General features: G+C 40.8%; 2 protein-coding genes across 3 annotated transcripts in view; one reads left to right on the top strand and one right to left on the bottom strand.

Annotated features, from left to right (window-relative positions):
- Nucleotides 1-11,348, top strand: part of tert (telomerase reverse transcriptase) — a 19,384-nt gene extending 8,036 nt beyond the window's left edge. The window contains exons 9-16 of one of the 2 annotated variants that reach the window (XM_036528961.1): nucleotides 1-56; nucleotides 1,555-1,626; nucleotides 1,774-1,953; nucleotides 4,043-4,169; nucleotides 4,966-5,027; nucleotides 5,662-5,786; nucleotides 5,893-6,015; nucleotides 11,086-11,348. The exon at nucleotides 1-56 is cut by the window's left edge and continues 61 nt beyond it. In XM_036528961.1, coding sequence (XP_036384854.1) covers nucleotides 1-56; nucleotides 1,555-1,626; nucleotides 1,774-1,953; nucleotides 4,043-4,169; nucleotides 4,966-5,027; nucleotides 5,662-5,786; nucleotides 5,893-6,015; nucleotides 11,086-11,189 — 849 coding nt within the window. In that variant the 3' untranslated portion in view covers nucleotides 11,190-11,348. Of the gene's footprint in view, nucleotides 57-1,554; nucleotides 1,627-1,773; nucleotides 1,954-4,042; nucleotides 4,170-4,965; nucleotides 5,028-5,661; nucleotides 5,787-5,892; nucleotides 6,016-11,085 lie in introns of those variants that run through there. The other variant, XM_036528962.1, reaches the window with a different exon arrangement.
- An 8,533-nt stretch (nucleotides 11,349-19,881) lies between these two features.
- Nucleotides 19,882-42,302, bottom strand: LOC118777385 (Golgi phosphoprotein 3). Its single transcript, XM_036528218.1, has 4 exons — nucleotides 41,906-42,302; nucleotides 24,218-24,349; nucleotides 21,442-21,556; nucleotides 19,882-20,899 (listed from the first exon to the last, which is right to left on the bottom strand). The coding sequence occupies exons 1-4, from the start codon at nucleotides 42,116-42,118 to the stop codon at nucleotides 20,475-20,477; spliced, it is 885 nt and encodes a 294-aa protein (XP_036384111.1). The 5' UTR covers nucleotides 42,119-42,302; the 3' UTR covers nucleotides 19,882-20,474.
- Nucleotides 42,303-72,089: the final 29,787 nt, after the last annotated feature.

Genomic DNA, 72,089 nt, shown 5'->3' with positions numbered 1-72,089 from the left:
CTGTGTTATGGACACATGGAGAACACTCTGCTAAGCCATGTTGTGGATGGAGGAGGGTACGACTGTTGTCTAGTCTGTCACATGATCTATGTCTGTTTGATTTAAGGTATTTCAAGTGTTGGTAATTCTTAGTCATAAGAGTCCAGTTGAGGGCCAGTGTGTTGTCGCTCTTCCAATCCCATTTACTTAACGTGTCCTTTAATGATTACCTGTGTGTTTGTTGAATTTGGTCAGATTGTTACCAATGTACTGAAATGCTGACACATACATGTCATGATGCCATGAACCAGTTCATGTCATTCAGAAACAATTGGCTTTGGCTGTCCAGCAAGTGACCCTGTGGTGCTGTTTGAAAGTAGGACTGCAGTTAGGTTAATTCTATCAAAACATCAACGATTTAAACTTACAACTTTATCTTGGTTAGGATTGCCAGATCAATGCCACATCATTGGGACACAAGTCCCAGGCATTTTACAGGCCATTACAGACCATTTACAGGTCACTCTGTCTATGACTGGAATGCAACATTGTTGGGGACTCAACTCACCCCAGCAATCACCTGTTCAACCTCTGCCCATCTAGTAGGAGACACAGAAGCATCTGAGCTCGCACAGTCTGACTGAAGGGTAGCTTCTTCCCCAGAGCTGTAATGCAACTGAACACATACCCCCAATTCATGTCCTATAGAAGGTGACAATGAACCACAGACTACCTCACATGCAATAATCACATTATTATGTGAAATGTAAACCACCTTTTGTGCAATAATATGGACATCATGTGCACTGCACTTTAATGCAAGGCAATGCAACAATATAGGCATGTGCAAATAATCTGATATGTGTGCAACAGAGATTTTATGATAACAGTTATGGAATATATTACTAATAAATTGCAATTTCAAGAGTATTATATGGACAGTTCTTTATACTCTTGCTGATTGTTCCTGTCAATGCACAGACAATTTACTTTTTGTTGTTTTTATACACTTCTCATATTTTATGCATTTATACATTTTGTATATATTCTTGTATAAGTTTGTTATATGTTGTCCTGGTACCAACATGGGGTAGCAACTATAATTTCGTTGTCCTGGACAAGGACAATAAAGCTCTCTTATCTATCTGATTGATTTTCAAAAAAAATTGATAATCAAATGTTTAACAAACAGGAAAGGTGCTGTCACAAAGTACTGAACATATAGTGCATTTTCCAGAGGGAACTGAAAACCAGTAAGTGCAGGGTTGCCTGCTGAAATGCAGTTGAGAGACTCCTGGAAATTGGAAATGTTGACAGTGGAATAATATGAGGTGTCAGTTTATTGTATCAGTTACAGTCTATGTGCAGTGTGGTGAACAGGCATGTCATGGTGGCCTTGGGCAGGCTCTGAAGGTGAATGGTCCAACCAATAGAAGACAGCGCAGTAATGGTCCAGGCATGTTTTCCATTGAGGCTGACAAATGTTAGTCAGCAGGGGGCAGTGCTCCTACTTGTGTATTGCAGCATTAGACATTCTGTTTGTGAATTTGTCTTTCTTCCCTTTCCCTCAATCAGTTGTTTAATGAGATTGGTTGATGATTTCCTCCTCATCACTCCTGAACTCAGCAAAGCGCAGGGCTTCCTCAGGTGGGACATTTTGAAATCTTCGACGTATTAACAGTAGATTACCATGTGGTTGTTTTTGGTTAGTGTTGTATTTCTCAAGTTCACATGAGCATAGCAATGTTTCTGTCTTTTATGACCCAAGGTCATTTTTTTCCTTTGTGATAACAGAACCCTGCAAGCGGGTGTAGCAGAGTATGGCTGCTTTATGAACCCTCGAAAGGTTGCAGCAAACTTTCCCCTGGGTGATGACTATCCAGAGCTCCATGTCATTCCTTCTGGGTCCCTGTTTCCATGGTGTGGTCTCCTAGTGGACCCATCCTCTCTAGATGTTTACGCTGATTATTCCAGGTAAGACGGTGGTGGGGGACACAGGAGCAGGAGGTGCCCTTAGTGCATGAGTACCATCACAGCACACACCTCTATCAAGGACCAAATCAATTTAACCTTTATTTAACCAGGAAAAAAACCCAGATATAAAGTCTCTTTTGCAAGGGTGACCTGGCCAAGAGGACAGCAGGGAACATTAAAACAGTTACATGACATTACATTATAGTTAAGACTTAAGACTTAATTCTTATGTCTTAATTCTTAAGACGTTACAGCATTGAAAATCAATGTTGTGAATGCAATATTTTTGTCCTGTTTTGGCATTAAGCGTAGCCAAGGCAGGGGTTGAAGGGTGGCTTCATTAACACATTTAGAACAATCTCATGGGTTAAAGATCTCCGGCCCCATGCCGGAAATCTGGCTGGCAGAGATTTGAGATCAGGCAATAAATTATTACTACTATCGGGGGCGACAGTGGCTCAGGAGATAGAGCAGTCGACTGGGGATTGGAAGGTCCCTAGTTCGAATCTGGCTCATCCTGGCAGAGTGTCGAAGTGTCCTTGAGCAAAACACTGAACCCCCAACAGCTCCCAGTGGCCAGTTGGTAAGCCTGTATAGCAGCCTCTGCCACTGGTAGGTAGATGTGAGGCATATAACTGTAAAGTGCTTTGAGTACTAAATGAGTAGAAAAGCGCTATATAAATGCAGTCCATTTACCATTTACCATTACTAGCGTATACAGGCTCTGATATTACCAGACCGGAATGCAATTTAATTAAAAATAATCACTGACATGGTGTTTTTTTTGGATGGGTTTTAACCAGTGGTAGCCTGTTTAAGCGACGTACTGGCTCGAGAGCACTGTTCTTATCCAATCGGCAACTAGTTTCAACTTTCTGTGAGGCGGTGCCAGAAAGTATTTGCGGGGACTGTATCAGTGGATTATTGCATAATAGGCTAGTATGCATTCAAATAGGTGGAGCATGGAAGCAAAACTTGTGAAGGTTGGCACAGACACAAGCACAATAGAACAGGGGGAGAAAAATAAATGCCGATTGGCTTGGTTAGATGAAAACGGTAATGACGGACAAACATTCGGCATGTTGTCACAAATTAAACAAGCCCAGGAGCTGCTTTGCACCCTGTGTTTGAAAAAAATACAGCTGTTCGGGCTCTTCGTTATATATCAACGTTGGTGGGAGCTGTGGCCACTGTAGCTGCTGCCGCTTCATCCATCCAAGACCACGTGTGCAATCATAAAGTCCGCATTTATAGCGGAACATGAACTGTCTTTCAGGATAGTGCCAGCGCTAGCTGACCTGTGCAAAACATCACAGGACAGAACTATACTCTCCAAACTTAGTGTGTCAAATACACAGGCCAGCTACCACTCATGACATTGCTTGTCACATTAGGCAATGTTTAGCGCACAAGCTGTCAAAACAAATGTTTTTACAGAACGTTTGACGAGTCCACAAAGAATTTTCAATGTATTGGTCTGCGTCTATGATGATGACTTGGACAAAGTTGTAACACAGCATTTTGCTACTCAACCAACTTTTATTGAAGTTGCACTTTTCATTTTTAATAGCATTTAAGAAAAAAGGAGGCACTTTTAATTTGAGCATGGTAATACAAAATGGTATTAATGGTTTTTTTTTTTTTTTTTTACAATTTTGAGTTAAAACAGTTGTGGTAACGCTAAATGTACGTACATCCCATTTTGTTAAATGCCCCCCCCCAAAAAAAAAAAAAAACAAAAAAAACATTGCAGGCTCAGAATTTCTTTGCTTTAAGCCCTGCAATCTGAAGATTTACTTGTGGATACTAAATTGTGTACAGCTGCAAAGACCTCGCTGCTTTTAGGAAACAGCTGGTGTACAATCTGACGTACTCTCATTTATGTTCATTTAGTAAGACCATTATTTTCCACTTGCTTTTTATTGCAAAATTGCAAATGTTTTCTTCCTTTTCTTCTTTTTCTTTTTTTAATTCATCTCGCACCTGTATGAATGGATGTCAGACTGTATAAGAACAGCCCAAGCTGGCATTGTTTCAACATATATAGATGCCAAATACATTGCTTAACCTGCACTGCCCCTCCTTTCAGTTATGCTGGCTTATCCGTGCGTTCCAGCTTGACCCTGGTCTCCACCCCCCATGCTGGACTACAGATGAAGAGGAAGCTCCTTTCTATCCTCAAACTTAAGTGTCATGCCCTTTTCCTTGACCTTAAGGTAAGAGTGCTTTTTTCATATGCACTGACTGTTAACCTGTACCTGTTGCATTTCCCTAGTAAGCTTTTTATTGACCTCTATAACATGGAGCTAAGCAAAGGGTATCGCAAAGAATGAGCTGCTGCAGATTGTTCCTTAAAACATCAGAAAAATCTGCGACTTCCTCACCACTTAATGGACTCAGCTCTTGCTACAGACCCAGGTTGTCTCCCTCCTCACTACTCACCATGCCTGTGCTATTCAGCTGTTTCTACAACCTCCCAAAATATGCCCACATCTCACCCATCTGATCTCTCCCCACTGTCTACTTGTAACAACACACATCCATTTCAAAATGTTGGTGCTAGGCCACCAGGCAACAAGGGAACATCTCTTCCATATCTACAAGCAATCATCAGACTTTATGCATTGGCTAGATCGCTCTACTCTGCAGCCTCATATTCCCTGGCTATCTCTCCCCCTCATAGTTTGCATATCCTGGTCACAGCCCCATCTGTCGTGGGCCCCAAGTGATGAATAGCTTCCCTCAGCAGTCATGGCGGCAGAGTCACAAGTTAGTCTCTGTAGACTGAGGACCTACCTCTTCAGACTTCATCTTGGTTTCCCTCTTTCTAGTTACTGTAGCACTTATGTCTTTTTTTCTACTTTAGTACTTATTGCACTGATGTGGTCTAACTTGTTCTGTACTGTTGTACATGTGGCCTTATTATATGCACTTATATTGCTTATATGGCTTTGAAAGTCCTTCTGATATCTGATAAATATGTTCATATAAATAAATACTGTGTTACTACAGATGAACTCCCCAAAGGCTGTGAGTCAAAACATTTACAAGATCGTGCTGCTACAAGCCTACAGGTACAGAACAGCTTACCATAGCCAGAAAGAATGTCCCTATTGTCCCCTCTAGGGTACACAGCATCTTTATCCTTCTGCCTTTGAGGACACACTTTCAGAGCATATGCTGATTCCTGGGTCTGTCTGGGAGTGGATGGCTCTCTTAGTACCCTCTGAGTCTCCACCTTTGATGGTTCCAGTTTAAGTTAACTTGGTCATGTCTGGCATTTATGCGATATATACGGAATTTAACTTCTCCGTACTATAGTCTCTGGCAGTCCAATGAGTGCTCTGCTCTAGGGTATTATTATCCAGAGAATCCTGTTTGCTCAAACCGCAGTATCTGATATAGCATGACTGTGTTGGAAATTTTCATTTATACTCACAGAACAGATTTTTCATCATTATAATAGCTAAATGAAGTTGTAAAGTGTCACTGCCAAAAACACATTCTTTCTTTTCCATATGCATCTGTTGACCCTGTCTGGCCTTATACCTGAACAGTAGATAGTAGAAAATGATTGAATTTATATTGTATCCATCTCCCTTGGGTATTAAGTTCTATTCTTCATGCCAATCCTTCATCAGTTTATTTCCACCAATCATGATTAGCACTAGCTGACAGCAGAATACATATGTTTTTGAATCATTGCAGATTTCATGCTTGTGCCCAGAATTTGCCTTTTGGTCAAAAGGTGAATAAAAACATTCCATTCTTCCTTGTCCTGATCTGGGAGATGGCAAAATATACCAGACTGCTCATCAAACAAAACAACAGACGTAAGTGTCTTGCTTGAGTGTTTTGGCTTTCCTGTATGATGTGATTTGTTATTTGGTGGCTCTTCTTTCATTTTGATTGTATCCCCCTTTTCCCATCGATTTTTAGGAGTACCCCTGCCTTTCATCTTGTGCTACAAGGCTGTGGAGCTAATGTACTGCGTCTCCTTCCTGGCCATCTTGTCCCACCACCGGTGCTTCTACAAGTGCCTCCTCCATCATCTCTGTATGCGTATGTATTACTTCTAATGCAGTTGGAATGTAAGCATGTTGCTGTTCTATGCTGTACTGACACTGCATTTGATAGTGTAGTGCTGTTCACTTCTTTACTGACACTTGTCCACTGTTCGATGCTCTAATGACACTCCACACTTTGTAAATGGTGCAGTTTCCCAGACCTTAATAATTTTAGTATGAAACTATGAAGAGAACATCAAATTAGACATTGAACATGTACCAGGATCGGAGCGTGGGAAAGGGGTCAGCGGTGGGAAAGTGGTTGTCCTGACACCCTTTCAGAGGAAAGCACAGCCCAGTATAATGTGATGAAAACAGTTTAAGTTTAATTTTTAGTTTGACTGTTCCAGCCATACTTGAGAGTGGCTAAGAGCCAAGAGCAGTTAGATGGGGACAGTGTGTATTGTCTTGTGTCATTTTTCCATGATATGTAACAGAAGCTCCACAGTGAGTGCATGCTGTATTTTTTCTGTCCTACATTGGCAGAGTGTTCGCAAAACTGACTTTTAAAATAGCCAGCACATAGTGTAGTTTTTGTCATATTCCATCATTATTTTCATACCTAACACCTTTATCATGTGAGATGTTTGAAACATAAGCACAGTATTTCATTAGGCTACACAATAATAAGTTAATTTAAGAGACTCACATTTCATCCTTACCCGTTTGTGCAAAATAAGGAGAACTGTGGAGGGGGAACATGCTTTTTTTTTTATGTGAGACTGAAATGAGGGACCGAAATCTGCCGGTAGATACCGGTCATATAGGTATATACCAATTTCGGTACCCAACCCTAGTTAGAACATGAAAAATTAAAAGATACTGGGTTTTACAAAAGTCTGCTTTTCCTCAATATGGGTCTGGTGACAGAAATTATGAATGGGAGCAGTATGTACTGGTATTTGGAAAATGGAGGGTGTTGTAATAACATTGCTCAACATACATGCTCCCCTGTAATACTGGAATTAGTTTCTACCAGAAAATGTTTGATCTGATGGCTGATGCACAAGGGATTTTAATATGTGAGATACCCACTCAACATGTTAAGGTACTGCAGAAAAAGATAAATTTACTGATGGAATGGGTATAATAGCCCTGCAGAGAGACTTTTATCCAAGTTGATGGGAGTATACTTGCTATTTCTCCCCTTCACTCTGTATAGTACAGGATTGACTATTTCTTAGTATATAAAAGATACATAGGATACAGGATTGTGACATTGCAAATATTTTGGACCATATATCCATTTCATTGACTATACAACTTAAGAACAATCGGAGAAATTCAGCATGAAGGATAAATTCTAGTATTCTAGTAATCCACAATTTAAAGGAGAAATGAAAAAAGACATATTTTAAAATGTCGTCGTTGTCGTTTAATATTCCATATGAAAATGATAATGGGCAAGTGGGACCAGTGGTAGCATGGGACACACTGAAGCTAGTTATAAGCTCCTCAAAAGAAAGTAAAGCAGCAATGATTTTCTCATCTGACTGAAAAACTGAAAAAGAGTTTGAGATAAACAACCTGCAAACCTTATACATAAATTAAAGAAAATTAGAAATGAAATAATACTTACAATACATTGGAAAAGGGTTGTATTCCCCAGGCAAAAATATTATGAACTTGGGTCAAAATAAAAAAAAAGTTGGTGAGAAAATTAAAAAAACAAAGGCAGATAATACAATATACAAAATAAAAGACTCCAACACTAATGTTGTACACAGAAGAAATTCAAACTGCTTTTAAGATGTATTTTAAACATATGTAGACTCAGAAGGAGAACAAAATGATATATTTGTGTGTTCGTTCATCACAAGTAATGAAGACCACTTAGTCATCCAGGGGTTGGGGGGTCTGAGACAATCAATGGGTGCGGAGATGGCTGATGAGGCCAATGCGTGCCTGGAAGGTTCTGGGACAGTGAAGACAAAGGACGGTAGTAACACCAGGGAGAGGGTTGTTGGTGCGCTCTTTCCTGGCTTGCCTCTGCTCTTTAGCTGCTGCTGTCCTGGCCGCTTTGCAGGCGGCTGCTCCTGTGTGAAGAGAGGATCACCACAGGGTACGGTCCTGAGCAGTGGCCTCCCAGGTGCTGGGGTTAAGTCCAAGGTTTTTGAGGGAAGACTTCAGGAAGTCCTTGAAGCATTTCTTCTGCCCTCCCTGGCGGCGTTTCCCATGAAGTAGCTCTCCATAGAAGATTTGCTTTGGGAGCTGGTGGTCTGGCATGCGAACTACATGGCTTGCCCAACGAAGCTGTGACTGGGACAGGATGGTGTGGATGCTTGGCAGGCCTGCTCTTGAAAGAACTTCACTGTCTGGGATCCTGTCTTGCCACTTGATGTTCAGGAGTTTCTTCAGGGAGACTGTGTGGAAGTGGTTCAGCTTTCTGGCATGGTGCTGGTACACTGTCCAGGTTTCGCAGGCATACAGGAGTGTACGAATAACAACAGCCCTGTACACCTGCAGTTTAGTTTGCAGGCTAATACAACCTCTGTTCCAAACATTAGGGTATAGCTTGCTGAAGGCAGTGCTAGCTTTAGCAATCCTGGCGCTGTGCTGCCAAGGTAGGTGAACTTATCCACAACGGTCAGCCTTTGGCCATGTACAGTGATGATGGGCTCCACATATGCTTTCCCTGGGGCTGGCTGGTACATTACCTCAGTTTTCTTTGTGCTGATGGTGAGCCCAAAGTTGGTGCAGGCATCAGAGAAGTCGTCAATGCTGTGTTGCATGTCCGTCTCTGAGCTAGCATTGAGGGCACAGTCATCAGCAAACAGGAAGTCCTGAATGATACCTGTCTTGACCTTGGTTTTCGCTTGAAGCCTCCTGAGGTTAAACAGCTTACTGTCAGTGCGATATCTGAAGTCAGTTCCTACATCACCATTTCTGAAAGCATCAGTCAGCATGGCAGAAAACATCACGCTGTACAGTGTCAGTGTGAGTACGCAACCCTGTTTGACTCCATTGGTGACAGGAAAAGGCTCTGGTGTCTCACCGTTGTCCTGAACTCTTGCTTGCATGCCATCATAGAATTGCTGTACCATCCTAATGAACTTGCTTGGGCAGCCAAGCTTTGCCATGACACCATGTCAATGGTCCTGCGTTTTTTTGCGGAATCCACACTGGTTCTCAGGTAGGAGACCTTGTTCAAGGTGGGATGACACATGATTGAGAAGGATTCTGGTGAGTATCTTCCCTGCTATTGGCAGGAGCGAGATGCTGTGGTGATTGTCACATACCTGGCAGTTTCCATTGCGCTTGTACAAGTGAATGATTGTAGCAACCCTGAAATCCTGTGGGATCATTTCCTCCTCCCACATCTCTAAGAAGAGCTGGTAAAGATTATCAGTTAGTGCTGGGCCAGTTACCTTGTAGATTTCAGCTGGGATTGAGTCTGAGCCAGGAGCTTTGCCACTGGAGAGCAGACGTATCGCTGACTGAGTCTCTGCAAGGGTCGGTGGGTCATCCAGAGTTTCATTGACGGCAGCTTGAGGAACACGATTGATGGCTTCATCATTGATGTGTGAAGGACGATTCAGGACACTACTGAAGTGTTCAGCCCACCTCTCGAGAATTTTCTCTTCGTCGGTGATCACAGCACCAAAGGAGGGCATTGCATTCTGATTGTTTAATGTTTTCACATCATTAGATGTCACTTCTCTTTTTACAGTACAACAATACTATGGGTTGGATAAAGGGGATGAGTCTGAACACTCATCTCACAAACAGTCTCTCCCTTTGATCAGAGTTGAGACCTCTATCCCTCCGATTTTACTTACATTAATATAGCAAAACATTTCATTCAGGCATTCAGTGTGGCTTTCTACCCCTTAATTTCATTTGAGAGTGAGCTAGAAAATCATGTTGGCTGGCTTGCAGTGATTGTTTTTCTCGGTTTACTGTAGTTTTAAGCTTTCTATAGTTGGAACATTTTAAGATGGTTACTCTTGCGTTGGCTAGAACTGATAAACAATTGAGTGACTGTTGCAGCTAGACATCAGATCAGTAAGGTTGTACACAGTAGCAATTGCTACTATGAAGTGTATTGAACGATAGCTACAGGCTGAAGTTCATTAAACTCAGAATTAATGCAAGTTAGCAAGCAGGCATACCAATAACTTAATAGTTAGCTTGCCACTACATTGAAAATGTGATTCTAACGAACAGCTGTAGGTGTGGGTACATTAGCATGCCTGCACAGGGTATATGTCTTCATAACATGCTAGTACATATTCATGAAAGAATGGCACAGAAGTGATACCTATCACATATGATTCTAAACTGTAGAAGCTTGCTAGTTAATTAGTAAGTTGATACAAAATGGCAAAAAGATGATGAAAATGATGCTTAAAAAAACTCATGGAGCTACTGGAGATTTGTTTGAAAAATATATAAACACTGCTGCTACTGCAATTAACAGTGTCCAATTGGGAAAAAAAATTGAAAACCAGACTTAATTTGACATGGTGCATAAATATTTTATTGGAGTCTATCTATCAGAATCTAGTAAAGGTATTGTGTCTCATATCTATGGAGTATTTACTTGGAAGAGTATTGTCTGGTTCTTTGTCACTCCAAGAAGGTAGAAAGCACACCATAGTGGGGAAAATTCTGAATGTTGGAGACTGCGTGGAAGCTATGAAGCCAACCACTGGCATGTTTTTGGGATTGCCCCAAAATACAGTGTTTATGGACAGATGTGCATGAAGCTCTAAAGACTATATTGTGTTCATTTACCCTTTACTTTTGATGTATTATTCTTTGACAAGTTATATCTTAGTTTGGCAAGTACTGAGGAATATCTATTTGGAATAAATGAAAAAACAATGAAATGGTTACTTCCCTATCTTGTTAATCCAGTTATCCTTATCCAATGAACATTTTCACTTAGATTATAAATGAACATGCATTTTTAAATAACCATTTCAAGTTACTTGGTGCTTGTTTGGATTCAATAAATACTTTTCCAGGGGTTCATTTTCATAATGCCTTGAAGGTTGTGAGGCCATGACTTGGTCTCCAAGTCATGAACACATCACCTTCTCCATTCTGCTTTCTCCTGCAGGTAAAAAACAACTGGAGAGGAAGCTAGGTGGCCTTAAACTGGCCCTTGTCCAGCAGGCATTCACACCCTTAATCCCTGAGGACTTCAAGGTCATTAGGTTGTAGAGGAACTGCTCTTATGTAAAATATTTGCTGAAATGACAGCTATGATCGACCTATGCCATTGAATGAAGACAGTATTGTCTTGCTCTTGTTCTCTTAGCATCTAAATGAAAATGTGAATATCTTGATTCAAATTGCAAGTTTTGAAAATAAAACATTTTATACCCCTTGCTGACTCTGTGGGAAAACAAAAAGAATATTGTTTCAGACAAGGTGACTGTTACGGCCCGGTCTAGGGTCAGACCGTAACAGGGGAAAAGAGGGGAGACCACGGTCGCGAACACTGGGGAAAGTGTAACAGAATTTATTACACTTAACATTTAAAGACAAATAAAACATATAACATAAATCAAGTGGGTAACCGGGAACACAAACTCAGGAGTCAACAAGCCAAAATAACAAACAAAACACAATCTAACTAACGAGAGAGGGAAACTAACTGACCTAACAAAATAAATCTCAAAACAAAAGATACAGTAAAAACTTCCCTTTCTCCCTTCCTAACAAAACCAACGTGAAAAAGGGATGGAAAAGAAAATGGCATCGACTCCCTACTTCCCACACCCAACCACAGTGTCACGAAGACCAAAAACAATACTCACAGAAACATAAGGACGAGAACCTAAGCATACGCACAACGATGAACGATCAATAATACCAAAATGCAGAAACGACAAGTGGTCTGTTCCCTTGCGCGGACTGAGCCTCTTTGAAGGGAGCGGGCCGGCCAGTAAATGAGGGAAGGCTCCAATCACAGGCGAGGGGAGGAGACACCCAGCGAAGGACACACCTCGGGGAAGGGATGAGACGGACCTGGGGAAAACGTAAAGCGACGCACGGACGCAGCCGGAGCAAAACACATACATCGGGGAAAACGAACAAACACAACCACAAACAGTAACGACCATGGTCGTAACAGTGACATGTTCAGCCGATTGCTTTCTCTGAACAATTTACTTTTACTTACAATTGGGACACTTTTGGGGAACTGCATCTAAACCATACAAGTGCTCAGGTGTCAAATGTGTGACTGCATCCTGTAGTAGGTATCAGTATTTTATACATGTATACGGTTCTGGTCAACATTCGCACCCCTGTATTTTAAGTTCATAATGTATAGTATCTCCTAAAAACGTGTGTAGTGAAACAGCTTTGGTCATTATACACTCACATGTTTGATACAGAACAGCACAGGATAAAACAATAATTTAAAAAGAAATGGTTGGAAAAAGTGTAAAAACAGAAACATTGCCATGGGCACAATTATTGGCACCCTTTTGAAGAATTCAAATAAGATTGAAAAGAAGTAGACTGTCACTGCAGTGAAATTAGACTCACCTGTGATAAATTGGCAGTGCTCACATGACTTTAATTAACCAATGAATGATGGCTTTAATGCTTAACAAGGCCACTGTCATTCCCTGTTCCTTTTTCACAATGGTGAAGACAAGAGAGCTGTCTGAGAGCATCAGAAATGCGATTATCACCAAACACAAGAATTCTAAAGGGTACAAGGCTATCTCCAAAGACCTTGGCATCCCTGTTTCAACAGTTCACAATGTTGAGAAGTTTGCTGCCCATGGAACTGTCAAGAACCTCCCAGGACCTGGAGACCTGGAGCAATCTGGAGTGATGGTTTCAACACGTCCCATACGCCGCACATTAAACCGAGAAGAGCTTTATGGGCGAAGACCAAGGAGGACCCACTGCTGACAGAAAAACATAAAAAGGCAAGACTGATCTTTGCCAAGACCTACCTAGACAAACCACAATCCCTCTGGGAAAATGTTCTATGGGCAGATGAAACCAAAGTAGAGCTCTTTGGCATTGCAGACCAGTGATTATTTTATAGGTGACGAAATGAAGCTTACAAGGAAAAGAACACCCTGCCTACAGTTAAATATGGTGGAGGATCCGTAATGTCATGGGGCTGCTTTGCTTCCTCTGGTAGTGGATGCCTTGAACGTGTTAAAGGAACCATGAAATCAGAGGATTACAAAGGCATTTGGAGCAAAATGTGTTATGCAGTGTCAGAACACTAGCTATGGGTCGAAGGTCATGGGTCCTCCAGCAGGACAATGACCCTAAGCACACATCCAAAAGCACAAAAGAATGATTGAAAAGGAAAAAATGTACTGTTTTAAACTGGCCAGCAATGAGTCCTGATCTTAATCTGATTGAAAATCTTTGGAAAGTGCTGAAATTTGCTATTGGGAAAAGGAATCCTGCAAACATTCATGAGCTTGAACAAATTGCAATTGAGTGGGAGAAACCACCAGCAGACAGATGCTTAGATGCTTATAGATGGCTACAAAAAACGTTTGGAGGCTGTCGTTGCTGTCAAGGGTTGTGTATCCAAATATTAGGAAAGGGTGCCCTTAATGCTGTCCGGGTCACATTTTATGTTTATTCTGTGAAATCACTCCATATAAGTTGAAAAGGCATCTTTTTTGTTGAATGACTTTGGACATTTGCATTTCCAATTATTTCTCAAGATATTGTACATGATGTACTTAAACAGAATATATATTTTTTATTTTGAATTGTACACTACATGGCCAAATGTGGACACCTGACCATCACACCTATATGAGCTTATACATCCCATTCCAAAACTATGGGCATTAATATGGAGTCCCCCCCCCCCCCCCTTTACAGCTGTAACAGCCTCCACTCTTCTGGGAAGGCTTTCCACAAGATTTTGGAGTGGGTCTATGGGAATTTGTGCCCATTTAGCCAAAAGAGCGTTTGTGAGGTCAGGCACTGATGTTGGATGAGAAGGCCTGGCATGCAGTCAGTGTTCTAATTCATCCCAAAGGTGTTTAATGGGGTTTGTCAGGCCTTTGTGCAGGCCACTGGAGTTCTTCCACACTAAACTCATCAAGCCATCTTTATGGATGTTGCTTTGTGCACAGGGGCACAGTCATGCTGGAACAGGAAAGGGCCTTCCCCAAACTTGCCACAAAGTTGGAAGCATAGAATTGTCTAAAATAGTGTTTCTCAACGGGGGCAGTACCGCCCCCCAGGGGGCGTTTGGGCAATGCTGGGGGGCGTTGTGAACAAGGTAGCAGAAAAGGGGGCGCTCAGGCATAAATGGGGGGGTGTTAGTGACAGTTATTCATCACAACTTTTAAGCTTCTGTCAGTACCAACAGTGTTCATTTGCATTTGAAATAAAAGATATCCTGATGTCTTTATGCGAATGATTAGGCTATGTAAGCGATTTTTCAGTGCTTTTATTTTGAAAGGTCACACTGGAAGTGATGGTAATGAGTTACGCGGTTTTGACTGATGAATGAAGAAGTTAATAAAGCTTGTTGATCGGTTCGGAGCTCCTGTCTCCTTGTTTAATTATTATTAAAAATATAGCCTTACAACAGAACGCTCGGTTACAGTTATATTTTCATGCTGCTGGTGCTGTCTTCTCATAAGCTACCAGCAAATGATCTCCATAGCAACGCCTATAAACTTCTGATGGCTCTGACAGCAGTCCAGTTTTGCAGGTTAAGATTCTATGATCAATCAAAATGCATTCTAATTCAGTTAATTTCAGCCTACGTTTGTCGTTTGTTAGGTTCAGTGAACTGGTCTTCGTGCTTCAATAAAATGACTTGGAAATTTGGATGCAAGTTAAAGACATAAGTTATAAGATGTAAGTTAAAGACAGTGCAAAGGACTGCGCCAAGAGGATCATGATGAGGTCAGGGGGTGTTTGTTCAAAAACGGTTGAGAACTACTTGTTTAAAATGTCTTTGTATGCTGTAGCATTAATATTACCCTTCACTGGAACTAAGGGGCCTAGCCCAAACCCTGAAAAACAGCCCCAAACCATTATCCCTCCTCCACCAAACTTTACAGTGCATTCCGGTAGATAGCACTCTCCTGGCATCCACCAAACCATCAGACTGCCAGATAGTGAAGCGTGATTCATCATTCTATGCCTTGCACTCAGTGCATTTCCTCTGCTCCAGAGTCCAGTGGCAGCGTGCTGTGCACCACTCCAGCCATCACTTGGCATTGCGCATAGTGATGTTGGGCTTGTGTGCAGCTGCTCGTCCATGGAAACCCATTTCATGAAACTCCCAATGCACAGTTCCTGTGCTGATTTTGCAGCCAGAGACAGTTTGGAACTGTAGCGAGTGAATCAATAGAGGATAGGCGGTTTTTACATGCTACACGTTTCAGCACTCAGCAGGTTTACATGGTCTACAGCTTCGTGGCTGAGCTGAGCTGTTGCTCCTAGACGCTTCCACTTGACAGCACTTACAGTTGACCGGGGCAGATCTAGCAGGGCAGAAATTTTGCGAACTGACTTGTGGCAAAGATTGCATCCTATGACAGTGCCACATTTAAAGTCACTGAGCTCTCCAGTACAACCCATTCTACTTCCAAGGTTTGTCTATGGAGATTGCATGGCTATGTGCTTGATTTTATGCACCTGTTAACAATTGGTGTGGCTGAAACACCTGAACTCAGTTAATTAGGAGGGGTGTCCACATACTTTTGGCCATATAGTGTATATTGAACTGGTCATCTGCAACTGAAAACACAATTAGTTTGGCTGAAGAGCTCAAAGTGAGTGCCTTAACCGCTGAGCTACTTGGGAGCATGATGTCCCAGATTATGCATGCATTTCCCTTACAAATTCATTTCTGATTGGTGTAATCAGCGTGATCATTTTATATTTCTGGATATCCATCTAGGAGTTATTACAGGTTACCTGTAAAAGTACCACTGCAAAGGTGAACCCTTTTGAAAACAGTACCTGCTTTGAAACCATTCAGACTTAATGAATTCAGGCATTAACAACAAATCAGTCTTAGTTAAACATGTTATTTAACAACATAAACCATTTCTGTGCATTTTTGACTATGGAACATTTAACATATGGAACATTTAATTTAGAAAACATTATCAAAAAGTCTTTTAACTTTGAATAAGCTGAGAAGTCTGTATGAAATACACCTGTCAGTCTTGCCTTCATATGACAATTTGGTGTGTATTTTCTTTTCAGCATGTCAGCCTAAAAGAATTTGCTGTGAAGTTGGAGAAATGGAGAAAGTCACAGCTACAGGTTCATTATAATGATGTTCATAAAGAACATCTTACCAGCTAGCAATAGGCAAACAAGTCTCATTTTTCTAACTTGATCATTGATTATCAGGATAATACTTAAGTTCTTTTTTCTTCAACCACCTGCCTTATAAATGCAGTTCTGGCTGCCAACTCTTGCAGTAAGCTTTTTCCTCATCTGATGTCTTTCCTCATTCCTCTGACTGACAGTATCCCAAGTGCAATATTGGTTGGTCTTCCTAGTATGATCGTAATGGGTACAGGCTTATCTGACAGGTATACAATTTTTTTATTCCCTCATATATGATAGACCTTACATGTGGGGTGCCACAAGGCTTGATTCTGGACCATTTGCTCTTCTGTCTTCCCCTTTACAGTTATGCTGATGTTACACACTATTTGTATTACTTTAGGATACAAACTCAGTCTAGACATTTTTTTATCACACACACAGTATTAACATTTTGGTCAATGGAATTACCAGGGATTTATATATTGGGAAGTTTGCCTGTTTTCAGAAATGTTGCTCTAATGGATTTCAAGCTTGTTGGAATGGGGTAAATAGGCCATTGAAATGATATGTGACCCTAAATTCAGGTTATTCTTAATCTAAATGTTAAAAAGTGTGATATATGTAATATTGTTTTGGCCACCTAACCATTACAGAAGCATACATAATCATAATTTTCAATCATTCTTTTGGTAGCCAACCAAAAAGAATCAAAGGAATGGATGTAGGACAAAAAGAAAGACTCCCTCATGTTCTCATATCCTCAACACTAAAATAATGAATGAGAGATATTAAATTCCAGGCACTTCCAAGATCTTAGTTTATTGTATGATAAAAAGTGAGTATACAGACTAGGGATCCCTTTAATTTCAAGGCTATGAGTATCTTTCATCCTGAACAGTAAAATTTCAGACACATGTAAACTCCTGACATTAGTGTAATAAGTCCCAAAAATCAGTATCTATTTACCATCTCAAATCACACAAATCAATGGTAAGTAGCTAAAATGTAACAAGTTGTAACAGTAAAGCTGTTAAATAGTAGTATAAAATGTAAAATAAACTCAAAATGAACATGGAATAAGGATATGATATGCACTTTATAAACAAAGTAGATACATTACAGGTGTCACAGAAAAGTACCAGAGGAAAAAAAGTCAAAGGTATAGCAAATCATAATCTCATAACTACACATAATGTAACAGCTGTGTATAATGTAATAAAAATTAACAATATAATAATATGCTAAGTGCAACAATTTTGAACACATATTGTACTAACTTTTCACATGATGTAATTAGTTAATACATTATATGCTGATTATTAGTTTATTAAGTGTCACTTTTTTGTTGAATAATGTAATAAATTCGATATGTAAAAACACACAAATCACTGTAGCAAATGTTTTCATGCATTCCAAGTGTTATATTTGCTGGCTAAATGATTGATCAGCTGTTCAACTGATGACAAAACAAACCAGTCACCTGAATTCAATCCTTACCCTGCGCTCACAAAGGCAGCGACAACAAGCGACAAAGCAGCCGGAAGTCATTTCCAATGGTTGCTGGGCAACACTGGCGACAAAGTCGCTGCGACTTGGCGACAAAAAGAAGTTAAGCAAAGATCAACTTTATGCAAATGCGCAGCGACAGAGTCAAGAGACGCCCATCAGAAGGCAGATGTGTTCCTCTTATAGTCTTTCGCTGTGAAATGTTTTCTTAAACTTTAGTTCCTATATTAGCATTTTAGTTCCCATAGCGGCGATTGCGAATGCTACTTTGCGGTCCATGGTGAAATGGTAGTGTTTGAAGCAAGATCACACTATTTATAGGAAAATAAATTCCTTCCAAAACATATTTTTCAGCAGGAATGCACCCGATTTGTGGGTTCACGCATATATTAATAGGCCTGCCTTTAAGAAAATACAAACAAACAACTCCACAATGAATACAACAAAGACAATATAATATAACATATAAATAAATATAAAATATAATATATATTTATGATATATTTTAGTATATACATTTTTTTTTAGAAAATTGATGCATCTCCTGTCAATACATTTGTAGCCCACTTCCTCAAAATTACGTTAGCAACGCCCACAAGCTGGCTGCAAGTGACAGCGACCATAGAGCTAGGCGACAGTGACTTGGCAACATACAGCAACAAAGTCGCTGCTGGTGTGAGCACAGGGTTAGACATGACTATTGCACCACAAGAGTTGTACTTTCACACACCTTTACAAACACTGCCTAACACAAACATGTGCACTCACACACATATACACAGAAACAGCAGCAGCCACAATATCACAAAAACCTATGAAGTTACAGATGCAAACTTCACTTCCGTGTTCACACACTTCCATGTTCACGCACATTCCTCAAGGTCCCGCAGCTCACCTTTAATGCCCCTGTTATTACTGCTATAGGACTGTGCTGTTGCGGTTACGTGAAAAACTATCTGATAATGTAATAACATTATTACTTTAACATTGCATTTTAAACTCATTTAGATGGAATATTTTACATTATCCAAAAGTTATTACATTATGATTTAACGTTTCCCTGTTAATGTTAATATTTAGTGAGAAATGGTCACTAAGGGTTGGTTAAATGCATAAAAAATTAAGAGTTGATTGAGTCAACTGAAAAAATTTGTTTGAAAAACATCGTATTTTTTCCGTAAGTGTCTTGAATTTCCTGCCACAGATTTGTTTTAACAGTTACCAATTATTTCAATTGTATGTTAAATCACGTCAACACTCTTTAATCTAGATAATTAGATTAGTGTGTTTGTGTGTGTGTATGTGTAGTGCAATACTCATGTCTAAGGGTTGAATTCAGGTCTGGTTTGTTCTGCCATCAGATGAACAGCTGGTCAAAAGTTTAATCATCAAATATAACACTTAAAATGCACTAAAACATTTGTTACAGTGATTTGTGTGTGTGTTATTACATTATGCATCACAGTTATTACATTATTCATCAAAAAATCGCTACTCACTCTATAATAAACAGTGTATAATGTATTAACATGCATTTACAATGTTTATTACATTATCAGCAAACTATTACATTCTGAGTTATTATTTTGTATTGCATTATGCACAGTTATTACAATATGCACAGTTTTTACATTATGAGATGCTGCAAAAGGCTTCAAAAAGCTACAAAACAGAAACCCTGTAGAGTACCTGACTACATGGTTACTGAGATAGATGCACAGCCAGCATCAGTAGGACTATGCACACTGAAGTTAGTTATAACATTTAGTTATAATGTGGGCCAGATGCATTTTGCATCAGTACAAGTGTCTGAATACATAAAAACCTATTTACAAAATAAGCTGGAATGTTTCTCATCCCATGATTGTTCAACTGAAATTGTGACTGGTAAGTAATAGGCAGCTGAGTTCGCTAGAATTACTTTTGTATTGATTACTTAGGTTACAAAAATAAACAGATCAAAGATTTAAATATTACAAACACAAGCAGAATCTGTCCTTACATACAAGGCATAATCACATATGAATGAGTGATTTGCATTTCTGTACTTTATTGTAAATAAATGTTTACACAAAGGAATACATGTGATTTATATAAGCTTGGGAATTAACAACATTGGTGGATTTTTAAATATAATTTATTGAAATGTTTTCTTTTATTCCTCAAACAGAGGAACCCTTCCACTGTTAACTCAGAAGTTAGAGATACAGATCTGAAGGTACACTACAAAGGTGGAGTTCGTTATTTGCATTATTAACCACAGAAGGGCATGAAAGTGAATAAGTAGCTGGACTACTAGAGTAGTAGAGTACAATGCACATTTGAGAAGAAAACATCCATTTAATAAAAATACACTTTATCTACCTAATAATATATTTATCAATGGATTTGCCAGGTCCAAACCAAGATCCAAATAACCTTCAAGTCAATCCTGTTTTGAGAAGATGTCCCCCTTTCAACCACAGTGTTTTTTATTATAAATCAGAGCACTTCTTCTTTTGAGTTCAGTTGGCAGAAATAGTAACACGAGTAAGTAAACTACATGTGGTCGGTCTCATGGTGAATGTAAAGAGACTGACCAGAAAGGGGGTCTCTACAAAACAGGACACCATGACAGAATTGCATGTATACAGACCCATGCCACCACCAATCCAAAGTCCGAGTTTGATGATCACAGGATGGTACTTTTCCACTCGCTTATTTGGTGAAGGCTGCCACAACAGCCCAAAGGACATCATTTGCGCTGGTCTTCATGCTCTCACTTTCAGGGTCCAAATCCAGCAGCTGCCGCACTCTTTTCATGGCAAGGTCGTACTGGTCATCCAAGAGTGGGGCAAAAGCGTTCTCCAGGACATCGGAAGAGTGGGCGAGGAAGATGAGAGCCAGCAGCCGCTTGTCCATGCGGTGTGGGTCATTGACCCACTTCTCCAGCACTGCTTCCTGAACTTTCTTGATAAGCCGTTGCTTGATGTTGTTGTTGGTGAGCGGGTGTGTTGTCATGTCAAAAAGCAGGAAGTTCTGTTTCTCTGTAGTGAGCACACCCTTCTCCACCAGGTTTTTGGCTAAGCGTTCCCGCACATTCCTAAGCTGGTAATGCAGTTTTAAAGGGTTCCATGTCTCACCTGTAGAACAAGGCACACACAGTCAGGAAAGATCTGGTCATCCTGCTCCAAGAACAATTGGCAGAAAAATACTCCTTTATTATTATGCACTTTATTAAGTGCGTTACCTTCCCACTTCAAAAGTCAGAAACGGCTCATTTATTTCTGTGGCCAATTTTTCGAAATTTTGTTATTACAGGAGGTAGGCTTACTGTGAAAGCAAGGGGAAAGGAAGGAACATTGATTGTAACAGATAATATTTCAGAATCAGTGTGAGCTTGCAGCTCGTCCAAGCACAGGAATCACACCAGACCCATTGTGGGGAGTGCCTCTCAGCTCTAAGGGTACTCGAACTGTAGTTTCATGGAATTACATTCCAGTACAAATACACCATTTGTGGGGTATGACCAAGGAAAAATAACAAAGAGTTCTAGAAGAGAGACATCAGTTTAACATGAACAGCCTCCTTTTAGAACTCATTTTCTCTGAGATGGGGGTGGGGTAAGTAATCACATTGCACCGTGTGTGGGTTGCACGCATTGAAGTGTAGCCAGTGAACTTACCACTCAGCAGCTCTATCCAGCTCTGTACTGTTTCCGGTGGCTGGGTCTCTTTGATGTGTTTCAAAGCTTCATCCAGCAAGACATCTCCGGTAGGGGCATCAGACTTACAAATAACCTGACAACATCAAAGACCAGCCTATAGTTTAGAAGAAACTAAAGTTTTGGATTTCTCACCCCATTGCATTTACCACAGGCAATTATCTGCAGTATTATTACTAAGGCTTTTGGAACAGTATTGTTCTTTTTCCTCAGTGTTAGAAAGCTTTGGCTTCAATGAAAGAGTCACAGGCCCCAAACATGTAAAGGGACATACTTCAGTCTTCTCAACGCTGCTGGTATTGAAGCTGAAAACTGGGAAGCTGAGAAATGGGGTTTCCCTAACCATAGAGCAGTTCTCTATGAGCTTGTTTTTGCCCTTCATGTCAGAAACACTAAACCTTAATGCTAACACTAAACCATCTCACTTAATTCCAATATCCCTCCTCTAAAATCTGTCTATATAGACTCAGATGATCATACACACCTATTCAAGACATGTAATACATCCCTCTCCAATGTCCTGGATGAACTTCCCACCATTACAGCTACAGAATCCTCCTCCTATAGCTCACCATGGTATAATGATCACCTTTCTCTTAAAGCTACTGGTAGGCAAACTGAACTCAGACGGAGGAGTATGGGCCTAGAAGTACACCAGCAAGCTTACACAGAGAATATCATACTATATAGAGAGGGCTTAAGGGAAGCAAAATGTCTTTCTTTGGGAATTTCATTGAAAAAAGAATAAATGATCCTAAATTCGTATTAACTACTGTTGACCACCATCTGTACCCTAATAAAATCGGCACACGCCAGACAAGATTGGAAAAATCAGAACAGTTGCAAGCTGACAAATATAATGGAAAACTGTTTTGATGTGTACCCCTTTTGACTTTTCCTGATGTATCTGCTACTGACGTATCAATCTCAAAGACGAAGCGTAAATCCTGCACTTAGATTCAATTCCTATGCAAGTAGTGAAAATATTGTATCTACCATATGTCCATCAGTAACCAAAATGTGTTACTTAAGTAGAATTTGTACCATTAGCATTAAATTAAGCAGTTATTTCTCCTCTTTTAAAGAAACCAAATTTAAACCCCATTATGGTGATAATAACCTCTATGAACACAGCATTGACACTGCCTTAATTTGAGTTCTAGATGATGTACTGCTAAATGCTGAGGCTGGCCAAGCCTAGATCCTAATCCTGCATCACTGATCATATCATCTTACTCTGTAGGTTAGAACATGTTACTGACATTTCACGGCAAGGCCTAGCATGGTTCAGATCATATCTTACAGACAGGACCCATTTTATGAAAATTGGTGAAAACACCTCTACCTCCAAGGTTACTTCAGGAGTGCCACAGGGGTGTGTCCTGGGTCCCCTGCTCTTCAGCATCTATATGCTTCCCCTGGGGGGAAAAATCTACATAGTGATGCTATGAGTTTTAATTATGTAGATGAGTTCTAGCTATGTAGATGACACGCAATTTTATCTGCCTATCTCCCCTGAAAGGCTGTTCTAACCTCATGCTTCCAACATATTAAACAACGGATGCTGGAAAACTTTCTGAATCACAAGGAAAGCTAAGGTCCTCATAGTACGTACTCGGCACCAGGTAGATGGGGTCATTTGAGCTGCCCATCAATAGCAATGCTATGCAACAAACCCAAGCAATTAAGTATCTCAGAATTGTATTTGATTTCAATCTCACTAGAAAAACATGTTAACAATGCCAGCAAAATATGACTTTTTCCATTTAAGAAATACAGCCACAGTCCACCCAGTTCTGTCACAACCAGATGCTGAGACATTTACACATGCTTTTGTTTTCTCAAGATTAGATTACACCAATGCACTGCTCGCTGGAGCCCTCCTTACCAAATTTCAGCTCATTCAAAATGCAGCTGCAACATTACTGACTAGGACTAAAAGAGCAACACCACATCAAACTACTTCTGATTTGCACTGACTTCCTGTTCCTTTCAGAACACAGCTGAAAGTCCAGCTTTTAACCTATAAAGCCCTTAATGATCTGGCCCCCACTCATCTGCATGAGCTAGCAATCTCTTATGTCCCACGCTGCAACTTTACATCTGCTAGCTTGATTATTCTAATGGAACCTCATTCCAAGCATCATTCATTTGGACAATCTCCCTCTACTTAAGGAATAACAGTAATGTCAATGTTTTTTTTAAAAAGTTATTCCTCTCTTAATTTTTTGAGGTTTTGTTTTTTTTTAAAGCACTTTGAGATTGTCTAAAGAACTGCAGTATACAAATAAACTATTTTTTAAGATTACTACTGCAGGTACCAGATGAATGATGAGACCATCCTGTGGCTTATAAATTAAGGTCTATATTCATCAGAGTGGTGTAAATAGTGCCAGTGGAAAATTAGCAGATAATGGACACTCATCAAAAAGTCACACTTTACCCATTTTGTGATTTTCAAGATTTCACTAGATAAATATATTTTATACCTTATTCACTACGTCTAAATATTAAAATCATCACCAAAACACACTTTTATAGCCTTAAATGAAAGTATCCATGGGCTAAGGGTTTATGGAAACGTTCTTTCGGAACAATGGGCTTTAAGCCTAGGTGATTGTGCTTAATGATTAGTAAAAGCTTTCAAAACCCCAGCCATTTTTGTATTGTTTGAAAACTTGAAATGTAAATTCACCTTTCTCTAATGCCAAGTTTCAACTGGAAAGGCAGTGCTTACCTTCCTGGCCAGCAGACTTTTCCTCCTCATGCCACAGGCCTCTAGTTGCAGCCTCCCTCTTAAGGCCAGCTCAATAAGCATGCAGCCGCGCAGACCTGATGAAATGCAGTCGTTCCAAAATGATGTATAACCCTGCCAACAGAGGTGACAATCATAGTTATTTACTTCTTGCATCTAGTCGGCATTTATAATGTTACGAGAGTATGGTGAGAGGGAGAACTGAAGCAGTAGTGAACCGACCAGCTCGCACTTGAAATCTACATAAACACTTGCAGTTCTGTTCCAAAACTTGATTTTTAATGCGGTCTAATGCAGACACTTAAAAACAACAGACAATTTGGCATAAGGATGGTCACAGCAAGGGGTCACAAATAAAAGGTTTACACTGAAAAAAGAAGGCTTTGTTTCAATATTTGCAATGATTTCAAGCATAAATTATATTTTCTATGTTTGCCGCTAAACTGTGTAGCTCCCATGATTAAGTACCAGTATTGCGCATGAGAGAAATGGTACGATTTCCAGATCCTTTCTTATTAAATGCTTGATTACATCCACCCATTTAACGACAACTCAAAATGTTTTTTATACAACATAAGCATATTCCCATGCAGTCAGAAGCTTTGGTAGTATTAGGGAGTGTGGGAATTCATACTCAACTACAGTATGTATACGTCATTTTAATGCACCATGAAAGCTTTGTTTCCTGAGTAAAGCCTGATATTTACAACAGCAAACTGCAAATGCCATCTTTGTAACAAACAGACTAGATGTGTTTAAGAAAAAAGGGAACAGAAAACAGAGGGGAGGCAAAGTCTGTGTTTGATCCACGGCTTTTTCGAAGTCTATCTGATGACACTGGCCTTTTCCTGTCTTTTCTTCTACATGACACACAAGTCTCTGCATGCATGTGAGCTTGCCTGTAGGTTTCACACTGGATGATAGACCGCCACCTAAAGCTCAACCTGGATAAGACTGAGATGTTCTAAATCCCTCTCCAGGTCATCCCCATTTCAAGACCTGTCCCTTAGCCTAGACTCTACAAGCTTTTTCACCAACAGCACTTGCACTGTCAGATCAGATGCCTTGGGGTAATCCTTGACAAGCAACTGTTCTTCTCCTCACAGGTTGCAGTACTGAGTCGGGCGTGCAGATTTTGTACAACATCTGAAGGCACAACCCCTGCCTCCGTCTACGTAGGTCCTAGTTCTTCTTCTTGCTACTTTAGGTATTTGCATTTGAGATCAAAAAATGACTGAGACCAAAGTAGAGACTAGCTTTTAGCTTTTATTTCATGCTATTTACATGCACATACATTTTTACCATTTCATAGAGAGAGCCATTTTAATGTCTGCAAATTGTCTGTAGTTTGTGTGCTTGCGAAAGCTTCAACGTGAGATTGTTTAACTAACAAGGATGGCATTTATCGATTTAAACTGCGTTAATTGCTCAATGACACATCACAGCTATTGTGAGGTTTGTGTTCTAAACGTTATTGTTCATTGCACTCAACCTAAAAGTTTATTCTCAGTAACTGAAATCGATTTAACTAAATTTAGCTCCGTTTTGTAATTTGAATTTTGTAACACAAGAAAGCTGTAATGTGACACATTTAAGAGAAAGCTTTGGGATTACTTGCCAATTAGTTATACAAATTGCCATCCTTGTTAATTAAACAATCTCATGCTGTAGCTTTCGCAATAGCACACAAATTTCAGACAATCTGCAATGTTCTGCAAGCGTAGTGTAGCGGGAACAAACAACAAAAACAAGAGAACAGTGCTTTAAAAAACAAACTTGTCCACTACACTTTATACAATGTTAGCCTTTTGTGAAGCAAATGTTAAGTGACATTGGTAGATGAGTCAATAGCAATGTTAGGCAGTAGCATGCTAACGTTAGCTACTGTTATCAAGGTTACAGTAGCTGGCTAGCTAGCTGTTATTCAGCTAACATTTCCCAAGCAAGCAGAGCTACTAATTTCTCACATCAATGATAAGAATGTCGAATGTAACATTGATGTCAGAAATTAGTAGCTATACTTGGTTGGGTAATGTTAGGTGACCAACCACTAGCTAGCTAGCCATCAATGTTACGAAATTAGTAGCTCGCTAAACAGCTAAGAAATACATATCTGGCTGGCAACAAAGCAAAACATTTGAAAAATAAAACAGGTTTTTCTTCTTCTTCTTTTTAGGCAGACTACACTACACTAGCTCTGATTTTTTTTTAAATTGCGGTCTCAAAGTTTAGTTGGTCTTATTGGTCACGATAATCCTGCCCCCAGCCCCTGATGTAGCGGTTCTTTGTTCTAGACCAGCAAAGTGTTGGTGCCACTCTCAAACCAGTTTTCCTGGCTGATAGCCAGTTCTTTGAATGTCAAAACACGAAGAACTGGTTCGAGATTAGGCACCGGCTCCGAACCGGCCCTCAAACTGCCTTGGTGGAAAAGGGGCATGTGTAGTCTACTACAGTGCCCTCCAAAAGTAAGTTAATGGTAGAGTGGAATTTGACTTTTTTGCTACTTTAGACATTTGCATTTGAGATCAAAAAATGACTGAGACCAAAGTAAAGGCTAGGTTTTAGCTTTTATTTCTTGCTATTTACACGCACATAAATTTTTATCAATTTATGGAGAGAGCCATTTTAATGTTGAGTCTTTTTTCAGATGTGCAAAAATAAATTAACAGATGAATTTCAAAACAAATCGAACAATTTTTTGTTCTTTCTTCTTACAGATTAGCTGTTTTTCTGTCATAGTACTCTGCATTTCATGCTGGTGTATGCCTTCTTGCTCCAAATGTAATCTCCACAGATGAAAAGATATTTGATACTGTGTCTGATTTGTGTATGTGTGAACAATCCATGCAAAAGGAGCAACGAGTTACACCTGTCAGTCATTCGTTAATTTACTTTTGCATACCTGAAAATGGGGGCACTCAAAACAAAAACAGCCATTTCTCTAAAATGGTAAAATGTATGTGCATGTGAAGACATTAAATAAAAGTTGACAGTGAAACAAACAAGAAATAAGACAAAAAAAAAAAAAACCTTGAGCGTGCATAACTATTCACTCCCCCAAAGTCAATACTTTGTAGAGCCACCTTTTACAGCAATTACAGCTGCAAATCTCTTGGGACATGTCTCTATAAGCTTGGCACATCTATCCACTGGGATGTTTGCCCATTCTTCAAGGCAAAACTGCTCCAGCTCCTTCAAGTGGGATGGGTTCCGCTGGTGTACAGCAATCTTTAAGTCAGACCACAGATTCTCAATTGGATTGAGGTCTGGGCTTCGACTAGGCCATTCAAAGACATTTAAATGTTTCCCCTTAAACCACTCAAGTGTTGCTTTAGCAGTATGCTTAGAGTCATTGTCCTGCTGGAAGGTGAACCTCCATCCCAGTCTCAAATCTCTGGAAGACTGAAACAGGTTTTCCTCAAGAATTTCTCTGTATTTCGTGCCATCCATCATTCCTTCAATTTTGACCAGTTTCCCAGTCCCTGCCAAAGAAAAACTAGCTAAGCTGTAGCTAAGTAATAGTGATAGGTATAGTGAGATAGGTGAACTGGTGACCTAAAATTACATAGCAAACAAAAACTTACCTTCCTGTTATAATAAATGTATAATTAATAATAAATTATGTGTACCAGTAGCACCATTTGGATGGCTATGTGTGATTTTTTTTATAGGTTACCCAAAAGTACAATAGCTATGTTCGCCTTCTCCTCCTCCATGCCACATTATGTGCCCATACCACCGAAAGGTAAGATATTGAAAACATTTCAACTCGCGAATGCTTTTCGTGAACTCGTCAATACTTTTAACTCGTGAGAATGCAAGTGGTTCTAACTGGAAAATACCACGAGGAAATCTGGACGTTTCTAAACTCGCAATGATTTCAAGCGACAATGTAACATACTACAAATGTAATTATTAATGGTCATATACTGGGTACTACACTGAAAAACAGCATGCAGTATACAGTATATACTTGTGTAGTATGCAGTACACAGTATGCAGTAGGCGGTTTCGAATACAGCCACTGCGATTTCTGCAGCGTACTTTTTGCGTCATGTCCTGCCTCCTGCATGCTCTACCCAGGCCCCGCCCCTCACCTAAACCAAACCGGAATATTTCCAGTAGGTGTGAACGCGTCTGTCACGGACAATCTCCTGTTGTGTGCTACATGTGTGAAAGGGCAATTCCGGCCAAGTTCTTGACCTGATTCTCCGGACCTTGTCCGGTGTTCATATGTGAAAACTGCTCAAATTATGATGCAGAATACTGTAAATGACAACAGATGAAGTTATTTATCAGAGGAATTTATTTTGCCTTTCACTCAAGCCGTTTTCACATATGAACTCCGGACAATGTCCAGAGAATCAGGTCCAGACACTGGGGTTGCCCTTTCTAGTTCAAGCCATTAGTCGACTAGTTGTTGCACGTTTATGTCATTAATTTAATTATTTAAATATATATATTTTGTGTGTGTTCTATCAATACCAGGTGCTATTTTGTACAAATGTGGAAAGACTAAGGTATAAGTATACTTGTTATTATAGAGGGACGAAAGAAACAACCGTTACAATCGTCCCGACAATGACTGCTGACTTGCTTCTAAACGGAGAAACTTTGACATGGCAAACTTCAGGATGTGTTAAAGTACTAATTAATCTGTCAAATGATCATAACTATGACACATGAAACAATGGACACAACTTGTCATTGAAAAAAAATTACCGCTTGAGTCAATTTAGTTTCCGTGACTGAAAACAGCTTCTCGGGTAAAACTGCGAAAGTATGATGTATGCATGCAGTTTTTCGGGATTCTGGTAAGTGTTGCATGCTGTACATGCTGACGCTGTCAGGCATATCAGACTTGTATGGGCTTGGAGAAAATCGCCGTGTTACTGTTACTGGCTCTTCCCTACATGTTTCAGATAAGTCATGTTTGAGGTCGATGAATGATAGGTGATTCTTTGCATGCAAAGTCTGCATGCCACCTTCTTGGGGTCGTCCTTTACATTCACGAAATGGTCCCACACTTTGGATGATTTCCTGCCCGACATGGTCTAATAACTTTTTAACGACAAGGCACAGCTCCCGAAAAGGAGTTTGATGGGTTTTTTTTTTTTTGCGACTAACCGACCAATGAAAACTTGGTTGACTATGACCCTTCTCATCGACTAATGTTTGGTTGACATGGCTTGTCTACAAAAACCCTCATTAACTTTTACCGTTGCACAATAGAAAGTCTTTTGACAGGAAGCTTATTGGTGTGGTTTGGCAACATTACATCACATGATCATACACTCCTGATGAGGACAGTAAAAACAGCATCTTAAGTCATCGGATCACCATTACCACCAATACAGGACATTTACATCAAACGCTGCAAGAAGAAGGCACTATGCATTATGCAGGACACAAGTCACCCCGCTCACAGTTTTTTCTCTTATCTCCCTTCGGGGAAGCGCTTACAGAGCATCACAGTGCGGACCTCCCGCATCAGGGACAGTTTTTACCCTCAGGCAATAAGGCTCCTGAACAACAGTTCAGTTAGAAGGAGGGCTGAGGTCTGATCTATGGTTTTAGTCTTTTTTATTATTATTGTACTTTTATTGCTACTTATTGGCATTTATTGTTATTTATTGATATTGAGCTGAGAGAGCACCAGGGGACATTATATTTCATTGCTTATGGTACTCTGTACTTATATGCACATGACAAATAAACTTGCACTTGACTATTAGGGGGCAGCCCTAATTAATTAGGCCTCTACATTTATTATAACAGGAAGTTTTGTTGTTCACTATGTGATCTTAGGTCACCAGTTCACCTACCTCACTATACCTAGGGCTGAGCAGTATGGCCTAAAATTTATATCACGGTATAATTTGAAGCATGGACGGTAACAGTATATATCACAGTATATTCCTTTTTATTAAAATTTCAATATAAATGCTTCTGAAGGGGTAAAGCACTGGTATGGCAACTGCATGGCAGCTATTACTGTACTCTTAACTGTATTACTAGGACATATTTCACATAGTACAGAGGTATTTTAAGAACATTTATTGTGCAAAACTACAATAATAAATAGACTTTTCTCAAGTAACCTGCATCTCTGAAAAACACTTTTTCATGAAATACAATAAAATGAAGCTTGAAAAAAGATAAAATAAAAATTGTAGTTCTCAGTCGCTACGATGGATTTTCGTCAACTGGATTCCAGAGAGGCCACGGTGCATGCACCAGCATAAATGTTTACGATGCGACTGCCCCGATTAAAAAAGTGTGCACCTGATACAATTTGGGATGAACTCGGGATGCATCGTTTCTAACATCTTTGCATTGGTAAAATCCGATTTATTTATATATAATTATTAGTAGAGATTCTGTGCCTTCATTATTTAGAAATGTGACCAATAATTTGTGATCAATAATTTTATATTTAGATTCCTCCTCTCTAAACTGTTGCTAAAGTGCGCTCTCTCATCTCTACTGCTGTCAGTGGCCAATTCTCGTCAGGTCTCTCAGCCAAGTCTTGCGCGAGTTGAAGGTGTGTCCAGGCGAGTCACAGATTATCATGGAGGAGGAAGAGCTACACGTTCCACCGAATTGCTACAAATCAAATATTTAGCGACACTTTGGATTTTTCAAAAGAGACAGACATTTTGACAAGATGCATGCAATTTACAAAATATGCCGTGGTGCTATAAAGTACACAGGTAGCAGGTCTAACGAAAGAAATAAAATAAAACTATCTGTACCATATTGAATTGCATAGCATCATATTCTTTGCATCGCATCGTATCGCGTTGAATCGCATTGTGTTGAATTAAATCGTACTGCATCACAACAGGGGTGAATCATATCGTATAGCATTAGTCGTTGCTTCATATGTATCTTTAATGTATCAGACCGTTGACAATGTATCGAGGTGTGTATCATGTCTTTTCTATGAAATTATACCTAGACCTGTGAGGGCTCTACCGGTCAACACGGTATAGTCAAAATCCATACCGTAGGGCAAATTCATACCAGTGTACTTTCTATACCGTTTATACCATCCACGCCTAAACCTATCACTATTACTTAGCTACAGCTTAGCTAGCTACTAACCAGATAATAAACTACTAACCAACGTCATTAATCATCGTAAGAGACAAGTTTTGGCAGTATAGTTATAGCTAACTATCTCTTTAACGATCATTGGACTCAAAATAACATGTATTTGGACGTATCCGCAATATCAACGAAAGAGTGGAAAGCAATATACAGGCAAGCAGAAAAGAGGACAAAGCAGATGTTTGTATTCTTCCAGTTTTGCGCCAGTTGCATGATAGAAACATCATCAACACACCCACTTGCTTGCTGTGAATTCTCTGGACAATGACCTGCTCTATTCACACATGGACTCAATCGAACATTACACAGACTCTGTATTAGGGAGTTGGCAGGGTAACATCCGTTTAGTCCAGTCCAACTGATTTGGACATTTGCATTCTCACATACAGCTCCTCTGGGTAATGTCTAGATAAGTTCAGGGTTGCAGTGCATGTCTGAAAGGGGCCTCTGTCTAGTTTTGACTATTCTACTGTCCACCATACAGATAAACACATACAGCATGAAACAGATAAACCTAGCTGTCAAGTATTTTTAAGGCTGTTTCTCCCAGACACATCCAAAATACAGCTAAAATCATTAACTTGGTCATCTCAATCACCCTATTTACCTAGTGAAATCCAACAGCTGATGTAAAAAGTATAGCCATTACTGGCCTACTACACCATCAGAAATACTTGCAGGGCACACTTATACTGCCAGGGCCAAATTAAAGTGAATATTTACTAACAAAAAACTACTTTTACACTCAAGTTTAACACTAACAAAAGCCACAAACAATAAGAAATTCATGAAAATTACACCTGCATTAAACTCAAGTCTATCCACTGCTAATTCTTTCAGCACACGCATTTGATACATGTTATGATACTTCAGCTACACTGGGTTACTTCACATAACATGTACTCACCACTAGGTATATTGGTGAAGACTCAAAATTTACCTCAAACAGCAAAATATACAGCCCTCAGAATAATAAAGGAAATAACCATGTAAGTATTTGGTTACTACATGTAGTTATGCAAAATATTAATGTAGACGTTAGCTGTTACATAATATTTACCAATTATGTGTATTGTTACTTTCTTATAACTAGAGTAACCGTTTTAGTCACTACAATAGAAACACACTAGGCCAGTTTCCCAGACCCAGATTCTGCCTAGGCTTAATGTGAGTCTGGGAAACTGGCCTACTGAGTTAGCTTATTCTTAAAACTTTACCTGCATGGTAAATTTACAGCATTTTAAGATGACGAATAAGTGCCAAATTACATAACAAACTTATCCTTGATTTAACTCTCTTGTGTATTGTTCATCACCCCAAAAATGGTTCATTCATGCATGACAACTACTCCTATTTTATTATCAGTCTGAAAAGGCAGGTTGCAAATTTACCATGGTGGTTAAGCTTTGCAAAATCCTCAGCCTTCTTGTATGCTTCAAATTTGGACAATTTTAATTAAAATAATTTAAAATAATTAATTCCCTTTCTGATTTATAACTGCATTTATTAGGCTATGTTCAGACTGCAGACTGCAATGCTCAGTTTTGAGTTGTTACTTAGATCTGATTTTGTTCTGACTGTTTTGTGTGTGTGAAACAGAGAGAGAGAGTGAGAGAGATTGAGAATGAGAGTGTGTGTGTGTGTGTGTGTGTGTGTGTGTGTGTGTGTGTGTGTGTGTGTGTGTGTATGTGTGTATGTACGCGCACACATGTGCCTGCAGACTTCACGTTTTCCCTCGCAGATGACTGAATAGGCCAGCAGACAGTTGGAGAGACCAGGGACAGCAATCTAAAGAGGGAGGATGGACAAAGAAAATGTCATTCTTACTGCAGAGATTACCTTACTATTCAATATATCACCATCCAATACAGAAAACATTATAAACTTTCAAACCAAAATAAATGGAAAAAGTGAAAAACTCACCAATCACTGTTTGTAGACCATCTTGGTGTGGTACAGCTCAAAGTATGTGGTGGGGCACAAGGCAGGTTTGTCTGGCCAGGTCTTGCAGAAGAAAGATGTCCGTTTCCTTCCACTCTTCCCGTCACTGGTCCTCTTCCTAGAAGAGCAGACTTTGCAGTCTGGCTCAGATGCCGGAGTTCTGCCTCAAGAAGTGTCGCCCCACCAGACGTTGAGGTACTACTGCCATGTCAAGTGATGGCACCTGCACATCCCTAGACCCCCCCCTCTGCAAAAGCCCCTCTACCACTTTCTTCCTGAAATCCACAGCATCCAATGGGTTGCCACACTCCTGGTACACAATAAAAGCGTTCACTAAGGCCACTTCTTTCACATGATGGTAGAACCGGTGGTACCACTTCACACTGCGGTGTCCATATTCTTAGTAGATGCAGAGCTGGTCTGCTCTGTCCACACCACCCATGTAAATATTATAATCTTCCACACAAAGTGGTTTTCTCACAGTCCTAAAAACACTGGGCCCCTTACACCTTACTCTTTTTGGTATAACTGTAGTGTCATGCTCTGTTAACAATACAGTGACAACTCCTGTGTCATGAAATGACACTGCTAGCAGTGGGCCGCTTTCAAAGAAAACAGGCGGGTCTGTTGGCTTTAGCTTCAGGGTCTTCAGCTGGGGAGGCATTCCTCTACGGTTTTGGCGTACTGTTCCACATGCCCCTGTGTTTGCCCTATGAAGGCTCCGAAACAGTTCAGGTGAGGAATAAAAGTTGTCCATGTAAACAACATGACCCTTCTCCAGCAGTCCAGCATTTCTGAGGAGATTGATAATGGCAGAATGGTCTATGCCCACAGCCCTATCGAACTGATGTGTAGACGTCCCACAGGTGCGTGTAGTTGGTTTTCGCATCAGTGAGGACAAAGTTTTTCATTCCAAAACGATAGGAAACCATAGATTCTTCTATCGTTAGATTTTTCTGTGGGTAGTACTCATGTTTGAAGTTTCTCAGCACTCTGTCCAGAAGAGGTCAAAGTTTGAAAAGCGGATCGTAAGTTTGGGTGTTCTCTCTCAACTCTCAAACGCTGTCGTTAAAATGTAAACAGGGAGCTGATGATTTGGAATCGATTTCGGGACATGACACGGGAAAAATTTGGTGTCCACATCAGTGACTGACTGTCTGAACTCCAATAATCAGTGATTTTCAGCTTTTTCAGAAGTCCTAAACTAATCTATATAGCAAGAAAAACTTGCATCTCTGCCGCATCTGTGGGCTTCCATTCCCTCAGGCGAGCGTTCGGTGCTTGCTCGAGAGCTCGCACAGCCTCACCATACCTGTTGGTTTCGGTCACCATCAGATCGATCATATCAGATGAAAACATGGACAGAAAATAATCTACTGGGTCATTGCTACTCCATACTCGCTGTGGACCAGGCCTGGGAAGGCTTGAAAACCGCCATCCTCTTCTTCCCTCAGAGGTGCCGAGTTGTCTCCCGGACAAGCTAGCATCAACCTGACCCCACCCGCCGCTGCCATGGAGCGCCCTCTCTCCCTCCTCCTCTCCCTCCTCCTCCCTCCTTTTCAGCCACCTCCTCACTCCCAAAACTCTCCAGCACCCCCCCCAGCTCCTCTTCTTCAAAACCAAAAAACTCCTCCTCGCTGTCACTGTCCCAACTAAAAAACTTGCTTCGTACAACACTCGTCATTCTCTCGCTCTGTGATCGCCGATAACACGGTACAATAATAATGACCGGGAAACTGGCTTTTATAGGACCAGATATGCAAATTAGGTAAACATCAACAACCACACAGATCATCTTTGTTGACTTTGCTGGCTCGGTGTCTTGTAGTGATATCCTATTCCTATAGTCACTTATGTGAAGTTAACAGCGTAATGTAAGGTAGCTAGCTAACATTCATTTTTATACAAGTAAATGACAACCAGTTTTTTTAAGCAATGTCAATCGGTCAGCCCCATATACAGTAATGTCTGCGTATGTCAAAGAGTTTGAGGTAAGACATTTCATAAACTTATATAGCTAGCTAGCTGCTTTGCGTTCAATTCGTGTGTTTGTTTGCTTTACGTTCGGTTAAAACCCACCTTAGCGGTATCCACATAAGAAGCTATGCTACGCTCCTAATTTTTAAGTTTGTTGATCATTTTATGTTGATAACTAATACACACTATGATATAATTATTGGCACAAATTATTGACTCATTTCATTCCATTACACAGTATAACTGTATTTTGATTGGATAAAATGACATCTTTCATTGCTGATGCATTTCTGTTGACTTGGCACTCTAGAACATTCATTGTTTGGGCAACTTTAGTCGACAACAGTACTGAGTGGGTTAAATTGGTTTCTGTTCTCTATATTTGCAAAAGTACTGACCAGCCATTGCAGTATTATAACAATGAGGGTAAAAATGTGTAAAAATCATTTTTGCCACCTCAAACACGCTAAATTCCAATTACGTTGATGTTGCCCAGTTCAGAACAGAAAAGATGTGACTTCATGTGTTTTTGCTGTTCACACTGTTCTAAAAACATCTGAATTAAGTCACATATGAGGTAAAATTGGGCCACTTTTAGCAGCAGTCTGAACTTGGCCTTAGCTTTCTGAGATCTTATGCACTGTTGAAATACTTGACTTGCAATGATCTCATCGGTTTCAGCGTTGCTTGAGTAGGCTACAGTGTGTACTTGCTAAACAACCTAGAGCGAGGTGTTCAGACTAAATCAACTCAATACATATTGACAAAAACAATAATGACTTAATTGATTTTCAGTATCTCTAAGGATATTAAGCTATTCAATGTATGTTAATTTTGTTTTTAATTGGCAATTTAGACTAGACTAGTGAACTCATAGGGGGAAAGTTCCTGTTTAGGCCTTCATGTTTGTCATTTGATTGAACTAGATTCAGATGAAAATGGAGATCTGTTGGACAGTAACATGTCAATGCACAAAAATTATATAAACCTCCGACCTTCTGATTTATTACTTCCAATAACTTTTATACAAGGTACTGTTTATAGTACTACTGGCTATCACACCCCGATCTCCAGTCCTGCTACCTCGTTGCCCTGCCTATCATTCTCTAGGATACATATTATAATTACTGTTATTTACTACTGTCTATCAAAACTCAAATGTCTTAAAGTACATTGTACAATTTCAAGTATTCTATGTAATTCTATCTGCCCAGTGCCGGCCAGAAGCAGATGGGCTCCCCCTCTGAGCTGGATTCTGTTCAGGGTTTCTCCCTGTAAATTAGGGAGTTTTTCCTTGCCACTGTTGCCTTAGGCTTGCTCTCAGTAAAGCTGCTTTGTGACAACTTGTGTTGTAAAAAGCGCTATACAAATAAAATTGAATTGAACTGAATATGCTGATGACCCAAAACAACACTAATCTAAGCTGATCAACACTGATCTGCGAGAGGCACCATGTGACATGCATGCTACTATCCCAATCTGCTCTTCACTTCAAATTCAGCTCAATCATCTATCGTACATACTCGGACTCTTACACTGCCCCCTCTAGTCAAAAAAAAGTTACACAATTCAAATCAACAATGTGATTGTGTAAATCAATAAGTAATACTGGCACAACACCATGGTTCTGTTTTATGGGTTGGGTCCTGTTCTAAATGCCATTAGAACAGGTGTGCGCTCCAATGTCCTTTCTACCTTGGACAACAACCTAATATGAATCCATTATAAAACCATTTATAAGACGTACAGCTTATGTCACTACTTCCATAGTGTCTGTTAAAGCATCAGTGTTTTTATAGCCCTTTTAGTCCCCCCCCCATTTTTTCCCCCGATTCACAGGAAACAGACACATCTCTGTCATAACCAGGGCTACCTCCAAGTAATGCTGAAGTGACTTCACGGGCCAAACATTCTTAAGTCATTAACTTGTGCCTTTCTGAAGGACATAAGCCCTTATTTGCAACAGATATTTCGATAATAAACAAACAAACAAATGATAGCTCCTTACATCCATTAGCTTCTAAAATCAACTGTGCCACTACCATAATGACATAAAATAGGAGAAACACACCTACATCCACTTGATTTCACAGGGCACTATGCCTGTCTACTTTTCTATATGGAGTTGTTTAATATGCTACTAAGGTTTTTTGCTGCCTTTTGTGTCTATGGAACTGCACTGCTTACAGTGAAAGAATGTGCATTCAGTTTTGGATCACATATGAGCACATACAAACAGTCCAATGACAGTGAGGAAAGCAGGTACATGTGCATGTTGTATTTCCACCATCAAAATAAACTAGGATATGGACAGCAGAGCAGATACAAACAGGGAAAAAAATTAAAAGCAATGGCACCCAGCAGCCATGTTCCATACCCTAAAAATCACTGTGCCTTTTCCCATAGATGATTACAAGATTACCCTCTAAAGTAAACAACAACTTAACAGGATATTCCAACTGGAATACATTATGTAACAAGATATAAGTTTTGATTTGAATTCAACTGAACTCACTGTGGATGTCTAAGACTCAATTTGGCCAAGACCAACTTATGGCCGACTTATGTACATTCCAGCCAAGTCTTCATCATTAAAAGATCTGACCATCATCATGGAAAACACCACAATGTCATCCTGTCTGACTGTCAAGACCCTTGGGATGACACTTGATAGTGAACCCATCTAGACTACTGCAACTCCCTCCTTGCTGCCCTCCCTGTATTTGTGACCAGACCTTTGCAGCATATAGAGAATGCTGCTGCTTGACGGGTTCACAATGTCTGCAAATTCTTCTGTGTTTCACACTTACTGATCTCTCTCTTCTGATCTCCCATGACAGCTTGCATCCGCTTCAAAACCCTGGTATCAGCCCACTGAATGGTGAGAGGAATGGCTCCCTCTTCAGTGGATCGCCGGCCCTACAAACCAGTCAGACCACTGCGCTCAGCTTCTTCAGGGCGCTTAGCTGTTTCCCCCTCTCGTAACCTCACATCCTGGTCAATCCGCTGTCTGTCTTGGCCCCTATGTGGTGGAAAAAGCTTCCTGTCTCAGTCAGAACAGCTAAACATTGGCCATATTTTGTCGTAGACCAAAGACCCCTCTCTTCAGGTTACACCTCAGGTGTGATCTTTTTTCTCTCTTTTGTGCAATCATATATGTGACAGGGTACTTTTGAGTTGCATGCAACTGAGTATGTAGAGGTTTATTTGCATGCATGTAGCATTATATTTGGAATAATATAGTCCCTGAGAAGGGCCCAAAGATTTTAATTTCCATATGTATTTTAACATTTGCACATCTGGGATATTTTAATCTTTTTGCTGTATAATAAACAATGGAATAAATAAAGTGTCAGAAAATGGACAAAGCTACATGGACCTGGTCTCTGAGGTCTCCCTATCAAGTCAACTTCATTAGCTCTATTACTCCAGTCATGTTTAGTTACACCTCAGCTTGCCAAGAAGGTTTCATTTTAATTCATGTGCGCTGAACAAAAGACATATTTAAGGGAGTGTACTCAAAGCCCCAAGAACTGATGGCAAGTGGCAACCATTTGTGTTATTTCAAAAGAACATCCAAATAGGGTACCTGGCTATCTGATGTTCTGTGTTGATTTTCAATGGTTTTTATGGTCTCTATTGGTTGTGATGGTCTTGAATGGTAATCTGTTAGTCTTTATTGGTAGTTATGTTTCCTAATTGTCATCTCATGGTACTCTGTTGGACTCTGACGGTATCAGCCTGCCCCATACATGTCTCCCTCTTCTCTGCTTTTCTCGAGATATTAGCTAGCACTAAGTGGTTTGCTAAATGGTAATGGCAATTTTTTCCCCAAAAAAGCAAAACAAGTCTTTCAAATCAAAGGCAACAGTGTATTTTGACTAACTAGATAATATTTAAAGATTTAGCACTATTTCAACAGTGGTTTATATTCTTTTTAACCAGTTTAACTATTAAAAACCATCTCACTTGTACAAGGCTATTTTTTTAATCTTGGTAACAGTGACTGTCCAGAGGTATAGCTAGCTAACTCGATGCAACTTAGCTCTCAACACTGCAGTTTTGCAATGTATCCCTTCATTATGTTTGTTGATGGCAACTTCAGGGGAAATCTAACTATGTAACATTACATCAGGAATTTTAATCCAAAGGACTCGACTGATTCCAACAACAATATTTGATAAGGTTAGTTTGGAAAAAAATTACTGGCAGACAATTTCAAAGAGCAAACACTATAACTTGGATCTAAACCTTGCCACTGTCAAGTATATGTCACTAACATGACCAGAACTTCAATAATATTATCTTTATCCAACTAGTTAGTCTGTTAATTGTATCTGCTGGTTATACAACTACAGTCTTTATTTGAAAGAACTGACCTATTTGAATTTGATGTAATGATGTATTTTAATATGCTCCTTATTTGTACTACTGTATAATTCTTTAACATACCAACATTTATGTTGTGCTAAGAATCTGTGTAATGCTTAATGTTATGTGGTAACGACACATGGTAATAGTCTAACTAATGGCTTACATGGTTTTCTCTTTACCATTTTGATTTAAAGGTACAAGAACAGAACATGAAAAAAACACAAGGATAACAGTCCCTCCCACTGAGAGTGGGGAAGAGATTGTACTAACAACACAGCAATAATCTTCACAGTGGCTGTTCAAATAAAATGGTATGTATAACATCCCGCTCTTTTTCAGGTTTGTAATTTAAAATGTTACTGAACACCAGTGCCTTCTTTGCAAGGGTAGGGATAAGAACCTATTAGATTGCATAGGACAAGGAATGAACAATGGAATGGAGTGTTCCTAAACAGAACATGCTTACGAGAAGTCTTATCTTGGGGCATATTTATTACCCAGTAACACATATCGTATAAAATGTGTACTTTTTCCAATTAATGTAGTGCAAACTGCCATTGATGGAATTCATATCATGGAATATTTAGAGAGCTCCTTCGTAAATCGTACGTGTACACATATATAGAGAACTATATATTCTATATACTCTATCTGCCCAGTGCCGGCCAGAAGCAGATGGACCCCCCCCCCCCCCCCCCCCCCGGCCCGGTTCTGCTCAAGGTGTCTTCCTGATAGGGAGTTTTTCCTTGCCACTGTTGCCTTAAGCTTGCTCTCAGGGGGTCTTAGGCCTGGGAACAATGTAAAGCTGCTTTGTGACAACTTGTGTTGTAAAAAGCGCTATACAAATAAAAATAAATTGAATTGAATTGAATATATAGTCAATACTTTGTTAGGTCTTAACACTTATGTATTTATGGACACACTTACAACATATGATAAAACTGTACACGCATTACCTTTGGTGTCCATGCATTTGTGTTTATAGTTTCCTACTTTTTCACTGCAGACTGACAGGGCTTATGCAGCGACGGGAATCTAAGCAAATGATTACTATGTTTCCTACTTGTGTTCTTGGGTAAAATTTTATGCAGACTTCAAATTAAATTAATATTTTAGTTGAATTTCTTGCCATTGTTTGTATTTTATATTGCTGTTGTGAATAAACATTTTGGATAGTTTGCTACAGCATAGAGAGTGCAACATGTTACTTAACTCTGATATTTAGAACTGGGTTCAACAAAAATTCAAAACATCATTATGTTAACAGGAGATGTTCAAGGAAACCATGTCATCCTAATGGGAGATGAGTATTGTGTGTGGGTCAGAAGAAACAATTAAAATCATCACATTCAGATGAGAGACCAGTAGAAGTCATTAAAACTATCACGTCCTGCTGGGAGACCATTAGAGACCATTAAAACCATCATATCCTGTTGGGCCAGTATAATGTAATAGTAACCATTACATCCTGATGGGAGATGGCCCAAATTACAATGGTTTCTGGTGTTTTCCAGCAGTTTTATCTGGTATTGTGTAACTTAATGTGCAGAGTCAACTGATTTGCTACCATGTCATGGTAAATCACCTATATGCCTAGGTGTCCTAACCACCTTTAGCTAGCAACTGCTGCTTTAAATGTTCATAGCTGACAAGTGATCCATTACGCCACCAATCCACTGTTTCTGTTATTTGTTCGTAAGTAGCTTATTTGCCTACCGAGTCTATCCAGCCACTAATTCTCTATTAACTAATTGTCATGAAATAGTTACTGTGATACCTTACTCGGGAAATCGAACAACTAACGTTGGCTAACTTTCGTATGTTACACAGGGCCATAAAGATCTCTTCACATCAGGGTGCTTAAATGTGGTAACCACTACTGGGACATTTTCTGCACTAAAGCTAGTCTTTCCACCAATACTAGAAGCAGCGTTAACTGACAGGGAAACATTTTCAGACATAGCTGCTAAAACAATTATCCTTTGACCGTTTCAATACGTAGCTACATTCACTGTTTATATAAAATGCACGTCAAGCAACAGCACTAGTAGCTGATAACTAACATTAACCAGCTAACTAACTTGTAGTTGACCTACACTAATGGAGTCAAACTGGTAAACCAGCTAGTCATCTCGCTAACTATTGCACATTTGTTGTCGCCTCTGTCGAAAACACTCAGGCTGAGCTGTCTAGCCAGCAGAGCTAAGGTTAGATAGCTAGCTGAGTTACGTTAGGTAAATGTTAAGAAATATGTAAACTTTAAACCTCTCGGTCCTTCAGTCCAAGGAGCAACACCTCCTCCATTAGTGTGAGTCGAGTTTCTTTGGAATCTCCCTTGTCATCGTCCTCCTGTTCATCCCCGCGACGTGACTCGTAGTCCTCATCCCCGGATCCCCTCTCCTTGTCGGCGGCGACAGTACGAGAGGCCTCGGTCCGCCTCTGCACCAGGCCTGAGCTCCGCTGGGTCAGTGAAGTCATAATGTGCAGACAACAACGAAGAAACGGAAAATCTTCAGCTGTCCAAATGTGCGAACAATCTTTACAGTTTCGAACATATATATAAGACCTGATAGCTGGTTTTAACCCTAACCACGACTTAAATTCGCAACTTAAGATGACCAAGGGGCAGCCTTTACCCCTTAAATCTACCTCCACTCCTTTCTCAAACAATATGGCGAAAAACGATGACGACAGCAGTAGATGTGGCACCTTAAGTAGAAAAAATGAGCTTGAAACACCTAAAACTAGAATAAGTTAGTAGCTTGCCTGCATAAATAGCTAACGTTATGTAGGCTACTTCTCTGTAGCTGTAGAAAGTTTCCCCACGATAACCATCTTTAACAGTTTTGTATAGGTCTCTACAAAAACATTACAAAAAGACAACCAATATTATGTGAAAGTTGTTTCCAATCCATTTAAGCTACTTCGCCGCGTTTTTCATCAAAAAAGAAAAATAATTTAAATAATGTATTATTGTTACTATGGTTTTTATTTATTAGGTGTTTATTAGGTGAGAGCAGGCAAACAGCCTCATGTCACCTGTGGCCTCTGTAGTGAGAGTGAAGGAAAAAACACGCTCAACTTGGGTCAGTGCTATGCATGAAATCGTGAAATCATTAATGTCTGTAATGATTTTGTATAGCAAAGTAAATATATAAAATGCTATATTATTTTTAGTTCATAACACAAAAAATATTGTTGCTGAACATGTATCACCGTACAACTACAACAAAAACAACATGCAACAAGCATGACATTCCACACTCTTATTATTGTCATCGTTAATGGTACAACGGTAATATGGTTGTATTATGGTTACCAAGGAGTGCAAACATGGTATTCCACAATCTCACGATTGGGCTTTGCTTGTATTTATTTCCAGGGTGCATTACACTGCAAATTAGTCGGTAGTTTTGTTTCCTCCTCTTTAACTGACTGATTACAGACTGTAAGCAAGGGCAATTCGTTCGTTGTACATCTAGTCTGGATGATGTGTCCAATAACTTCGCCGTGTCCACTAGACTAGCTAAAAACCACTTTTAAAGAACTTATTGTTTTAGCCGTGTTGTGTTTAACATTATGTTGCTTAACATTCCAGTCAATCGCATATTTGTAATTGTTTATTTTTGCTAGGCTGTAAATGAGGTATTTGTGTTAACATATCCATGGTGCATTTTACTGCTGATTAGTAAGTAGTTTTGTTTTGCCCTCTTTCCTGCCTTTTCATCCACCTATGTTTTTCTACCGTTCGTTACATTACCATACCACTACACTAACATTAACCCAGGGAGGGCCTGGGTATGTGTTGATATTGTATTGGACTGTCTCTTGTTAGTTATATTGTGTTGGACATTTGTGGCCTCAGCTTTGTGTGTTTTTCATGTTTCTGTAACCTTTTGTGCTGTTTTTCTGGATTCCTTTGTGCTTGAGCTTTGTGCCTGGAGTCACTGTGAATAACAGGTTCTGTACAGTATGTAATATGTATTGATGAGGCTTACACACCGAGTACTACTGCATCGTCATACCGCTTCCGGTTACCAGGTTCTGGCCTATCAGACCCGTGTTTATAGAGAGTTTGGTCATCTCCAACATAGGGCGCCATTTTGTAACCTTAAGTCCGAAGGTTCTACAGTGTGTTCCTGTACTAACATGCTATGTCATAGTAAAACGCTGTTTTCGCCACTAACAGGCTCATAAATGTTGTCGTACAAGAAGGACAGGATCCCGAAAAAAATACTCCCGTGCCTGTGTACCCCAATAACTGCAAAGAAACCGTAGAACAACTATTGGTCGTAAATCGTAGAAGTAGTTTACCTTTCTTTTCTTCCGTTCCCTCACGTAATCTTGTAGGCTTGTAGGCTAACAGTGGTGTTCGTAGAAGTTAGCAAAATTCATTGCAAGGGAAAAATCACGAAGGAAACATTATTATGGCTGTCAACGTTAACGCGTTAACGCTCGATCGCGATTAATCTAGAAACTGAAACGCGTTAATTTTTTAACAAAAATTAATCATATCATGAAGTTTGACCGCAACTTCCTTCCGTAATTCCAGTGCGGATATTTACCTGGCTGAATTACTGAAATCCGTGGCAAACGCAGATGTACTGAATTTAAAATTTCGTTTTAATCCTTTCGCATGTAACTTATTTCTTATGGTATGTAGCACGCCTGTTACCTTATATGGTTCGTTATGTTTTCACTTGCGTTATTAAGTTAACATTTGGTATATTTTTAGAGTTAAATTGCTGTTTCCACAAAGATGAAATTAGCTAGAATTTCTCCAATCTAGTGTTATAATCGCACCAGTTTTAGCATATGCGCTAAACGGCTAATCACACCAGTGTGACCGTACGCGCGAAAGGGTTAAAAATAGATAGAAAAATAGAATTAACCACAACAGAATGGCACAGATAATCGGCTACATAACTGCTTCATTTGTAAAAAAAAAAAATGGTGATGTGAAATATAAAGTCAATGTTTAAAAAAAACAGAACAATATTTATTTCATCCCTGTTATCGTGAATGAGCACTGCGATGATACTTAGATTACAACATGGCTCCCATGAGTCACGTGATAATCCCTGAACCAATCATAGCGCAGAACAGTTGACACTCGAGTTGTCCAAACTGTCTCTATACACGGCTCTGTGGCCTATTAAATTACACTGCCATCTAGTGGTGTTATCTGTACACAACAGCACATATCAATACATATTACATTCCTTTTATATATTTGTAGTTTTTGCTTGTTTTCTTTCTCTTAATAATGGCAATATTGTATTTCAGAATGGAGATACAGTGTGTTGAATTATGTACATGTCCGTGTTTTGAATAAAATTTCATGCTGTTATGTTCAGTATTTGCACATTGGAAGTCACTGTGGATAGTGTCTCCTAAATGACAAAATGGAAATGTAAATTATTTCTTATGTTCTCTTACGCCTTAGTTACACACGCCCATCACCTTGAATCTCAACTGACATTCATCCATTACGTTGTTTGAATTCCAGTATCATAATATACGCCAAGTTGTTATTGTTATGAATCCCACTTAAGATAAAAAATAAAGGTTATTTACAGAAATATAAAGCAACAAGCATGTTTACCCTTGATGTGTTTTAGTGATTTTTTGTTTTCCCCCTTTAATGCAGTGTACAGGAGTTCTGAAGCGACACTTCTTTTATACACTCACACTACAAGTCACACCATGCACTACAGTGAAATTGTTGCCACTTGGAGGTACTATTGCAGAGAGAGGTGAGACTAGAAAACCCTGGCTGACCTACCCTATCCCCAGCAGAACAAAGGCAATTTATTCCACCTCTGTGGGCTGCTTTCGATCATTATTGACAGATGACATACTGGTTTTAAACTTCTCAGGACTCAGCATGCATTCATGATGAGCAACTGAGCCATTCGGGCACATTCAGTGTTCTTTAAATTATTAGGGGTCCAAGCATTGAAGGAGCTGGAACCCTCTTGTTTTTACTTGGATTATTATTATTATTATTATTAGGAGCCCAAGCACCGAAGGTGCTGGAACCTTCTTGTTTTTACTTGGATGATTATAATTAGGGGTCCAAAAACCAAAGGTGCTGGAACCCTCTTGTTTTTACTTGGATTATTATTATTATTATTAGGAGCCCAAGCACCGAAGGTGCTGGAACCTTCTTGTTTTTACTTGTATGATTATTATTAGGGGTCCAAGAACCAAAGGTGCTGGAACCCTCTTGTTTTGACTTGGATTATTAGGGGTCCAAGTACCGAAGGTGCTGGAACCCTCTTGTTTTTACTTGGATTATTATTATTATTATTAGGGGTCCAAGCACCGAAGGTGCTGGAACCCTCTTGTTTTTACATGGATTATTATTATTATTATTAATATTATTCCGCCGCTTTTGCAATCCTGGCCATAAAACCAAAACCTTGCATCGAAAAGTCACCAAAATTTGTAGGAAGGTAGAGGGTCATGTCCTGAACAATTGTCTACAATATGGTGTCCATAGGTCACATGACCTGGCAGCCATCTTGGATTGAAATTGCCATTTTCAAAAGCTCAGCCCACTTGAACCATTGGACGAAAAGTCACGAAACTTGGTATACCAGTTCCCCTCATCACAAGGAACAACTTTGCCTCTTGAACCTTTCAAGTCTGCCATATTGCATTTTGAGCTAATTTGCATAATTATGATTTCAGCAAAAATGACATCTTCTCCTGAACGGTTGGGCCGATTTGCACATAACTTGAAACACGTCATCTTGAACCGAATCCCGACTTAAATTGCGAAAAAGAAGCTGCTACATCAAAAAACATGACTGCCACAAGCCAGTCAATTTGCCTCATTTCCTAATTAATATGCAAATTAGCCAATATTATTCACCGTTGCGTCAATTATTCTGAAATTTCTTCCACACAATGACAAGGCATCACTGATAGGACATACCAAATTTGAAAGCGATCTGTCAACACAACACAAAACTTGGTATGTAAAACCCTTACACTGACCTCTGTCTAATTTATGAAAGAAAAGTTGCTACATCAAAAAACATGGCCACCACAAGCCAATCAATTTGCTTAATTGACTAATTAATATGCAAATGAGCCAATATCATTGGCTTGTGAAAATCTTCATCACAGACTTTTACTGCATGAAATTCAACACCCCCAGGCAATTAGCTTATTTGTGCTTGGACCCCGGAATTGCTGCTTGCAGCTATATTATGTATTGGAATCACTTTCCAAAAAGGAAAGCAGCATTAAAAAGGTACTGAAAGGGGATGAAAGCGCATGTACAGTGTTGAATAGGCAAATTTGCCCTGCCATAGGTATATCCCATGGCCAGCCCTAGTATTTTTGGTTTTTCAGGTGTGTAATAAAAAAAACGTGCTGACATCAGCTTCAGCTCAGCAGCACTATTTACAATAAAACATATAAAGTTGCTAGCAATACAGGTATCTGAAGCAATAACTATCCAGCTATCAGATGTAACCCCATCTGTAATGTTAGCTAATGATAGTCCTTGCAAGCTAGCATTTACAGTTACAGTTACATTTTTTTCTTAGCAGATTTCAAGAGCAACATACAATATGAGTACATTTAAAAATACATTTACATTGTTGACATCAAGTAGATGCTCTTATCCAGAGTGACTCCAGAAGTCAAGCACAAAGAGCATCCAGCAAAAGGACAGAAAACCTTACACAAACAAGGAAACAATCATTCACACATGATCAAGAGTCAGTGTCAAACACACAAGGTTGAGACCACAAACACAAACACAACACACCGACAACAGTGTACCATTCCAATATGATACTAACACATTCCCAAGGCCTCACTGGGTTCGTATCACATAGTTAATTATTTTGATCAGAGTCAGAGGCCCTGTTCACACCTCGCATTAACATGCATTTTGGGTGATCCGATCACAAGTGGACAGCGCGTGGACAGTGTGAACACACCCAAGACGCATTGAGGATGCATTGAGATCCAATCACTCAGACCACATTCAGAGGTGGTCTGGGCCGCAAATGGCAACATTCTTTCAGGCCAGGTTCACACTACACGATTTTAGCCCTGATTTTCCACTCGCTGACAGCTTTTGGAGATCGCTGAGAAAAGCCCCAGATGAGAGGCAAATCGGCCTTCACTCAGGGCTCGCAAATCGCCTCTCGATCACTACGTGTGAGTTGTTCAAAGACGCCATCCAAATTGACTTGCCGCTGTCTCGCAGACGCCCGACAGATATCTAGCAGGCTAAATATCTGAACCTATCGGGGAGTCCAAATCCTGTAGTGTGAAACTTGTTGTGACCCGGTTGTGACTGGCAGTGAGTGCAGTGATGAGCTATAGCCAATGAAAGCGCAAGACACGTAGCAAGGGGAAACCCGGGGGAGGAGTTGTACAACATCAACAAGCATGGCTACAACAGAAGTTCCGCAATCTGCTTGGACCCAAGAAATGGAGGAAAATTTGGTTGAACTTTGGCAGGAGCACCAATGACTTTTTGATGTTTTCAAAAAATAATAAATTCCTGCAGTAATGTGAATATGAATTTATGACTTAAGACTATGACTCTTACAATTTAATTACATAAACAATATCAATAATAGCAGTACCCCGTCAAAATATAAATATTCTGAGATGAGATTTTGGCCATATTGCTTACAGAGCATAATATGTTTGTCTACAGTAGCCATTTTGGAAGATAAAAATCCCTGTCTCGCACATGGTATCGTGTCATTCCCCGTGTCACTTCTCACGTGTGTTTTCATGACAAAACGTAGTTTGGAGACCAGACAGACTCGTCGGAGATAGGCCTTTCTCACGTAAAGATGGCGCCTTTCTAGTCTGAGCCAACAAGGAGTATCTTTACTTCCGGTTAGGCATCTTCCCGATTACTAGCAAATCAACAATGGCACAGTTGATAAGCAAAAAATTATGGAATCACCTTCTAATTTGCATTTCTAAAACAAATACCAGCACAAGTCTAAAAATACAAATTAGTCTGCAGTTACAAGAGAGAGCTTGCAGACCTTAAGGAGCCATTGGACTTGGCTAGCTGAAAGGAAACATGGGTCCAACAAGAGAGTTGTCAATTGAAAAAATGGAAAGGATTATAAAACTCCTTCAAGAAGGAAATCCAACACGGAGTGTGGCAAAAGATGTTGGTTGTTCCCAGTAAGCTATGTCTAAAATTTGGTGCAAGTATAAACAAAATGGTAAGGTTATAAAAGAAAAACATACGGGTGGACCATGGAAGACGTCAAAGTGTCAGGATAGAAAACTCAAAGCAATATGCCTTGAAAATAGAAAATGCACAACAAAACAAATGAGAAACAAATGGGCAGAAATAGGAGTCAATGTCTGTGACAGAACTGTAAGAAATTGACTGAATGAAATGGGATTTACATACAGAAAAGCCAAACAAAAACCAGCACGAACACATAAACAGAAGAAAACAAGGTTACAGTGGGCTAAAGAGAAGCAATCATGGAGTGTGGATGACTGGATGAAAGTGATATTCAGTGATGAATCACAAGTCTGCATTGGCCAAGGAGATGATGCTGGAACTTTTGTATTGTTTGAACTTTTGAACTTTTGTGCCGTCCTAATGAAACCTGTGCCTGATGAAAACAATCAAATTTCCCCACTCATTTATGATATGGGGTTGCATGTCAGGTAAAGGACCAGGGGAGATGGCAATCATTACCTCAACAGTCAATGCACAGGTGTACATTGAAATTTTGGACACTTTTCTCATTCCATTGATAGAAAATAGGTTTGGTGATGATGAGGTCATTTTTCAGGATGATAAGGCATCTTGCCACAAAGCAAAGAGTGTTAAAGCGTTTCTTCAGGAAAGGCATATCAACTCAATGACGTGGCCAGCAAACAGTCTGGATCTCAATCTGATTGAAAATTTATGGTGGAAATTTAAAAAAATGGTCCATGACATGGCTCCATCCTGCAAAACTGATCTGTCAACCGTTATTCAAGAAAGTTGGAGTCAACTTGATGGAGAATATTGTTTTTCATTAGTGAAGTCCATGCCTCAAAGAATTCAGGCTGTCATAAAAGCCAGAGGAGGAGCAACAAAGTACTAACTGTGATTTTTTTGTAGATGATTCCATATTGTTTTCCTCTACAAGATCTGGAAAAATATATGCCATTAATTAAAATAATTACATTTGTTTGAGGTATGTTTCAGGAAGACAGAATGTTCAGCTATTCAACAAAAATTGTTTTGTGTCATATCTGTGATTTGTTTATTTGCTACGAAGTAAAAAACCTGGGTGAACATCCTCTAAGTGTGGTAAGTAATTTTTGCCAGGGCGAACGGGTTTTCTTTCAACTTTTAAATTCAAATGGTTTTGTGTGAACATTCCGAATTGTTTGGGTTTTATGCCAATCAGCATACTTCGACGAAATTAATCCTCTTGGCCTGCGGTTCTTAAACTGGGGGGCGTGACCCCTTGAGGGGGGTCGCCAAAAAAATAGGAGGGGTCGCGACAGGGGCGGATTTAGTCATTTTGGGGCCTAAGGCAAACACAGGCTTGTTCTCCCCCTTTCCAATCCTTATTTATCTAAGAAAGACCTACTTGTAACTTCAGCAGTACTTAAGATCAGAAGTCAATACCTTGGCTCGCAGTATGAATGTTAAAATATTTGTTCATTAGAGAGACATGATGAAGCTGTATTGGTTTGATAGCTAGCAAAGTACGTGAAGCCAAATTAGCTAGCTAGCTACTTGCACATTCAGCTGAAAAGTACAAATACCACCTTACAAAGACAAATCTGGCTAGCTAGCTAGCTACAATACAAACAAAACAATAAACGTAACTACTAAACGTAACTAGCTAGTTACTAGTTATCACATTCCGCTAACAAATACAAATATCATCTTGCAAACAAACACATAGCTAGCTAGCTACAATAAAAACAAAGTAGAAAGCTAGAGCTGCTCAGCAGTCATATTACTAAGAGCTAGCTAGCTATCAAACTAAAAATCGGCTATTGGCCAAATTGTTATTTTAACCATCGGTATAGGTATCGGCCCAGAATTTCTCAATTGGTGCATCCCTATTTTTCAAGTCTGTACACCACGCCGAGTCGTTTACACGAGTTGGCTACACTACAGGGTTTCCATTAGCCGGTACCGGTTTTTGCCTGGTAAAATTTATTAAAAAAAAAAAAACGATAAATTAAAAACATGACAGTCAAAATATCCAGTAATAATGCCCATACAAAACATAGCTATAACAAAGGCTATCCCTAAACAGGACATTTGTGCTTTAAGTCCTTATTTATAAGTTCAGCAGGCTATACCCCAACTGGGCTACACTGGCTAAAATTGCCTGTGTTCTGCCCATGTCAAGCCTGCCAGTGGCGAGGGGCTACCCTCTGCAGAATCGAATTAAGATGGCGCTGCCAAGTCATCTGGAGAAGGAGAGAGTGATGCGCTTATGCACATTGCAAGCTGCAAAGACACATTGGACATGTTTGATTTCAAGGTGGCAGCAGAGGACTTTGCCACAATGAAAAAAAGGAGGGAAAAAAGTTACCTGGTAGCCTGTAGGCTACATTTGATGCCATGTAGACCTAGCCTTTTTTTAAACAGGCTACAGATGTTATTGGTTACAGATATTTCGTAATAGCCTACATTTTGGCGGATAATGTTTTGCTCAAACGACTTACTGTTCGTTTTGCTTAACCGTTACTGTTCATTAAATAGTCAAACTGATTTGAGGTCACTGTCATTCTTTCGTCAACCTAGGTGTAGGCCTACATTATATTTGCGTTTGTAACATAGACTGTTTTTGAAACGTGACTGGTACGTTTCAAATTTGTCCAGTAAGATAAATTCATTCCAGACACCACACCGGCAAGAAAAAATCCTGGCAAAAACCTTCTTTGCATACTGTCTTCCTGAATCATGTCTGCAGATGCAGTAAGATCATGGAATAGTCCAATGTAGTGGGGACTGAGGGGTGGGGGTGCTGAGACACTCATGAACTAGGTATTCTGATGCTGTTTTAGCATATGATTTTCTAGAAAGACATTATTAATTACTGAAAAGTGAAAAAAAAATTCTTAACCATAAGTTTATGAGGCGTTTTATGGGGCCCTTGGTAGCTTGGAGCCTAAAGCACTTGCCGAATTGCCAAATGGTAAAGTCCGCTTCTGGGTCGCGAGATGATTTTCTGTCTGAATGTAGCTTGCCATGCTACCAAGACACTAGAGCCTGAGCTTAACGATATTCTCCAAACAGCAACCAAAATAGTGAATTATATTAAATCACGCCCACTAAATACCAGACTCTTCTCACTTCTCTGTCAAGAAATGGGGTCTGAACACGAGTCTCTTCTTTTCCATTCTGAGGTAAGGTGGCTTTCAAGGGGCAAAGTCCTTACACGCATGTTTGAGATGCAGGATGAGGTGCGCATCTTCCTCTCAGACGTGCTTTCCCCTCTCGCACACCACCTCACTGACCCTAAATAGATGGCAAATCTTGCATACCTGGCAGACATATTTGACAAGCTAAACACACTGAACTCGTCACTACAATTATGCCCTCTGTTCGAGTCCCAAAGTAGGAACTAGGCGATCACCAGCTGTCTTGTTTTATTTCCCATCGCCATCAATGCTGCCAGAGCTGCGGTATTTAAAAATGGTCTCACGCAATAAGGTGTGCTGAAATAGCACACCTCATTGTAATTCGCATTTCTCTCCATTCCGCCCTTCCGTTTCCGTAAGTTAGCCAGAGGTTAGCCATGACAGTATGCTGCCAAATCAGTGGGTTGGGCAAGAAGGGGGTTGCGAGAATTGACCAATGTTTTTTGGGGGGGTCACCAGATAAAAAATTTAAGAACCGCTGCTCTAGGTTTCAAATTTTAAATACCTAACGCTTTAGCTGTGGCCTATGTGATGTATGCGAGTTAGCCTAAACTAACGACCACAGAGAGCAATCGCTTAGCTAACACTAAGGATTGATAACGATAGCATACAAAAAGATTTTCAGAAAAAAGTATCAATGTAACTGGCAGTTAGACAAGTTAACCACTTGAATTATTGTAAGAAGATTCCAAAAAATTGAACAGTTACGTATATTTTTTGGGATAACTCCTATCTGGGCGCACCCTTAGTCCAGCATCCATGTCTGTTTGCCGAGAACGACCTCCTCAGACCATTTGTGTGTGTTCGCAAACGTTCGCAGTGAACTCAAAACAAACGAAAAACTGTTTGAAAATGTTCGCAAACGTTTGCCTTTGTTTGCTAATTTGAACACACCTCTGGCCTTAGCAGTAGTGATGTGCAGTTTATGAACGAACAAATCCTTTTGAGCGAATCTTTGAGGTGAACTGAGTGTACTGAATCCCTAGTCTAAAAGATTCATTCCTTCCTCTTTGCAAACATGCTCGCTGATTAGTGAAGTGCAGTTCGTGAACGAACAAATCCTTTTGAATGAATTTTTGAGGTGAACTGAGTATACTGAATCCCTAGTCTAAAAGATTTGTTCCTTCCTCCTTGCAAACATGCGCGCTGATTAGCTGGCATAGCAGCTATAACTCCTCTTCCAGTGGATATTAGATATGCGGTCCATGAAGCAGCCTATCACAAAACTGTACCAGCAGCACGGTCATGACGACAATTAGCCAATGGCTGAAATGCTAAAACTCTTGAAGCACCTTCCACTGGCCATCTCGGCACAGCTGACGATGTGGGACAATTCAAAAGGTCCGGTGACTATGAAGACTCTAAACTACCCCTACTGACCCGATGAACCGTTGACAAGTTCCTCAGTTCATCAGTTCCTTCGGACTCAAAGGACCCGGTGACTACGAAGACTCTAAACTCCCCCTACTGACCTGATTAACTGTTGACAAGTTCCTCAGTTCACCAGTTCCTTCGGACTCCAAAGATTCACTGACTATGAACACCTGGTGACTACGTGTTGCCAGAATTGCTAGTTCTCAGTATAGCAGGCTTGGGCTACATCCACCATTGACTGTGACGATGCAAAAGGAATCAGAGTGCTTCCATTACATTATTATAGGAATTAAAAGTATTATTAAATATTATTTTGCACACCTACCTGGAATATTATTTTATATTTATATTTTTAGCAGTAGCATATTTTAGGTGCGCACAATGTATCGCAGTTCTTGTTTATCACAACTGTAATTTTACGTAGGCTACGATTTATTCAATGTTGACGTCACATTTCCTTTTAATGTAAATAAAGTCCTTATTAGTAAATACTGACATATCAACATAGTAGTCTACAAAACAAAACAGAAATGTGATGCATGAGCCTATGCATTGCATTTGTAGTGTACTATGTCTACATTAACAACAAATAAAAATACAACATCACTGACTAGGCCTACAAGTATTAAAATATTTGGGCTCGGAAAATGAAGTTTTTCGCTTCGGATATAAGCATGACTCTTTTTTCCTCAGTGCTTTTTTTTAGTTTTAGCAAATGATATGTAATCAGGGTATTATATGCGTAAAAATGCGGGGTTCTATTACCTTCCTAAAGACGAAGTATAGGCCTACTTTGCAGCTGCGTGCTTGTTTGAATAGCATGGTGCAGTTTCACGTAATGAATATTATTAATTTCATTGACATTTGGTTTCACACGTGCTGTTTTACAGCAGAGCAGGCTAATAATGGACATGATATTTGGAAAAATGTAGAGTAACTTTTAAAATGCAATAAACTATTTACAGATTTGTGTATGCCGCCCGACCGGATGTGGAAATGAACGAATCAGTGAGTCAAAGATTCGAATCATTTTATTGAACTGAACGAAAGGAACCAAATCACTAAAAAGAATTGTTTTGAACACCACTACTTAGCAGTGTGAATGCGAAAGTTTCCTGGGAAGGGCTGTCTACTCACCTGACATCCTCTGCGTAAGCGGAAGTACGTACTCATTCGCATGCCAACAGCATTCACACTGATGTAGTTGTTTAGCGCGTATGTTAAAACCGGTGGATTAGAACACGAGACTGGAAAAATTCTAGCTAAGGGCATACTCATACCCAGTTGCCTTGTACCATGCCCGAGCATGATTGTCCCCCCTCCCCACTCCCACACTGGCCTGTGCTCACATTGCGCTTAACGTTCCAGGCCTGAGCACTCTTACGTCATCACAATGCAACTTTCTGTGTTGAAGAAACACGCTCTCGCACAGCACAATGGAGTTCATGATTGTACTCACTTTGAGACTTGGTGACACACAGCTCTCTCACATGCCTTATAGATTTATAGATTATGCAACACAGCGATTTTCAGTTAATTGTGCTGCACTTATAAAGAAGATTAAATGTAATGTCAGAGGCAGCTGACATTTCAGTCATTAGGCTAAAGGACAGACAAATATTTTGTGCCAGATTTGTGTCAGATTACAGTAGCCTAATCACAATGTTAGCTAATGATAACCAGTTAGGGCTACTACTTGTGTGTGCGCTACTGTCATCATTACTACAAACATCTTCTATTACTACTTGGATAGTACACTTTTCAATTCATTGGAGAATAATATTTGGGTTAATAACGGGTCTGGTTCTCACCTTACTGATGAACGTAAATTGTAGTCGGTGAGTAAAGCTCCAAATTCCACTCTCAACGTGAGCTGCCTCCGTAAAAATCTTCATATACGTGCAGCACGATTAACTGAAAATCGATGCTTTGCATAATCAATGCTAACTGGCTGGGGAGCTAACGATAGCTATCTAGCGATAGATTTGACAAACATAGCTAGTTAGCTAACAGACTACCTATCTGAACAATTGTTGAAGACTAGCTACTTAAACAGGTTGGCTGCTTCATTTGTGATACTCTGACTAAGCCCCTGACAACAGCAATGCTTACATTGCCACATAAGGTATGGTTACTTTTATTTCGCTTGCTAGTAATCAAGCTGTTTTTAGCTCTCCCTCAGGAGTTATCTTTAGGTATAGATCTACAGAACTAACCAATCAAAGATTATTTTGGAGGTAGCCAGCTTGTTATATTTAAGGAAGTTACCTAGCTAATCAAATGATGGTTTAGAGAATTTATTATTATGGGCATGTAACTAACCGATATCCAGCTAACTGTTGCTATAACGGATATATTTGTTAAATGGGACAGTCACATCATTGACGTCATGTTCGAGTTCTGTGCTTGGGCGCAGTTAGCGATCACACTAGATGCGTACCGTGCCCGAATCCAACTGAACCGTGCCCAAGCTCACCACTTCAAGCAGACCCGGGCACGGTACGGAGCGATCACACTAGTCAAGTGAACTAGACTTTGGGGGTCAAACGTGCTCAGGCACGGTACGGATTGCCTAGTGTGAGTACACCCTAACTGGGCAATGCTGTTACTACAGCATAGCCTGGTGACTCTGTGTTCAGGTGATCTGGCAGTGGTCTGGTGTTGACTGCTGTCGCTCCCGTTCAGTTAATCATCGACACAAGGCGTTCCTCTGGTTACAGGCATTTATTTTCCACCTCCATATTATCAACACGCCGTGGAAAATGTCGTAAGAACTGAATAAATAAAATAAACAAACATAAACATAAACATAAAATTAGCTTGGCGTTACACAGCACTTTCACCGAATATATTATAAATAAATGTACATACCTCATTGGCCGCATTAACTACAGGGAGGTAAAAGGAAACTTGACTCCAGTCTTCATTTACATTAACAATGAAGTAACGTGACTTCAACGTCCTCTCTTGCACCGGACTATCCACATGGAATGATACTCTGCCTCTCAAGCATGGTCAGGTGAAAATGTGTTGAAAAACAAAACAACCCGACGCTACTGCGACAATAGAACATTAGTTCCACTATGTAAACACTATGCAGATTCCCGTTTAAACATTTATTTCTGTGTGTGTCTGTGTACCTTTTAATTACATCTATATGAATTAACAAAAATATATTCCTTTATTAACGTAAATAATTCTTATTTTTTAACTCAAAATTATGAAATGAACTTAAACAGTATAACTGACTCTGATGGCAGCAACAACTGCATTACGGTCGCCCTCATGATCGTGCTGGACCCTTGTCTCTCGTCCCCTAGGTACGCTGCCATAGTTCTTATTTGCCGTGATTTTTCCTTATAACACATATGTATCTCTCTTCCCCCCTCTGCTTCCCCCTTGCATTTATGCCTTTATGTTTTTCATTCCTGAAATTAACATCCACTAATCACTGTTTTCTATTTGTTTCCTGTCCCTGCTCTTGGCTTCTGCGTGGAGCTGTAACTCAAGTGCCATATCCCAATTTCCAGTTCAACTACCTCGCTGCCCTGCCCATCAAGCTAACTTGTGTGCCAAGAACTGAACATTCCAGGATTACATTTTATAATTACTCTGTTGTGTAATTACTATTGTCTATCTAATTGAAATGTCTCAAGTACACTATACAACTTCCAAGTATTCTCTGTAATTCTATCTGCCCAGTGCTGGCCAGAAGGAGATGGGCTTGCCCTCTGAGCCAGGTTCTGCTCAAGGTTTCGTCCTGTTAATTAGGGAGTTTTTTGTTGCCATTGTTGCCTTAGGCTTGCTCTCAGGGAGTCTCAGGCCTGATAACAATCTAAAGCTGCTTTGTGACAACTTGTGTTGTAGAAAGCAGTATAGGAATAAAGTTGAATTGAATTAAATTGAATAGTTTAGCATTCAACACAATAATTCTGCAGAAGCTGGTAGGGGAAGTTGAGCCTACTGGGCATGAACACCTCTCTCTGTAATTGGATCCTGGACTTCCTGACTGACAGGCCTCAGTCTGTCAGTATAGGAAAGAACACCTCCAGGGTCATCAAGCTGAGTACTGGTGCCCCCCAGTGTGCCCACTGTTGTTCACCCTGCTGACACATGACTGTGCTGCCCAGCAGAGCTCTAATCACATCATCAAGTTTGCAGATGACACAACAGTGGTGGGGCTCATCAGTAACAAAGATGAGTCCACATACAGAGAAGAGGTCAGCTGGCTGGTGGACTGGTGTTTAGACAACAATCTGTCTCTTAACGTTGAGAAAACTAAAAACTAAACTAAAGACAGCTGTTGACTTCAGGAAGAGTCTTGCTATTTACCCTCCTTTGAACATCAATGGCTCTGCCGTGCAGACAGTCAACATCAAGTTCCTGGGAATGCACATAGCAAAGGACCTCACCTGGACACTCGACACCCCCACCATAACCAAAAAGGCCCAGCAATGTCTCCACTTCCTGCAGAGGCTGAAGAAAACCAGCCTCCCCCCTTCCATCCTCAGCACTTTTGACTGAGGGACTGCAGAGAGCATCCTCTGCAGCTGTATCACCGTCTGGTTGGGGAACTGCAACATTGTTGACCGTAAATCCCTACAGCGGATATTGAGGACAGTTGAGAGGATCATCGGGGTCGCTCTTCCAACCATGGAAGAGCTTTTCCAGAACCACTGCATCCGGAGTGCAACCTGCTTTGCCACAGACCCCTCCCACCCCTCCCATGGATTGTTCATCCCCCCACTGTCTGGCAGAAGGTACCGGAGCATCTGTACCATCACTGCCAGACACTGCAACAGCTTTTTGTCCCAGGCAGTCAGACTCCTCAACTCCTCGCTGCCCCCTCCTTCCCCTCCTGCGCCTGCACAAGAACAGACCCACACCCCCGGAGCACAGCATGCCCCTGCCCACTCCCCTGGACTGAGCACTCCAAATTCAAAATGCACATAGCCACTTAAAAAAAGTGTAATCTGTTTAAATATTTACATATTTATTTGCACTCTTCTGCCTGCCACTTTTACAATCTGATGTCATGTTTCTTTGTCTATTTATTTATCGTCTTGTTATCTTGTCTATTTATTGTCTTGTTATTGTCTATTTATTGTTTTATGTATTTATTCAGTTGATTGAATGTAGCACCACAGGTCCCAGGTAAACGTTATTTCAACCCTACTGTATACTGCATATGGATGGGCTGACAATAAAATCTCTCCGACTCTGACTCTGGCCCTGTTCATACCAGGCATTAACATGCATCTTGGGTGATCCGATCACAAGTGGACAGCTGTAAGTACATCTGTTCACACCTGGCATTAAAATGCGACTCCACATGCGTCTCGAGTGACCACTTGTGAATGGATCTCATTTCCAAGCTCTATATGCAAATAAACATGTACATCATTTCTGTTTGCAAATGTAAGTTTACGCATAATTTAAAGGTCTGTTTGAACGAATCTTGTTATGACTGTCACTATGAAATAGTACGTGTTGTATTTGTAAATGAAAACCTAGTTGACCAGCTAGCTAGACAAGCTAGATTCCGTTCATCACTGAAATTAAATACCCTTAACTCAGTTGCAGCTGATCTTTTGTTAAATTCTGTTTATCGTTGGAAAAAGCAGAAACGCTAGATTAGAACATTTTGAACTTCACTGTATTTGTCTGGCACCTTGCCAGTATAGTAGAATTAAATAGAATAAGCAAGATATTATCTTTCCAAAGTCTCTTACGTTATTCACTGCAATGAAAATGTAGTTTGATATATCAAAGGGTTTTGCTGCTAGTATTGTGAATACATTTATGAATTACCTTTCTAAAACCGAAGGGCGCTTGTTAAGGAAGAAGAAACATTCTAAAACGCTTGACATGAAAAGGCTTAATGGGGCTTAATGTTCCAAAACAACGTTCAATGATCACCAAATCACCTAAGATCACCTAATGGAGAGGAAACGCTTAATGTAAGATAACATCCATACTCTTACGATTTCAGTTTTGCTTTTTTGATAGGAGATAGTGTTTATGACATGTGAGATGTCAGCAGAGCTGGCCCTGACCAATTTGGTGCCTTAGGCAAGATTTTAGCTGGTGCCCCTTGCATCGCAGCCAATTCCACCACCACGGTTAATTGTGGTTTTAAACTATTCTTTATGGTCAGAACATGACAAACACTTGCCAAACAGCAGAATATTTCACAAATCTGAGGTAGAACATTCAAAACAATGATAAAATCTTTTTTCAACATCAAAACAGGCATGAGTAAAATTAAGTAAAATCCTTTATCAGTCCTTTTCCTCAACAAAATAAATATCTTAATAGAAAAATTAAGTGCTGCAGTGTGATACAGCACACATGTAAGATGGCTCAGACTGCAAAGTTTAAAAGTGTTTTAAAGGATAATGTCTATAAATAAAACAATAAACAGACAAATAAATCTTAATACTGGTCAGCATGCCAAACCCTTTGTACAGATGACCGGGTTGAAACATCTTGTAAGTGTATTAGCTGACAATGTAAACAAAATAAATAGACAAAAGAAAAATCTCAATTATGGTCAGTATCTTCTGTACAAGTTTTAAACAAACAAAGCCATTACCCTACAGGTTACGGGCAAAAAAGACAAGTCTGTCAACAGTCTCAGGTTTTAAAGCTGCCCTGTGACAGCTAGTAAGCTTCTTGAATCCCTCATTTTCGACAGTGCTAATGGGAAGCATGTCTTTTGCGATGCAATATGCAATTGCATTTGTCGCAAGGCACGGTGCTGGAAAATGCTGATACGATCGTTTGCTGCTAGGTAGTCGCACTGGGTACTGGCCTGGTGCTTGTCGAGGCTCCACTAACAACACACGTTTGGGACTGTAATTTCTTACTTTCTGCGTGTTCTAACGGGTGATATTGTTTCAACTGGTGAAACAGGTTTGTGGTGTTGCCTGTCTTTGATGGCACGTGTCTTCAGCACGGTTTGCAGTGCACGCTGCTCTGTACTTTATCGGATTGTAAATAGCCAAAATATCTCCAAACTGCTGAAGCTGAGTGACCTTTCTTGTCGACAATGTCTTCATCCTTCGAGCTGCTCATGGGCACTGCTTTTTCTTTGGTGTCGCTCATCTCGCTTATTTTGCTTATTCCGCTCCAACTACAAGCCTGTCAGCCACTGTGTCTGTAAACAATATCACATGCTGGCCTGGATTTATACCTCTCACCGTGCAACCTAACTGCGCAATGCATACCTGTAATCCTGTGACATGACTGGCAGTTCATGATTCATTTCTGTGCGTGATATCTAAGCATGGAAATAAATTATATCGCACATTTGTTATATTTCTATCAAAATTATATCGTGATAATTACTGTTATCGTTTTATCATCCAGCCCTACGTTACAACTATTAATTACAAAAGGGGATGGAAAAGGAAAAGTATTTTAATTGACTATTACGAGCAGGGCTAATGTTGGTCAACTAGACTAAGATGTCAATAAAAATGTAGCCTATGCCTGGTTTTATCAGGGCTCAGGCAAGGACTCAGTCGCAGACCACAGTGCGTCGATTTCCGGGCAGATTTAATCAGACGAGAGCAGATCGTAAACAGTACACAGGCAGGGTCAAAAACCAGAGAGGCAGTCCGAGAGATAATCCAGGAATGGGTAAACCGGAACAGGCAGGGTCGAACAACAGGCAGGCAGAGAGATCGGGCGAACAATACAGAGCGGCAGGCAAATAATCAGGTTGAAAAATGGGCAGGTCGAAACGGAACACAGCAACGAACAGGGAAAACCAGCAGGGACGAAAACAGTCAGGAACTAACTGCTACGAACTTGCAACAGGACAGGAACACGCAGGGCAGATATAGGGCAGGGCTGACAAGGGGATGGGGAGCAGGATCTGCGCATACCTAATCTATAAAAAATAACTGTCCTTTCTTGACCTGCTCTGCCTTGGCTATACTCCATAAAGAATCCCTGTTTGCGACCCCCCTTTTTTAGAGTCCAACTCTTTTATCTTACACTAAGGGTCCATCCTCCGAGCAGCGCTCGGACAGTGTCCAACTCTCATTAACAGCCCCACAACAGGCCTTACTTGGCATACAGGTATCTCACGGCTGCATACCCCTCCCGCAGTCTCCTGTACTCTCTTGACCCTTCTTTCTAGTTTCTGCTCACAGGCATACAAAGTATAATAGGATACATTATTATTTATTTAAGGCCTATAGTGTTAGGTTGTTTAATTAATAAAGTAAATGGCTCGTATACCAATAACTTCAGTTAATATATCAATAACTGCAGTTAAAATAAAAAACTAACACCTATTGGCAATGCTTACAATGTTTCCTGGCAATAATTTATCTCCACCAAGTAACAAGCTTAATTGTACCACGTCAAGCTCCGCTTTTCTCTGGTGGGGTGAAAGTGGCAATGCTTACAATTTCCACATGGGGTATACACTTAATCAGAAATTTTCCACAACACCCTCTTTTGTGGAACAATTTAGCCACTGAGGTTTGGGCAGCAGTCTCTCTCTACCTTTACTGCCAGAGACTCTGCAATCCATGCCAACACCAAGCTGTGTCCCTCAACTATGAAGGCGAGTTTTTAGTCTAGACTAGCTTTGAGGAAACAGCGATTTAATGTTAAAAAATATAGGCCTAGCAAATGCTAAATGAAAACTATGAGAGGCTTTATAACGCTAATGAAAACATAACGAACCATATGACGTTGCCTAACACGTGTGCTACGTAGCATGTAAAAATAAGTTTCGTGTGAAGGGGTTTTAACATGCGACAACAGGCAACAACAACTAGAGTTCGCAAGCTACCTCAAATGCTTCCAAGCCCCAAAGGTGTAATGCAGTATATTACATGAAAAAAATGGTATTATGAATAATACGTGAAGTGTTGTAGTTCTACAAATAAATGTTAGTAGACTATTGTGGGAGTCAAGATTTACAATATCACGAATATCAAGGGGACATTCTAAAATGTGGCTTAATGTTCCAAAACTGCGATCAATGATCACCAAATTTCTCTCTCACATCTCCTGTCAGAGGTACTTCCTCTTGTCAAAAAATCAAAACCGAAATCCTAGGAGTATGGTCGTTATCTCACTTCAAGCGCTTTCCTCTCCATTGACGCCCATTATAAGGAAAAAGTTTAACGTGGCTTAATGTCCCAAAACAGTGATCAAAGATCACAAAATTTGTCTGACATCCAGAGCCGGCCCTTGGTATACTAGGGGTGCTGTCCATCCATAGGGGTGCCCCAGATGAGGGAATAAAAAACGTTCAAAATGTTTAACTTTCACTATTTTTTTTACTAGTACCCCCCCCCCCCCCCCCCCCCGAAAAAAACGTGATATGATTAACATCAGTAGCCTAATTCAAGGTCCAAAATTATTGGGACACTCACTTTTCATATTCCATCAGACATTGGGAAAGTCATATTTATGTCAATGTCAATTTCAGCTTCATCTTCTGTGACCATGCTCCAACCTTGTTAGGTTTATATAGGCTTCAGTATGAGTGTTCAATTAGGGGGCAGGGCAACGTTCAATCAGGCCTAATTGAAGTGATGGTCATTTTTGTTCACTTGTCTGCACTCAATAAGTATGTAGGTACCTTTTAAAATTAAATTAATGTCATAGAATTGTCAGTTTGTTTGGCAGAATTAATGTCATACATATTATTAAAATGTTGGAAATAAGGGTAATCATCAGGCAATCGTGTCCCAACCACAATAGTTGCCAAAACATGTAACTGTTTTCGCCACACCATAAATTAGGTTTGAGTGATAAAACTAATAGCTACATGGACACATCTACACTTAACCACAAAATGCCCAGGTGTCCCAATAATTTTGGACCCTAGTGTATATATATATTTATATATATATATACACACACACACATATATATATATTATGTCAAAAAAGACCAAAGCCCTCAAAGCCCTCTGGTGGCCAGGGAAGAAGGAGAAGAGGAGGAAGAAAAACGGGAAGCAGACAGAGGTAATGTGATGAATGAATAGTTTATCCATTGCATAGTAGTTGTCGTTGGAGCAGAGTGTTACTAGCTTACTTTGGACGATAGTAACATTCTAATAATTTAATAATCTAATAATCTAATAATAGCTAATTTAATAAATAGCTAGTTAACGTCAGTTACTCCCACCTTAAATTCATTAGGGAAAGTTGGAAAGACTATTCATAATTTTGAGAAATATACTTTTTCTTTTGAGTGCTGCATGAACCATTGACTGTCTGCCTCAAGAAACCTGTCAGTACTCCCGCCCCCTAGTTGTTGTGTTTTTGTTTTTTCCCGATCCATGTGCTTTTGTTTGTGTTTTAGCCCTGCCCTGCTCCCCGCCCGGTTCTCCACCCATTTGATTGCTCATCGCCTTCACCTGCCTGCCTGCACACCTGCTTCCCACCCCCTTGTCAGCCCTGCCCTATATCTGCCCTGCATGTCCCTGTCCTGTTGCTAGTTCGTAGCAGTTAGTTTCCTGTCTGTTTTCGTCCCCGCTGTTTTTCCCTGTTCATTACTGTTTTCCGTTTTCGACCTGCCCGTTTTTCGACCTGATTATTTGCCTGCCGCTCTGTATTGTTCGCCCGATCTCTCTGCCTGCCTGTTGTTCGACCCTGTCTGTTCTGGTTTACCCATTTCTGGATTATCCCTCGGACTGCCTCTCTGGTTTTTGACCCTGCTTGTGTACTGTTTACGATCTGCTCTCGTCTGATTAAATCTGCCCGGAAATCGACGCACTGTGGTCTGCGACTGAGTCCTTGCCTGAGCCCTGACATTACAAACTAGCCACCATGGACCCAGCAGACCTACCTCAGCTGAAGGCCGCTCTGGAGCTGCAAGGTGCGTTGTTGGGGGGGCATCAGAGTCAGCTGGATGCCATCGGTCGATCCCTGGAGAACTTCGCTGCCAGCCTCGCTGGTGTAACCGCTCAGCTGCAGCAGCTGCAGCTGAACCAGGACAGCCGCTCCTCTTCCCTTCCGTCCACGGCGGCCTCCCCGCTTGTCCCGCCCGTGCCCCCAAGCCGGGAGCCCCGATTGCCACCTCCGGAGTCGTACACAGGGGATCCGGGAACCTGCCGGTCATTCCTATCCCAGTGCTCCTTGATCTTCGAGCTCCAACCCTCCACGTTCTCTACGGACCGAGCCAAGATTGCGTACGTCATCACTCTGTTATCAGGCCGGGCCAGGGAGTGGGGCACTGTGGTCTGGGACGCCGGCGCCCCTTTCTGCCACGTCTACACCGCCTTTGCCGAGGAGATGAAGAAGGTGTTCGACCGCTCCAGGCACGGGCGCGAGGCCGCCAGGGAGATACTGCTGATCCACCAGGGGCTCCGGTCGGTGTCGGATTACGCCATCGACTTCCGCACCCTGGCTGCCACCAGCGGTTGGAACACCGAGGTGCTATATGACACCTTCCTCCACGGCCTTGCTGAGCCTATCAAGGATGAGCTGGCCACCCGGGAGCTATCCTCCAGCTTCAACGCCCTGGTGGAACTGGCCGTCCGTGTCAACCAGCTCCTGACGCAGCGACGAAGGGAGAGAGCCGCCGGCGGATTGCCTGGCTCCGTTTGAGCTCCCCCGTTAGTGCTGGCAGCACCGAGCCCCACACCTCCGCTTCCTGCCTCCCCGGAACCGATGCAGGTTGACCGCACTCGCCTGTCCCCCGCTGAACGACAGAGGAGGATTAGCACCAGGTCGTGCCTGTACTGCGGGCAGCCCGGCCATTTCGTGGCGACCTGTCCAGCAAAAGCCAGTGCTCACCCGGGGGGGGGGGTGATTACAGGTGAGCGTCACCCCCATTTGCCAGTCCCCTGAAATCCGCCCTGTTCTCTGCTTCCCTGCTCGTCGGGGATCAGCCTTATACGGTCTCTGTTTTAATAGATTCAGGGGCCGACAGGAGCTTCATCAACGCCAACCTGGTGGCCCGCCTGCGTCTCCCCCGCGTCCCGCTGCGCTCGCCTCTGGAAGCCCACGCCATCACCGGGGCCCCGCTGGTCCGCATCACCCACGCCACTCCCCCGGTGAACTTCCTCATTTCCGGCAACCACAGCGAGGCGATCGTGCTGCACATTATCGACACTCCTCAAGCTCCTGTGGTTCTGGGTTACCCATGGCTAGCCCAACACAACCCCCACATCGACTGGGAAGGAAACAAGATTCTTGGCTGGAGCCAATTCTGTCACTCCAACTGCCTTCGCGATGCTCTGGTCCCTGTATCGCCAGTTGCCCCTGCTCCTGAGGAGTTCCTGGACCTGTCGGCTGTGCTGCCGGAATACATGGATCTGACGCCGGTCTTCAGCAAGTCCCACGCTACCTCGCTGCCCCTGCATCATCCCTACGACTGCGCTATCAACCTCCTTCCCGGCTCGTCACCTCCTAGGGGGCGCTTGTATTCCCTGTCTCCACCAGAAACCGAGGCTATGAATTAGTACATCCAGGAGTCCCTCACCGCCGGCATTATCCGTCCGTCCTCCTCACCTGCCGGGGCTGGGTTTTTCTTTGTAGGCAAGAAAGACGGCTCCCTCCGTCCCTGCATTGATTATCGGGGCCTCAACGCCATCACAGAGAGGAACCGCTATCCCCTGCCACTTCTGTCTTCTGCTTTTGAATCGTTGCAGGATCTTTGCAGTGCCTACCATCTGGTTAGGATCCGAGAGGGGGATGAGTGGAAGACGGCCTTCAACACTCCATCCGGGCACTACGAATCTTGTCATGCCATTCGGTTTAACTAACGCCCCTGCCGTGTTCCAGTCCCTGGTTAACGACATCCTTCGAGACATGCTTAACCGATTCGTGTTCGTTTACCTGGATGACATCTTCGTGTTTTCCCGCTCCCTGCCAGAACACGTCCAGCATGTCCGTCGTGTTCTCCAGCGCCTGCTGGAGAACCATCTGTACGTCAAGGCGGAGAAGTGCGAATTCCACTGTAGCACTGTAGCATCTCCTTCCTTGGTTTCATCATCACGGCAGGGAGCATGCAGATGGACCGGCAGAAAGTCCAGGCAGTGGAGGAATGGCCACGTCCCGCCTCCCACTAGGAGTTGCAACGCTTTCTGGGGTTTGCAATTTTTTATCGCCGCTTTATCCATGACTACAGCATGGTGGTGGCTCCCCTCACGGCTCTGACGTCGGTCAACAGGGCATTCACTTGGTCCCAGGAAGCAGAGGAAGCTTTCTGCAACCTCAAATCCCGTTTCACCTCAGCGCCCATTCTGACTCAGCCAGACCCTGCTCGGCAGTTCGTGGTGGAGGTGGACGCTTCGGATGTTGGAGTGGGAGCCGTCTTGTCGCAACGCTCATCGGCTGACAACAAGCTCCACCCCTGTGCCTACTTCTCCCATCGCCTTTCGCCCACTGAGCAAAACTACGACATTGGCGACCGGGAATTGTTGGCCATCAAGCTGGCGCTGGAGGAGTGGAGGCATTAGCTGGAGGGGGCAAGTCTGCCATTCCTGGTGTGGACCGATCACAAGAATCTGGAATACATCAGGTCAGCTAAGTGCCTGAACCCTCGACAAGCCCACTGGTCCCTGTTTTTCTCCCGATTCAATTTCACCCTGTCTTACCGTCTCGGTACCAATTACCGTAAACCAGACACTCTTTCCCGTCAGTTCGCCCCTGCCGAGGAGACCTAGGAGCCCAGCGCCATCCTGCCCGCCTGATGTATCGTTGGGCAGCGCACTGGGACATCGAGACCACTGTCCGCACCGCTCACCGGGTCGAGCCGGGTCCTAGCTCCTGTCCGCCTAACCATTCACAATTAATTTTGGAAAATTATATTTACCTAATGAGACAAAGATCAGAACAGATTCTACCCCTATTTAACACATACAGAGAGTGATCAAATCAATGAAATAACACAGTGATTAGGAGGTTTATTAAATAATTTCATTAATCAAATAAATGAAGTTCATTTGTTGTATATGGTAGAATAAATATACTTTTAATACATGAATCTGCTGAGTCGTCACAGTTTTGAAAAACATGGTTTGTAATGTGAACAGTATTTAAGATGAACAATGAGTTAAGCGTTTCCTCATTCTTATTTGTTTCGTATCATTGCAGGCAAGCATGCAAGACCATTTCAGAATTATTTGCGGATGGGTTGTCCTGTGATAATCAAGATTTGCTATGACAGAACACAAAAGAAACTTATTGTTTCTAAATTGGTGGAAGAGCATAATCACCCTGTATCTGCTCAGCTTTTCTCAAAATATGCCCAAAACAGACGGCCTGATGCTGAGGAAAGGCAAGAAATTGAGAGATTGGTACAGTTGAAGGTATGTAGAAATCTAATGTACAGTAAAGTTAGATACAAGATATATTTCTACAGTATTTTGTGTTTACAGCTAATTCTAATTGAATTGGACATTGTCAGGTCAGTGCATCCACCCTGAAAGGGTTTGTGAAAGACAGATTTGGAAAGCAAATGAAATTGAAAATTCTGCCTTATGCAGAAATTTCTGCATAAGGCAGAAAATGAAAGCTTTATCATTTTGAAAGAAGAATGCTACAGGTTACAATGGCAAGGGAAAGATAGATGCAGGGAGACCATGGTTGACATAGCTATGAAAACATGCTCATGCTCTTTTTCAGTATCATTTGGACTACCCTGTGCCCATATTCTTTACTGCAGAAAGCATGAAGGTGCTTTAATGGTAGACACATCAGACATTCATCCAAGGTGGCTTAAACGTACTGAAGAAGTCCTGCAGGAGGTCTTCTATGATATTTCAGAGCCCTGTCCAGTCATCTCAACGTTCAAGTCGCAATGACAGATTTAATACTGTTCAGCCTATTGCCATGGAGAGAGGATCTCACATTGCTAGCTGTGGAGGCCAAGAATATCAGAACAAACTGCAAATAGTGAATAGGTGGAAAGTCAACAAAGAAGTAGTAGTACTTGAAATTTCATCCAATGCCAACCTGTGCAGTGAGTGCAGGGATGCCAGAACATGAATCAAACCAACACATTGCAAATACTGATGGTGTAGGCCTTAAAATCAATCAATCAGTTAAAAGTAGACGGGGAAGACCGAAAAAACAGAGAAACATCAGTTTCAACAGAAAAGGTCAGCAAATACTAATTCAGTTATAATTTTAATATGGTATGTTGCAGTAGTACAAATAAGTTAAATGGCCTTAATGAATGTGAAGCATTTAACATGTTTAACATTGTTTGTGATTCAACTGATTTCAGCCAAGAAACAACGTCTCCACAATCCAGATACAGAGTTGGAAGACCTGCCTTCATTCCTTGTCCCTGGAGAATGCAGAGGGCTCCCAATACCAGATAAGAGTTTTGTCATTGGAGGAATTACTCTCCATGATGTTGACATTGACTCCTTGAAACCTGGAATGTGGCTTAATGACAATGTAAGCAACTTGTACTTTTCACATTAAAGTTAATGTTCATGTTTTTACTGCTCATAACTTCTAAGAAAGTAAGGAAGCTTTTGGGGGCCATAGAGGCCTATCTCCTGTTCCCTGAGCATGACGCAGCTTGATGCACATATGCACCCCCAGGACATGGCACTAGTATGTGGCAGGGATTTACCCCTAATCCAGCCCTTATTGCTTAGTGCTACACAGGGAGGCATTAGGTACCAATGCCTTTTTTATTATCGCCTGTAAATTTATGAATTGACAGATATGTCATTGGAGTGTGTTTGTTTTTTGTCTCTGTTTTAAGATTATACATGCTTACCTTGGACTCTTGGCAGAAAAATCCATCAAAACAGTTTTAATTCTACAGTGTTTCCTTGAAGGATTTTGGAGCAAAAAACAATACGCTGTTTGGAAATACCAGAATGTAAATATTCACAATCCATCTCCTGTTCAGTTATAAAAATGATGGCACAAAAACTCACTTCTATTTCTGTTAATAGGTGCAGATTGAAAGGTATCAGTGGATATTTTTGCCTGTCTGCAAGAACTCGCACTGGTTCCTTGTTGCAGCAAATGTTGAATTGTGCAAAGTTTATGTTATGGACTCTCAGCCAAGTGTGATCAGAGACAATACTTCAGTCACTGGAGGTATGCACAATTTAAAATGCACACAGAAACTCAAGTGAGTATGATATTTTTGAATACTTCTCTTGTATCTTTTGTAACAGAAATTTCATGAGACAGAGGGCTGAGACTGGGGAGAAGCTGGAAGGCTGGACAAGCGGCAGCATCTCAACAGCAACTCAGGAAGATGGCTCAAGCTGTGGTGTATTTACCCTGATGGCAAGTATCATAGCTCTGGGGGGATTTTCCCTGTAGGTAGTTCACTGTGAGTTGCTCTAGATAAGAGCATCTGCTAAATGACAAATGGGCTCAACTTCAAAATACACTGAAATTCCCAGATTTTCCATGGTAATACATAATACAAAAAAGATGACACTAGATTGATCTTATTGGTGCTCATTTAAAAACAAAAAGTGAAATGAACAACAAAGTCTGGATGAATATATAACGAAAAAACAGGCCATTGTATTCTGCAGTGAGACGGAGAAACATTATTTTGCACCCGCAGCTGACTGTGAAGTTTGCTTTATGAACATTAGAAAAGGTATTACATGTTGCTTGGGTTCAGCAGGCTGTTTGTTCATCTTGGTGCTCTGCTTCTCATGCTATGTGTTCATGTCCATATCAGCTTTTTCCCTCTTCTCTACCCTATTTTATCAGTTGTTGCCTGAAATACTCAGAATGTATTTTTTCTTTGAATTTTTCAGAATGCTGAAGCTGTGCTTAAGGATGCAGACCCAGCTGCAATCACACAAAGCCAAGTCAGGCATTTCAGACTGTATATTCAAGACAGACTCATAGCTGCAAGGAAGTAATTTCTTGTTTGTTTGTTATACTCAACTCCTGTTAAATAAATTTATTTCTTGTTAAAGACAGTCTCCTGTGCTTTCTTTGGAATTGCTAGATGAACTGGTGGTTTACAATATGTAGTAAGGGTGCAGGCTTCACTTATATATAGTGTTTGGTGCATAATAAATAAATAAATAATAAATGCAAATTAGGGCACACACTACTTGGCCTGTTACCCTGAACTCATGTCTAATACATATTCAATGTTTAGCAGCATATAATGGTTATTTGTTGTTATGTCAGAGAGGGACAAGTGAGGTGAGGTCTTTTGAAAAGAAAGCCTCTACCTCATTTCCTTATGGGTCAAGCTCAGACACATGTCTTTTGAAACTTCCATCAGCCCTTTTTCTAGCTGCATTAGTGTTGAACCTATAGATTTACCTCTGTTGACTAAATTGTTGTTTTCGTTGGTGTAAAGCCTTGGAATAGCATTGCTTGTGAGTATTATTGTTCATCTACATAATTTAGCTGTGTGTTTGTGTGTGCATGCATACATACACTCAGTGTTTTCATTAATTTTACAATGCTGTGTAATATAAGCAGCATGTCACACCATGCTTTTATGAAAACGCAAGCAGGGTTCATTGTAGCTTTGCCCAAACTATTCAGCGTAGCATGCCTTTGCTGTGCAATGTTCTATAGCCTACATTAAGATGCATAACATCTGACATTAACAAAAATACATCTTACACTAGAGATAATAACGTATCCCTAATCCTTGGGTGCAAACAGCATCTATCATGTTTTTTACCTGTCTTATATGATACTACAAATAGCCTCACTGTGAGCCAGTACTATTTACACCAGGGTGCAAATAGACACTATTGCTGTGTACACCTGGATGCAAATAGCATATAATTCCACTTATACTGGATGGGTGTAAATAGCACACATTCCTACCTACACCAGGGTGTAAATAGGACACATTGCTATATACACTAGGGTGTAAATAGTATATCGTTGCTACTTACACCCGGGTACAAATAGCATCTGCCTCTTTTTTTGAGCGACTGTCCCGGAAAATTAATCTTTCCTGGGACACGAATTGTCCCGTTTTTTGCGGAAATGTACTTCTAATTTAGAATTTCATAGTTTCAAATAAAACCTCATTTGGTTTCCTTCTACTGCTATACTGTTTTCCTCCTGGTTATGTTTATACATCCAATATTGTGCCCGTAAACGGGTAAAACACAGTGACGATTGGCCATGTCTATACTTTTATTTGATTGGTAGCATAAATACGAACGCCTACCTTATCGCCAAGCAACTGCCCGGGCTGTCGGTCTGCCGCGCGCATACACATCCACGACCCCACCGTGAGTTCAGTTGCTAGCTAGAGGTAACGTTATTATTATTATTATTATTTGAACTTTCTGTTTATTTTGTTGGTTTTGTGAAATGGGGGGAGAGACGGACAAGGAGAACGGCAAAACAAAATCGGACGAGCCACCAGCGTCAAAGAAAAAACGATTTACAACGTAGGCTACAACTCAGACTGGTTGAAAAGAGAAAACTTTTCTGAATGGGGAAGGCCCACCAAAGGAGACCCGTTGTCCGACACCTTTGTTTTGTGTCCAGCCAAAATTTCAGTTAAATATGAAGGAAAAACAGCGCTGGAAATCATGCAATAACAAAGAAGCACCAGAGTTTTGTATCAAGCAAACGCAAAAATCTAGTCATTTTAACATTTATGACAAAAAAAGGTTCACCAGAGGAAGATAGGATAGCAATAGCGGAGCTTAGCAGTGTATACTACGGAGTGCTTCACGGCCACAGCTACTTATCTACGGATTGTGGCAAAGTGA

Source organism: Megalops cyprinoides, chromosome 5, assembly GCF_013368585.1.
Source record: "Megalops cyprinoides isolate fMegCyp1 chromosome 5, fMegCyp1.pri, whole genome shotgun sequence".
Taxonomy (NCBI): domain Eukaryota; kingdom Metazoa; phylum Chordata; class Actinopteri; order Elopiformes; family Megalopidae; genus Megalops; species Megalops cyprinoides.
This window is presented reverse-complemented; position numbering and strand designations above follow the sequence as displayed.

Coding starts and splice junctions, on each gene's coding strand:
- LOC118777385 (XM_036528218.1), bottom strand. CDS start 42,118: ATGACTTCACTGACCCAGCGGAGCTCAGGCCTGGTGCAGAGGCGGACC. Junction 24,350..41,905: donor TTGGACTGAAGGACCGAGAG/GTTTAAAGTTTA, acceptor CTCTGTTGGCAG/GGTTATACATCATTTTGGAA. Junction 21,557..24,217: donor AAAGTCTGCTGGCCAGGAAG/GTAAGCACTGCC, acceptor TGATGTTGTCAG/GTTATTTGTAAGTCTGATGC.